This window comes from Aythya marila, assembly GCF_965140915.1.
Source record: "Aythya marila genome assembly, chromosome: 1".
NCBI lineage: Eukaryota > Metazoa > Chordata > Aves > Anseriformes > Anatidae > Aythya > Aythya marila.
In genome coordinates this window covers 75,090,711-75,162,799 of record NC_139042.1, presented here as the reverse complement: position 1 = coordinate 75,162,799, position 72,089 = coordinate 75,090,711, and the positions used below count along the sequence as shown (strand labels likewise).

General features: G+C 36.7%; 2 protein-coding genes across 6 annotated transcripts; one reads left to right on the top strand and one right to left on the bottom strand.

The window, feature by feature from the left end:
* The first annotated feature begins 20,505 nt into the window (after nucleotides 1–20,505).
* PNPLA4 (patatin like domain 4, phospholipase and triacylglycerol lipase) lies at nucleotides 20,506–45,755 on the top strand. 5 transcript variants are annotated; one of them, XM_082758260.1, is made up of 9 exons: nucleotides 20,506–20,640; nucleotides 21,449–21,747; nucleotides 22,580–22,706; nucleotides 27,896–28,047; nucleotides 33,168–33,262; nucleotides 33,442–33,577; nucleotides 35,634–35,699; nucleotides 40,630–40,782; nucleotides 44,722–45,755. In XM_082758260.1, exons 2-9 carry the CDS (start codon nucleotides 21,589–21,591, stop codon nucleotides 44,851–44,853), a joined length of 1,020 nt encoding a protein of 339 aa, XP_082614386.1. In that variant the 5' UTR covers nucleotides 20,506–20,640; nucleotides 21,449–21,588; the 3' UTR covers nucleotides 44,854–45,755. The 5 variants fall into 5 exon arrangements, with proteins under 5 accessions (XP_082614386.1, XP_082614382.1, XP_082614383.1 ...); XM_082758256.1 differs by having other exon boundaries at nucleotides 27,863–28,047; nucleotides 44,722–45,754; XM_082758257.1 differs by having other exon boundaries at nucleotides 20,530–20,624; nucleotides 27,863–28,047; nucleotides 44,722–45,754.
* A 6,410-nt stretch (nucleotides 45,756–52,165) lies between these two features.
* LOC309891603 (uncharacterized protein) lies at nucleotides 52,166–61,434 on the bottom strand. The gene is made up of 4 exons (XM_082784557.1): nucleotides 61,338–61,434; nucleotides 58,430–58,777; nucleotides 56,995–57,095; nucleotides 52,166–53,923 (listed from the first exon to the last, which is right to left on the bottom strand). Exons 1-4 carry the CDS (start codon nucleotides 61,384–61,386, stop codon nucleotides 53,750–53,752), a joined length of 672 nt encoding a protein of 223 aa, XP_082640683.1. The 5' UTR covers nucleotides 61,387–61,434; the 3' UTR covers nucleotides 52,166–53,749.
* Between the last annotated feature and the right edge of the window lie 10,655 nt (nucleotides 61,435–72,089).

Sequence of the window (72,089 nt, the reverse complement as noted above, 5' to 3'; positions counted from 1 at the left end):
GGACTCTTACACAAGAATACAAAACCACATTGAAAATAAAATAATAATAATAAAAAAATATATATAAAAAAAGTAAACAAATTAATAGAATGAAAGGTAAAGGCTGGTCTATTAACCTTTCTGTTCAGTGATGAAGAGAGACATAAGATTAGCAAGCAAAACTTACTTTAATTATTTTTTTCATGATTTGTGTCACTAAATTTGATACTTCTTACTGATCAGTAAGGCCTACCTTTGGTCAGATGTGTATAGTGCTAAGTATATGGAAGGAAAGTGTTTAGTAAAAACTGTTGATCAAGACTTCCTCTGCAGTAAGCGGGACAGGAAAGTAAGATATGACAAGGCAACTGATCCTGTGACAGACATCTAAAAGAGCAATGGCATTGATTATCACCTGCAGATGTCACGTGGAGATGTCCACCTTCCCCTACCTCCCAAAGTAATTCAGAAGGATATATCATAAGTAAAAAGCAAATACTATGTTTTTTCAGTGAAAATTTTGAGAAATAAAAGTGGATTAGTGCACTCTTCTCACACAGTGGTATACAGTAAATATTCAGAGCCTTAACTGCTAAAAAAAATAAATAAATAAATTACTGAATAATCAGAACTAATGGATATACAATTAATCACACTGGGTTTGTGATCCATAACACCATGAGGACAGTGACAATCTGTACACAAAACAGTTAATATTGAAATGACAGTAGACATACATTTTTGCTTATGGAATTGTTCACAGAAAAAATTAAAAGAAGATATTACACTGAAAATTCTTAACCCATAGAAATAAACTGCAATTATAATTTGTTTAAATAGTTTTAAAGGAATTATGTATTGCAAATGCTTATATTATATAACAAAATATATCGGGAATATACAGCAATTTTAATCTGTGTCTCTTGGACAGGAAACAGCCATTAATGAAAATTATTATCATTATTATAAAAATTATGATTATTTATTATTTTTGTTTTTATTATTTTGGCTGACCAGATGTTCCAAAACAAGACAGCTCATGGAAATGAGTGACCAAGGAGTTAGGAAAGAGAAGAGAAAGATTGACTCAGCTTTCAACAGCAGTACAGTTCTCCACAGGTTTTAAGGAAACCTCTAACTATAGCCTTTAGGTTGCAGGGAACTAGATCCAGAGAGCAAGAAGTCTCTCCCAGTTATGTATATTATTGAAAGTACTCAGAAACTGTAGAAACTGAAGACGAATAACTAATCAAAAAAAAAAAAAAAAAAAAAAAAAAAAAGTTGAGAACAAAATCATAATGAATCTACCCTAGATTAATATCCTTCTCTAATCAGTTAATAAAAATGGACCAGCGGCTATGTTTGAGTTCAGCAAGTATACATTCTTAACCACAGCGCTAATATTTTGTCATGATACTGGAAGTCTTTGAAATTAAATCCTTTAAGGTACGTGTGGGTGAAAGTGAATCACCTTCCCTGTGCCTCACTGAAAATATCCAGCTTAATTTTAGCCTGAGATTATAATCACTTTCAGATCATAAACACTTTCTTAAAGTTCATAATGTTATAAATTAAACTCCAATATAATTTGGTTGTATTTAGTCTTCAGAAGATTGTGAGTGTGTTTCTTAAAGAACTGAAGCAAACAAAAGTAGTGACTTTTACTTCCATATATTTGACTCATGGAGATTTGCTTCTCTACTGGTGCATAAAAATTACAACCCATATTTTCCTTTTCAGAGACAGACAAAAGCTGAGACTATATTCATATCTTAGGCTAACCTCTGCTTCTTGTCTGGTAAACACATATGACATCAACAATGACTTTTAATGCTCAGAGATGGGAGGGTAAGGTGAAACAGCAAAGGTATCTAATATATTATCCAAGACAAATTCTGTAAAGTTCTAAGCTTTTTCTGAAAATTGTTATAAAAAGTTTCATTTGAACAAGATGTATGTACTGCTTTCTTGCATACAAAGAGCTCAAAGGTTGTGTTTTTCCATCAGTTGAGAGAAAAAGAGACACTTACCTACAGTTCTGAATCCTAATAAACCTAAGGAAAAAAAAAAGAAAAAAAAAAAAAAGCAGCACTTGATGTTCTCCTTCTCACAGATCCCCAGGACAAAACACCAATATTTTTCTGGATTCAGCCCGAAGGCATCTATCTTTCTGATTATCTATCTATCTTTCTGACTGAAAGTACTGAAAATTAATCAAACATTTAAAACGGTGTTTCATTCTAGCTTCATTAATACTGTACATTGAGATCTGGCAGCTCAAAGATAGTAATTGGAGTAAGCAGGACTCTTGGTCTAGAACACTGGAATTTTGGACTGAGTTATGTTCTTAAGAGCTAGAAATATGGTTCCATAATATACTTTGCTTGATTTAATTTAAAATTTTATCTATTTTTTATTCAAAACACTAAAGGAGAGGAAACTGGAACTTCAATAAAGGTTATATAGAGGTACAGGCTTTCAGAGCACACAGGGAGATAGCTCTAAAGTCCTGTTTTTTTGAATAAAACAGCTACTACAGTATAAGATCTAAGTTAGTACAGTATTAGAAGTGTGCAGATACAGATACAATCAGTATCTGACATCAAAAACTGAAATTACAGAATTACAGAATTACAGAATTTTTCTAGGTTGGAAGAGACCTCAAGGTCATCGAGTCCAACCTCCAACCTAACGCTAACAGCCCTCCACTAAACCATATCCCTAAGCTCTACATCTAAGCGTCTTTTGAAGACTTCCAGGGATGGTGACCCAACCACTTCCCTGGGCAGCCTGTTCCAATGCCTCACAACCCTTTCAGTGAAGAAGTTCTTCCTAACATCTAACCTAAAACTCCCCTGGCTCAACTTAAGCCCATTCCCCCTCATCCTGTCACCAGGCACGTGGGAGAACAGGCCAACCCCCACCTCGCTACAGCCTCCCTTGAGGTACCTAAAAAGAGCGATAAGGTCACCCCTGAGCCTCCTCTTCTCCAGGCTGAACAAGCCCAGCTCCCTCAGCCACTCCTCGTAGGACTTGTTCTCCAGGCCCCTCACCAGCTTTGTCGCCCTTCTCTGCACCCGCTCAAGCACCTCGATGTCCTTCTTGTAGCGAGGGGCCCAAAACTGAACACAGTACTCGAGGTGCGGCCTCACCAGAGCTGAGTACAGGGGGACGATCACCTCCCTAGCCCTGCTGGTCACGCTGTTCCTGATACAAGCCAGGATGCCGTTGGCCTTCTTGGCCACCTGAGCACACTGCTGGCTCATATTCAGCCGACTATCCACCATCACTCCCAGGTCCTTCTCTGCCTGGCAGCTTTCCAACCATTCCTCTCCCAGCCTGTAGCTCTGCTTGGGGTTATTGCGCCCCAGGTGCAGGACCCGGCACTTGGTCTTGTTGAACTTCATGCAGTTGACCTCAGCCCATCGGTGCAGTCTATCCAGATCCTCCTGCAGAGCTTTCCTACCCTCAAGCAGATCGACACACGCACCTAACTTGGTGTCATCTGCGAACTTGCTGAGGGTGCACTCAATGCCCTCGTCCAGATCATCAATGAAGATATTAAAGAGGACTGGCCCCAGCACCGAGCCCTGGGGGACACCACTAGTGACTGGCCTCCAACTGGACTTGGCTCCATTCACCACAACTCTTTGGGCCTGGCTATCCAGCCAGTTTCTAACCCAACGAAGCGTGCGCCAGTCCAAGCCAAGAGCAGCCAGTTTCTTGAGGAGAATGCTGTGTGAGACGGTGTCAAAAGCCTTGCTGAAGTCAAGGTAGACCACATCCACAGCCTTTCCCTCATCCACCCAGCGCGTCACTCTGTCATAGAAGGAGATCAGGTTCGTCAGGCATGACCTGCCTTTCATAAAGCCATGCTGACTGGGCCTGATCGCCTGCTTCCCCTGCAAGTGCTGCATGATGGCTCTCAGGAGGATCTGTTCCATGAGCTTTCCTGGCACTGAGGTCAAACTGACAGGCCTGTAGTTTCCTGGGTCTGCCCTCCGGCCCTTCTTGTAGATGAGCGTCACATTTGCTAGCCGCCAGTCGATTGGGACCTCCCCCGATAGCCAGGACTGTTGATAAATGATGGACAGTGGCTTGGCCAGCTCCTCTGCCAGTTCCCTCAGTACCCTTGGGTGGATCCCATCCGGCCCCATCGACTTGTGCACATCTAAGTGCCGTAGCAGGTCACCAACCAGTTCTTCATGGATAATGAGGGCCACATCCTGCTCCCCATCCCCTTCCACCAGCTCAGGGTACTGTTATTTCTGGTGTTGGTTGGCATTCTTAAGGGGGTAATTTTTTCTTATTAAATGTTCGGAACTGAATCCAAATTCTGTTTTGCTTCATGTATGTGTATATATACATATATGATCTTATTTATTTATTTTTGTCTTGCGAAATGTACAGTGTCATTGCAGTTTTCCAGTTCTAAATCATAGAAATTAGGCAGGAAGAGATCAGTTGTACAAAAAAAGGGAAATAAAATGGGAAGTATGCCAATCTGAAGTTAAATGCATTCATCCTGAGAATATTATGACCCAGACTGAACTATTTCAGCAGAAGGCTAAAGTTACAGAAATTTTCCTGGTTTGAGGATATTTGAACTTCACAATCTGAGCCATGCATATGCAAATTTCTTCATCTTGCACAACTCATAATTACAAGGTAATAATTATTTCCCCTTGGATTCATCTTATTTGAAAGCATAAAAATCCAGAAACTGACAAAATATTATCTGTCAATCTTAATTTAAAATTCAATAAATCAGACTCTAAAGAATGATATGCAAAATTATTTTGTAGTAAAAATGCCTGAAGCAAAAAGTACTAAAATTAGTTTTATTAAAAAAAAAAAAAAAAAAAGTAATATACAAGAAGATTATTTCTGCCCTACATCATTACAAGAATGTTAGATTTTTGCAGAATTAACTTGAAGTTTTTGTAGAACAAGGTCTATATGGCTACATGGTGGATTTACAGCATGTTACTATCTGACAGCTTACCCTCCAAAAACTCCCAATCACATGTGTATTATCTGAACATGGACTGTCATAATTAAAGAGTCCCTCATTTTAAAAGCTAATTGAAACAGAAATATGGACCAAGACAACTATGGAATTGTAAACAAACAGCAACTGAAATTTAATTAGATTTTTATCTCACTCCTAACACAGCATAAGTCAGTGTATTCACTGATTTAAACAGAGTGCCATCATAGCCTTTGTCTATGAAGATCCCACACGGGTTGTAAACAGTACAAGTGTTGCCTTTGTTTTTTCTGCAACATCAGAAGGAATGGGGTTACATCAGGTTGGTGACCAGCCGCTAGTGGGGTTCCACAAGGCTCCATTTTAGGGCCAGTTCCCTTCAAAGTTTTCATAAATTATATGGATGCAATACTTGAATGCGTACCAAGTTTCCAAATGATACTATATTAGGGGGAGCTGTTGACTCCCTCAGACATAGAAAGGAGCCTTGCAGAGAGATCATGACAAATTAAGAGAGCTGGACAATCACCAACCACATGAAATTTAACAAGAGCAAGTGATGGATTTTGCACCTGGGATGGGGCAACCCTAGATATCCAGACTGGGGGACAAGAGGCTGGATAGCAGTCCCAGAGAAAGGGATCTGGGGGGTTCTGGTTGAGCAAACTGAACATGAACCAGCAGCGTGCCGCAGCAGCCAAAAGGGCCAACCATACCCTGGCGTGCATCAGATATGTCATTGGTATCTGGTCAAGGGAAGGGATTGTCCTGCTCTGCTCTGGTGCGGTCTCACCTTGAGTAGTGTGTGCAGTTTTGGGTGCCACGATATAAGGACATGAAACTATTTGAGAGCATCCAAAGGAGGACAACAAAGATAGTGAACCCTAGGAGTACCTTAGAGGGCAAGGCAAGAAAGACATACAAGGAGTGGCTAAGGTCCCTTGGTTTGTTCAGTCCAGAGCAGAGCAGGCTGAGGGGAGGCTTCGTGGAGGCCTGCAGCTCCCTCACGAGGGGAGCGGAGGGGCAGGCGCTGAGCTCTGCTCTCTGAGGACAGCAACAGGACCCAAGGGAACAGCATGGAGCTGGGACAGGAGAGGGTCAGGCTGGGTTTTAGGAAAAGGTTCTTCAGTGAGAGGGCAGTCAAGCACTGCAACAGGCCTCCCAGGGAAGTGGTTGCAGCACTGAGTCTGGCAGAGCTTAAGAAGTGTTTGGACAATGCTTCTCAGACATAGTCTGATTTTTGGGTGGTCCTGTGAGGATCCAGGAGTTAGACTACATGATCCTTGGGGATCCCTTCTAACTGAGGGTAAAGAGGATACAATTCTAACCTTGTGCTTCAGTGAGGATGCAAGGGCAAAGAATTATTTTTGCCCTCCCATTCTTTAAAGTCAACTACCACTCCTGAAAGCATTGAAACCAATTAAATGTAACTGAGATTTTTTTGAAGCTTACATATTCATGAAAAAGTTCAAAGACTGACCAGTGTATATAAATCCAAAGTTATAGTTTTATTATTTAGAAAGAACTTTAGAACTTTAACAGAACTTTAAACTGCTCAAGGAAAAGAATGCTTCAAAATTCTTCTTCAATATGCATTTAAAGGCTGTGTACCTATTAAAACATCATAAAATGTACTGTTCCCTGACAGCTGTGTTGATGGATCAAGAGAAAATAAAAATACAACTCCATTATTCCTCAGATTCTATGAATTCCCATGCAGTCAGACAGAAGCACAAATAGCCTGTCTTCCAAATTCAGGAGTTATGTATTCATCTATTCTCCAAACAAAAGAGGCATGTAGGCCAAAGTCTCTTTTAAAAACATGTAAAAATACATTCTTTTGGTCACATCCTCTAGCCACCATGTATAAGATGTTCATTAGGGGTTCTAACTCTGAGCTGTCTTTACTTTTCCTGTATATTCTGCAAGCATCTTTGCCTACAAATTGTATTTCGCACAACAATCATGATTATGAAGACTTTCAAGTATTTTAAAACTGACAGGAATTATTTTTTTCACTGTACAATAGTGACAGAAGAGATTTTGTGTTTGTTTTGTCACTTACACTTCCAGCGAGGAGAAATGCTGTTCAGTAAAGACAAATAAGTTTGAAATTAAGTATTTCTACTGCATAAGAGTTAGTTTCACATTTCTTTAACTATCTGAACTTTTAAGAGATGCTTTCAATAGTTCATGCTCAAATTATTCATAAAACACTTGTCATCGATCTCTAATGATTATTCCAGACACATATTTGCACATTTGACTTGGTATTATTGCTCCAGCTCAACAAGTTCTCAGAGATATCTATTCACTGTCTTGTAAATTACAAAATGAATTTTAAATGCAATTTTTTACTAATTACTAACTTTACTGAATATTTAGGGATTTTTTGTTATGATCAAAACTAATAGAAAATGCCATAAAGTACAATTTCTGAAATTATATTCAATTCTGGAAGGTTAATACAAAATACTAATAATTTATATTAATATTATCAAATACAAAAACATAAAAGAAATGAATGCCATTAACTCAGAGAAAAATCACAATATTGAGACACATTCAGACACCATGTTCTGCCAACACTGATGCACTACACATTGATGCCAAAAGTCATCATGGATCATTTTACAGCATTTAAGACTTGTCATGAAATAGCAAATTATATTGAAGGCGCTGTGATATTTTTTAAGTGTGTTTTTAAAGAAAGACATATTTTTTGTTCAAATGTCACCTGTAAGGTAAGGTACACGTATGAATGAAGGCACTCTGAAATTATTTATTTATTTTTGTTCCAAAAATCCTTTGGTCTCCCACAGGTTTCCTAGCAGTGACAGCTCCCTGCCAGGGTGGAAGAATGGTTTGGGCTGAGACATGCAGACTCCTTGCTTGGAGGCAGACCTCCTTGCTCATGTTTAGGACTCCTGGGAACCAGGGTCAGGAAATCACTATTTGACATCTGGTTCTGCTGCTTGATGCCGCACATAACTGGGATTGAGAGATATGACACTTCCCCTCCTCTGCAGTGGAAAACCCTGTAAGGTTGCTTATGCAAGAAGTTTGTGCAAAGGCTCTTCCTGAGGCTACACAGCAACAGAATATAATCAGGCACGATTACCATACAAAGACACAGTGATTTTTCAACAATTTGTTTTTACCTATAGCAGTAAAACCATTCAAATGAAAATTTATTTTAAAATTCTCAGGTCTGGGATGGCATTTCTGGCACAAGAGCAAGGCCTCTCCTCAGGATGTCTTCATGGTCTTCCTTCTAAGCCCAGTTCTGCCACATCTGGAACAGATTTCACCTCAGAAGAGCTTTTCACTACTTAGCTACTTCAGGATAGGTATATTTCCACACTTTCTACTGGAGCTAAGCCATTTAAATGCCTACAGAATGTAATCCACAAAACAAGAAAAAAAAAAAAAGTCAGATATGCAAAATAAGATAACCAAATGTTAATGTTTATGTCTAGAACTCACACCTTGGAAATAAAAACAGTAGCACTGAAAACATAACCGTTGTAAGCAGAGAGATTTCTTTAACTTTTTTCTTTTTTTTTTCTCCCCCCCCCCGAAGTCATATTTAGGCTGTTCAGGAGTTAGACTAGTTAGGCTGTTAGATCCTCTTGTTCACTATATGCCACAGCAGTAAGCTTTCTACTTGTTTCAGGATATCTTACATTATGCAGAAAACAGTATTACTGAATAACTTTTAATAAAAAAATATGCTTTGGTAGGACAAAAACTTGATCTCCTGATAGATGATGTTATCAGAATAACCCCAAAATGTTCACATTTACTTCTCCAGAAAGATTCAGTGGATCTGACAGAAAAAGGTTATTACAGCAGTCAGGTATGGCAAAGATACTCCAGAAAGTTTTGATTCAATTTTCCATTTTTTAAAGACACCGGTTAGTTTAAAGTGAACATTAGTGAACCATTGATATTTCACAACCCTCTTCAGTTCCGCACATTGAGGAGCTGGTAACAGTTAGCAGTATTTGTAGTCATGGTGGGAAAATGGAGAGCATACAAAAAACCTTCAGGACATGAATTTCATGCAGGTTGCTCTGAAGGACTGAAATGTTACATCCATTTTTGCCTCCTCATTAAAAAAAAAAAAAAAAAAAAACAAAAAAAAACAACTATTTACTGCAGTAATCATAGAATCATTTAGGTTCTATAAGACACTGAGATTCATCAAGTCCAACCATCAGCCTAACCTACCAAGTTCCATATCCCTTGGTGCCCTGTCCACATATATCTTATATACGCCGAGGAACTATCACTCCACCACTTCCCGCATTTCACTTGGAACAACAGCATACAGCCAATGAATGCACTGATGCTTTTGTATCATACTTATAAACAAATGACTATTACAAGATCTCCAAGTCATTCAAGAGCATACTTACTATAAATACGCAGTCGTATCAGAATGGTTGTAGAATTCTCATAAAGGAAAGCTCCTGCAAACTAGTTGGATTTACAGCTTCGCTTTATCTCCAACGTAGAGTAGAAGTTAAATGTGACCTTGATATACTACAGTAATGTAGAAAGAGCTTCTTAGCAAGTGTTATGCAAATGTTGTTCAACAGCTTTAATGTACTACTGCAAAGTATCATTCCAGTAATGTCTTTTGCTCATTTTACATTGTTGGAGATGATTTTAGCCAGTAAAACATATTGACATAAAATATAAAGTGAAATTTAGAGCTGAAGGAGCTGTGGAGCTAAAACAGAACTCAGAAGAGGGAGACATGATATTTTAAAAATGTGTTCTAATACCAAATGTGCCAAAATAGATCCTATGAATACAAATTAAGATCTCATCTTAAATTTTGCCTTGTCGTTTCCTGTGTAAAGAATCTCTCCTCCTTGAAGAGTCTCACCAAGCCCTTTACTATTGACCTGCTCAACAAATTGTCCCTTACTTTACACTGAACATGCCACAATTCCTTACAAAGAGGTTACTTGTAAATAAAGGTTTCATCATAGCAAATCAACAAATTACTTTCTTCTCACAAATTAGTACTGTCCTGACCAGAAAATGAGACATTTAAGTTAAATATTAGTGCAGGTGCAGTTATATAGTATCAGTAGACAGTAACATAGATGTATGCTCTTGAGGTGTTACCTGCTAAAAGAACGGACAAGTCACTTCAGTCACTAAATGTCATTTGTGAGCACTTTGGGGCTGTGCTGATCTATTGCATACCACCTGCATAGAAAGATAATGCTATAATTTTACAGGAAAGGGAGACAATTGCTCACACGTAGATCAAAAGTGGCCCCAAAAAGCTGAAGTGGTCACTTACATGTATGTCTTTACTCAGGGAATCCATCTTTTTGCTCAATTCTTTTTTGGATTTCTACAATGGTCATACTCCTGCTTAAATACAGGAATCAATCTTATCTGTTCTTTTTACCTCTCTATTAATAAGCAACAACAAAAACAAAACAAACAATCAAAAAAAGATAAAAAATGTATTAATGTGTTTTGAGAACTTTATTTTAACATCCTAACATGGTTTACTTATACAAACTCAGTTATGACAATTTTAATACTGAACCAATAGCTACAAAGAATTAATGTGGCTTAACTAATCCACATTATATTCGCACCATTAGTTTATTTAGATAACTTTTCTTTACTGTTTCTACATGGATAAAAGTTTAATAAGACTAATACACTGACAGAAAACATACTACAAAACATATAGTGGTAATTTGCTTAATTAGTTGCAGAAAGGCAAATGCTTTTAGAACTAATGCTATTTCTAGAAATGTCACATGCAAAATGTAGTGGATTCATGGGAAATATTTATAAAGAGATATGATGTAAACATACTCATAAAGTCCTCCAATTTACATGCCTTCAATTGGTTTAAAGTGAAACATAAAGAAGATAAAATGATAGGAAAGTAAGTTAAAGGGTCAAAAATAGACAGATGGAAAAAAAAAAAAAGATGAAATAGATGACTTTTTGGTAACTGCACATGCAATACATTATGCAATACAGAGAAAATATCAAAAGTACAAACATTTTAAAATATTTTCTAATTACATAAATCTACATATTATTTTTCCAAGGGTAGTATGGAACTCGGAAGTGTGGTGGTTTTACTTGGGCGGCCGAATTCCACCACAATCGCTCTCTCACTTCCCCTCCTCAAAGAGGAACAGGGAGAAAATACGATGAAAAGGGCTCAAGTGTTGAGGTAAGGACAAGGAGATCACACAGTAATTATTGTGATGGGCAAAACAGACTCAGCATAGGGAGATAGTAAGATTTATTGCTTTTTACTAACAAGATAGAGAAGTGAGAAACAAAGGAAAGAAACCAAAAGCACCTTCCCCCCATCCACCCTCTTCCACCTCCTCCCCCAAGCGGCGCAGGAGAACAGGGGAATGGGGGTTATGGTCAGTCCATAGTGCATCTTTGCCGCCGCTCCTTCTCGGTCACTCTCGTCCCCTGTGCTGTACAGTCCCTCCCAAAGGATGCAGTCCTTGGTGAACTGATCCACGTGGGCTTCCCACAGGCAGCAGCTCTTCCAGAACTGCTCCAGATATGGGTCTGTACCACGGGGTCCATCCCTCAGGAGAAAACTGCTCCAACCTGGGTCCCCCATGGGCAGCAGCTCCTGCCAGGTCACCTGCTCCTGCGTGGTCTCCTCTCCACGGGCTACAGGCCCAGCCCGGAATCTGCTCCGGCAGGGGTCTTCCACAGGCGGCAGCCTCTGTCGGTGCAGGGCCACCTGCTCCACCATGGTCTCCTTGACGTGCTGCAGTGTGGAACCCTGGTCCACCATGGCACTCCATGGGCTGCATGGGAACTTCTGCTCCGGCACCTGGAGCACCTCTCCCCCTCCTCCTTCACTGACCTTGGCGCCCGCAAGGCTGTTCCTCACTCTTCTCACTCTCCCAGTTGCTGCGTGGTGCAGCTTTTTTTTTTTTTTTTCATCTTAAATATGCTCTCACAGAGGCACAAAACAACATCACTTATTGGCTCAGCTCTGGTCAGCAGCAGGGCCCTTGCCTAACATGGGGCAGCTTCTAGATTCTTCTCACAGAAGCCACCCTATGGCCCCCTGCTACCGAAACCTTGCCACGTAAACCCACTACAGAAAGAAATAAGATAAATTCAGAAAGAATCAGGCAAAATTTTTGTAACTTAGCAATCTGGTAGACTTTAAATATTGGGGCCTCTGAAAGATGCAAGATACCTAGCTACCTGAGTATTGAATTGGACCTTGGAGAGGAATGGCAGAAGCCTATACATCAATCGCGATGATTACAAGCTGTTACTGTCTACCTCTCTTCTCATTCCTCTAATGATTCTCATATATAATAGAGAAAACAGCAACACAACACTGACAGAAAGGTTTGCAAAGGAAGCAGTATGGAGAAGAACATGGGCATGTCAGCTGTGAAGCTGAACATAGTCATCCATGCAGGCTGTGACAAGAGAAAAAAGATGGAGTGCAAAAGTAGACACTAAATAATGTCTAAGGAAATGAAATGAGACAAATTGTACACAGATGGAGTGATTTAACAGAAATGTGCCATTCCCTTTCTATGGTGTCCAGTTTTCTGACTCTTTTTTCTGTTTAATGGATGACTTCAGGTTTTGCTGTCTGGCTTTTAGACAGTAATTCATCTCACCTCAGAATAACAAATGATGGCAGACTCAGCATTTGGCAGCCGAGTGAGTGTACGCTGTTGCCAGGACAGAGGTTCATTTTGCCAAACTGAAGCCATTTACTTGTGAAGAAGTTTCTTAGACCCTCATCAATATCAATAAAGAAAAAATAAGCAGTTTTAGAGGGTGATTCATCTAGCATACTTTAAAATTCTAATTTGGGATGAAATTAATCTCTTTCCAAAAATGCCTATTTCTCCTCTCTGACCAGCAAGGCACCTCAGAATGACTAGCTCAAATACCCACGTCTAGACTAGCCTACGCCTACTTTCCTTTGATGAATCCCACCCAAGACGTCAAAAACTGAGAGGCAAAATATAAAAAAATGTCTGGTTAAATGAAAATAAACACATCCAAATTTGCTGTGCCTTTTATGAAAGGTATGAACATTTATGAAAGATAATTCAATATCAAACAATATGCATATATTTGGGCTACTTTTATGTGGGAAATAAAAAAATAATCATTATTTCTGGGAGAATAAAGACCAAGAGCAGTTCTGGATTACTGAACAAATATCTTCATTGTCACCTAGGTCTTTTTTTTCAACTATAACAAAAGCTAACAAAAATAATTAGAAAAAAAAAAAAAAAAAAAAAAAAAAAGAATAACCACTATCCCTGTTCTGACTACTCATTTCAGAAAATATTAGTACAGTTTGTTCTACAGGGCATAAGACTGCCAGGAAATTTTTAAAGACAATTTGCAACATATGGTAGAGATCTGTTTTATGCTTGTAGATTTATAACGATTTCTTGTTGGGTTTGTTTTTGTTTTCTGTTCCCTCAAATTAATCACCTGGCAATATTACAGAATTATGGAATGGTTTGGATAGGAAGAGACCTTAAAGGTCACCTAATTCCAACCCCCCTGATATGTGCAGGAATACTTCCCACCAGACCAGGTTGCTCAAAGCCCCGTGGCCTTGAACACCTCCAGGGATGGGGCATTCACAGCTTCTCCAGGCATCCTGTTGCAGTGCCTCACCACTCTTAGTGTAAAGGATTCCTTCCTTATGTCTAATTTAAATTTACTCTTTCTTAGTTTATAACCATTGCCTCGTCCCATCACTACATTTCCTAACAGTCTTTCCTATATGCACCATTTAGGTACCAGAAGGCCTCCACAGATCTTCTCAAGGACAAATAAACCCAGCGCTTTCTACTTATCTTCATAGTAGAGGTGCTCAAGCCCTCTTTCATTATTTTTTTTTTTCCATACATTTTCCTTTTCATGAAAATACATTTTCATACATTTTTTCATTTTTTTTTTTATTTAGGAAAGGTTTGCATTTCTGACTTCTGCTTGACTCCTTGGCCAGATCAAAGGTACTGTGAAAATGAGAACTAGAAAAGGCAAATTACATTTATGTTGACAATATTGATCTATAAAGACAAGACAAAACCAGCAGTGCCATCTACTGTTCAGACTTTACTCCTATTACCTGATGGGGTGGGAGTATTTTTGCAGTTTATAACTAGCTATCTTCCTCTTCTATTACCCAGATAACGAGTAACCTAGAGTGCTCTTGCTTTGCATGCTTATTTTCTTAATCCTCAGGTGTGTTACATGTGGAGACACATGTACCATTAGTGTATTAAAAATTTTTCGTTGAGATCACCACCAATGAAACAAGCATTAGAGTCACTGCCCTAAAAATCATTGCCCTAAAAAACCGTAAGTATTACAGTCTCCTCTTGTAAAATTATGACTGTATTCCAACAATATACAACTCCCTAAATGTAGGATACATGCAACTGTTTAAGCCATCTGACAGCTGGTCTTCTAAATCAACCAGTTCACGTCTGAAAGAACAGCCATTCAGAGGGTGAGACACTTCATCTTAAGATATGGTATGAGCTGATTTAGCTTACTGTGAAGGCAAGTCAATGTTAAAGACATAAATAAATAATTTTAGGGTGGTCAGAATGAATACGACTTAGACAGAAAACAGGAAGTGCCTCTATTCACTACTACTCTTTTTGAACAGCCTTCTTGACACGTTTGCTATGTGACAACAAAAATCAAAGATTAATTTTACAGGCTAACTGCCAGTGAAGGAAAATTTTCTCATCTAAAATGGTCAGTTGTATACCACAAAGGACAAGCAAACTCTTATCTTACTTCCTCTGTCAGTGACATGATAATAATCAATATTGAAAATGACTTTTTAATCTTGCAACTAGATGATAATGTAAACATGTAAAGACCAAAACTAAACTCTCAGAGACTGTTGGGAGATGTAAAGTTGCTAAAAGGCTGACCTAGTAGATTGTCTAGGAAGCAAAATCAGATCTAACGCATGATTTACATAACGCTAATCTAGATACATGAGGTGTTTAGAAACTGAGGAAGAACTATCTTCTCTTTGATATTGAAAAGTAACTCGAACATGTCATCTTAGGACTAGATAGCAGCTGTGAGTCAACCCAGGGGAAATTTTACCCCCAGTCTTTCTGTTAGTTGGTGTTACTCAGCTTTAATTGAAAGAATGTTCTAGATAAACTAAAGACAGGGGAATAAAAATGAAGTGTACCTTGCCTACTCACCTTCAATAAAGTCAATTTAAGTGGCAACCAAGTGATAAACTGGGGGCAGAACTTTGAACAGGCAGAAATAAAGATAATAACAAGCTTTAACAGATACAACCACAATATGCACTAGTATGTATTCCTCTTAAATAAGATCTTACCGTTTTGTTTAAGGACCCTCAAATCATGCAATGTTGGTTACTCTTCACAATATTTCTGTTTTGTTTAATTAGCTACATTGATCACAGCCTCACTTGCAGCTCACATCAACTACAGACTGGTCAGTGCACAAATCATCGTAAAAGGCTACTAGGTTATATTGGGTGTGACTAAACTCAATCAAAATCATTCAGGCTTGAATTGAACTTCTGGCAAGGTTCAGCACAGGTAACCAACTATGACATACTACCTACATACTGTATTACATACTACTTTTTTTTTTTTTTTTTTTTTCCAGAAAGGCTGAGCCTTCAGTATTGAATGATTTTCTTTGCTAAAATGAACTCAGTATTTCTGATTGTGCATGAGGGGGTCAAATTACAGGGCTGTATCTAGTAAGCCTGTCCTATTTCCTGCAATGTATTATGTTCACATTGCAGATTAAGATAGGTTTTGATTTCATAGACTATGGAAAAAAAAAAAAAAAAAAAAAAAAGATTTTTTAAACATGTTTAAGGACAATTTAAGGGAGAAAGGGTAAGGTTTTTCCCCCATTTACTCAGAATTCTATGATAAAGGCTTATTCAGCAGTCAAGGCTTTAGAGTTAAAGGATAACAGAGATTTTAGCTTTCTAGAATTTATTCAAACTAATGATGTAATGTCTGCCCATCTGAGAGTAATGTTTTTCATCTACTTAGATACTGTTGAGAAACTTGGGCTCAAATACTGGGAGACACTGCAATTTATTCAGCTTATAGTCAAAACAATAGCTAGAAACTAGTAGTTAGCAATAGTAGTAATTAATAATACAATACTAGAGTTATTCCTAATCTAACCTAAGATATCAGCTTCTTTGAGCAGCAGTTAAATCCACTTTCTTCCTCCTTGTCTCTTTTTGGTGTTCCAATATTTATATGTCACTTTTTCCTCCTCACACTTTTGGAAGATACTTGGTACAATTTTTAGGAACTTTTAACTTTAAATATCTTTCTTTACTTACTTTCTCTAGAATTAAACTCTTTGTTTGCTATGACAAACCCAACAATTAATGCAAGTTGTACCTATTCTATACAATCCAAGCCCACTCTTAAACATGAACTACTCCTTAACTGTTAACTTTGTTAGAAAATGGTAACATTACTAAAGTTCACTAGCAAAGATGTAGTCCCAATAGCGTTTCCCACAGACTTGAAAAGACAGGACCAGGAAAAAAAAAATAAATAAATAAAAATAACTGCACTCTCTATTCTGAGAAATGATCTTCTCATATAATGCCCCAAACTTGCCTTCTCCAGCAAATATATTTATAGTCACTAGTCTTGTTCATATCGTTTAATTCTTGTAAGTAGTTACCGAAAATGTATTTATTTTTCTTATTTTGGGGGGGGAAGTACACCTGAGAAAGATTTCAGTCAGCACTCAGTGAAGTACTGGATCTATTTTCACCATGCCTTTTAACAAAGTCAACTTAATTTTAATTTTTTACTTTTTATTATTTTTTTAAATGTCTGTATCATTAATATTTTTGCTAGAGATTGCTAATGAAAATTTCATAAAACCAGCTGTTAATATCATAGCTGTTTTCCAAGCCAGGTGCTGAACTTCGCCTTCTGAAAGCCTTCTGCTATTGTTCTTCTCTGTCATGAGCCTCAACACGTATCTTCAGCTTCTTTAACACACTTCTCTCACAGTTCCCTTGCAGCTATACATTTCTATCCTAACTCTTCCTCCTTCCACCATGAAGTGAACAGCCTCCTTCCAAAACAGGTTGTTTTTAATCTGGAATTAAGTCTGTAGTTTTTGAACTCATTTTTTGGGGTACTATTCCTACATTTGCTGTATCTGGAAACTTCTACCTCCTGCAATCTCTTTGGACAGCTTAAATACACACAGTGATTCTGCAAGCACTCAGGTTAGAAGTGTAAAGAAATTTATTGGTTATAATACAGAAATAACAGCTACTAGCTTCTAAGTATTAAAATACTCATCACCTCTTTCAAGAGGCACAACGAGTCATTGCTAGCCAAACAAACAGTCCTGAGAAGGGACATGCCTTGTAGTTCCCCAGAGCACAGCTTCTGTTTTGCCTAACTGCTATCTTCTGACACCGTCTTTTCTTTACGATTTTATACTTGCTCATATCAGCACTTTTCCTCATCTTAAATGTATCAAAATTTAGCTCTTTTATCTCATAATAATCTACAGACTTTCTAGCGATTTCTTTTTCGCCACTTAGCAGTTTCCGTCTGAGATGTGTATGTGGTATCAGCAACAGGCCTTAGAGCACAGACAAGTGAACAGATTTTAAGAGAGGGAGTTCCATTCCTTTTCAGCGTCTACTGATGACTGTTTTAGTGGATATAAGGAAATGGATTGGCTATGGCTGGCTACCATTAAAACCCATAGATTGCCCAAATCTAATGTCCTATGTGCTCATGCTTAGCCTGTAAAAAACACTTACTCTTTTCCTTATGAATTCTTCAGTGATTTATTAATGTGCTGTAATAAATCATTGCATTTTCTTGAAGTTTTCAATCCATATATCATCATTTGGATCTAGGACAATTTGAATTAATGTTGCAAAGCACTGTATTAATTCTGTCAATGGCATTCATCCAAAACAAGAATCTTCCACATTCTCCAGGAAAATTTACCATGCAGAGCTCACAGAAATCAATAGAAGACATAGTTTTTAACTACACATATTTCTGAATAATAAACGTAATATCTTTGTCAATAATAAGACTTCCAAGTTAAGCTTTACTCTCAATTGATTTTCTCTCTATATCTCCTCTTTTCCACATAGGACTCAATCTGTAAAGCAAGTAATTCAGTCTTGCTAGCAGAGACACATTATAGTAATCACACCACTAACCAGCTTCCTCATGCTGACCAAAAATGTAACTAATATAAAATCATATTTTCTAAATCTCCTTTTGCTGCTTTAGTGCAGCCTGGGAACTGATTTTAGACATACTTCTAAGTTGCAACTTAACTGTACTAGTGCTCTAAAATACCTGTTCCAGAAAACACCGCATTTCAAAACCATTGAATTTTTTATGTAACTCATGCCTTTATTCATTCCTCAAACGCTTTTTTCTTTTTTCACATTTTAGTCTTAAGGCCAGAGTATCATAAAGAACAGCAGGCACTAAAGGAACAAAGACAGAAATATACATGTCATGCTATAAAATGCTGAATATGGATAAATTTACCTAAACACACAGCAGATAAACAAGACTGACACTCTCATGGCAAGGATCCGATCTACCTTAGGTACAGGAAATGGAAAGAGAAAGGATAGAGTTTAAATACAGAGCTGAAGAAGTCTTTACACTTTGTTCTAAAAGGGCAAAAGAGACGCAAGTGACAGCTGCTACATTTCAGTCAAACACATCTCCCTAACCAATGTCCCTGACAATTACTTGTTTTTCCTGTACTTGGAACTACCCCTGATTAAAGGTTTAATTCTCACCAACTCAGAAATGTAATAATCTTAATCTATATCACTAATTTTCCAGTAAATAAATAGATCAGACTCAGAACAGAAGGAAGAAGAGGCTAACGAATGTACTTAACATTAATCTATGTACTTCTGGACAGATGAGAATGACAAGGGTCCTCCTGCTATTTTAGTGACTTTTGTACTTGCCTAAACTGTCACCCAAAGTATCAATTCACATGTAAACTTTTTCTCCATACTAATGTCTGCTACAAATTAGAACTCTGTAGTTAATGAAAGATTCTTTTTCCACCAGTAGGTCTTATCCAGCCTTCTCATCCACAAGCTCGTCCTGTCAATATGGGGAAAAAGTACAGGATGACAAAAAGAGAAGGCAGTAATTTCACCATAAGATGGTTTGATTGTGTGGTAGACAAACCCAGGGCCCTCTTTTGCAACTATTTTTCATGTGGATTTGGGCTGCAAGTCAGTTGCTGTTGCCACTTCCTCTTCCTGTCCATACAAAACATTTGCATCAAATTGTAGTTTAAGTAATTTCCCAAACCACCAAAACCATGTGCAACACCTTTTGTTAAGCATTAAAGGACTATTCCTCAATACACAGAAAATTCAAATAAAACAATGTTTTATGCACAATATCAGTATCTTCTATCAGTTACATTTAATTTGTTCATATTTTTGTATATATATATTTTACAAATCACCATTCATGTGAAAATGCCAGATATTCACCTTTCCTCCCTGTGAAAATGGCACTCAGACATTTCCGTATTACTCCAATTAGGAGGATAATTAGGATTGTGCCTTTGATTAATTTCTCTCTCCCCTTCTTTAAAAGCTGTATTTTATAGATTGAGAACGTGACTTATCACAGGAGAAAAATAAATAAATAAATAAATAAATCCAAAGCAAGGGATCAGACTCCCAGTAAGCTATTCCAAAGCTGTATTAACCAAAAAGATGCCAGCAGCACTTGCAGACACGTTTTCCAAACGCTGCCACGCCGCCAGCACCTGCCGCACGGAATGCCTTTATTCTTGGTGCCCAGGAGCAGCGCGCAGACCGGCACCTCTCAACTCTGCGACGTGCATTTGTTCGCATTTCTTGTGGCCTAGATGACCTATATGCGTAATAAAAACTATTTTTTTTCCTTGTTATTTACGTCTTAAGTATTACGTGCCGGTCAAAACTCTGCTAATTTATCTTCATTACAGGCTAGCACGTGCAATGCCGGGTTATGTTACAGCAGGGTCTCGCCTCTGTATACGCACTTCGCGGGATGATTCCACATCCTGCAGACTTTTATTTCCTACTCCAGAAAAGCCACTTGTACCACCTCAAGCCTATGCCTGCGGGTGCGGCGCTGAGCTCAGAGCAATTAGTGGCACAGAGGCAGAATTAAACAACCCCCCCCTCCCCCAAACTGCGACACATCCCCCCACATCATGGCGGCTCCCCCAGCCGCGGGCTTCCCTTCCCCCCTACCCCCCCACCCCGAAGCCGCGCCGAGGTCTCGCGAGGTTTGGTGCGGGGCGAGGCGGCGCGGCCAGCGCTGGGCGCCGCGGGCGAGATGCGGCTGGGGCTGCCTGCGGCACCCGCCGCCATCTTGGCTCCGCCGCAGGGCGCCGGGAGGGGCGGGGAGGGAAGAGGGCGTGTGCGTGCAGTGTGTGTTTAAGGCTGCAGTCGGGAAGGAGGCGGCCCGCTGAAAAATTGGCTTTCTGGCTCGGGTGTAAAAGATTTCGTGGCTTCCCTTAACGTCGCGGATCGCTGATACTGTTGGTTGGCTTGCTGCAGGTGTTACACGTGAAGAGTGCGTCTGGCAGTTTGAGCTCTGTGGGGGGAGGGAGGAATACTCAGATTGCTTTGTAAGCCGCAGTTTACGACCCACCAGATGAAGTGGAAAACCTGAAGCGCACCTGAATGGGTTTAAATTTGGAGTTGAGACCCTGCCCCCCCCCCCCCCCCCCCCCCCCGAACAGCACTGTTCGTCTTGCACTGGTGGTCAGGGCAAGAGCCTATTTAAGCAAGTGCATTTCAGTGTTTGCAGTTTGGGTCTTGCTGGGTATAAACCAAACTTACAGCTTGATCCGTGTGTAACCCCTGTGAGACCCTTGCACCTCAGAAAAGCACAAGGTTTACCTGGTACTGACCAGCAAGCCCGAGTCTCACCAGGCTCCAGCATCACCACTTTGGTTTTGCGGGCAGTTGACTTAAGTGGCTGGAACTGGCCTTGCAAATTTTTCATCGGGGACAGAAGGAACAACCTGGTCATGTTGTTAATTATAAGGGAGACTTTGTTCGTTTGGTCTAAGCGTTATTATCAACGGTAGTTCTTCCTGTTCTTGAAATGAACAACTCAGTTTATGGTTGGTGCTCAATAGCACAGTGCCAGATGGGTGCTGGAGAGAGAGAGAAGTAGCTACTGAAAAGTTCTGCCTGAAACTGTTACATTTTCTACAAATCAACTGTTAACACATCTATGTTTTGGGTTGCAATCCCTTGAAAGCTAAATGTGAGGGGGCTGTGAAGGGAGCCTTGTTACAGGGTCAGGGCCTTGGTGTGCAGCTATCTTTCAGCTACTTCATGTTTTGTTTTTGTTTTTTCATGTTTTTAAACAGGTTATGTTTAGAAGAGAGAAAGTTTCTACTGCGTAATTGTCGTGTCCAAGAGGTCATCTTTTGATATTCCCTGTGTAGCTCCATGGTAAAACAGCTTCTGAGAGTGTCATCATCTGGATCTAGAGGTTACTTTTAAGAAAATGTGGACTGTTAGAAGTCTCTGTACTGCTCAAATACAGTTATGTCAGTTTAAAGAAGGCAGACTGTGTAGTTGTATATTTCCACAAACCCAGCAGTTCTGGATTGGATTTCTAAATTACTGCACCATAACAGCACCACATGAGAGACTTAAATGCCAGGTAAGTATTTATTATTTATTTTTGTGGTGTTCTAGTGATATGCAACAATACAGTGATGGTGCATCACTTCTTTTAGAACCTACAGGCCTAAATTTTTATCATAGGTATCTTTTGATGCCTATGAAAAAAATCTTTATGAATTGAAGATGCCTTTTATAAATAAAGATTAAGGGCCAGGCAGCAAGAAGTTGCAGGAGAACCAGTGTTGTAGAATGAACTTTTTTGTATCTTGTAATTCTGAGCTGGGGAGAAACACTGATTTGTTTCAAGTTATGCTCCATACAATACTGAACCATAGATGACAGCCTTACTAGTTAGTGAAAAACCCTTTATTGAAGAATAGGACCAGAATTCTCCAGAAACTATCTTTACTAATACAGAATTGCACAAGGGGAAAAAACCAAGTCTGTGTTTACTGGATTGATAAAATAAAAATAAGAATTTGATTATTAAATATATGGATTTTAACCAACTCTGTGGGAAAGGACACAAAATTAAGGTTAATCTCAGAGACTTGACTGTTCTAAGTTGTAATGCTTCTCTTTATCTAGATGTCTGATTAAGTTTATCTTTAAAATATAAATTGCTGCACATAGTTTATTTATAATAGATTATGGTTTCAACTAGTTAAAAGAGGGCTAAGCAGTTATGAGAAATTCTTCTGAATAGCTTTATGGGCTTTATGACTATTTTGATAGACTTTTAAAATCTATTTGAGCATAATTCTTTTATAAATATATATATATATACACACACACACACACACATATATATATACACACACACCTGTTATTTCTGTTTTAAATAGTAATATTTTATTATAACATTGTAGGTTTCCGAGATAAATGATAAAACATCAGGAATAGATACAACAGTTGCTGTTAGTGCAGAAGGAACTAAAGCAGATGCAGGAAAGAGTCCCAGTGGAGAATGTGATGGAAAACAACGTGCGTTAGAAGGTATTAAAACTTTTCCCACCATCTTAAGAAGCTAGCTTTTCCTGTCTTTTCTGTATATCTTGTATTAATGATCAAGATGGTCTAAATTATTAATTTGAAAGTTTGACATCATGTGTTTTACTTATTTTTCTAGTTTTAAGGAGAACATATGTTTTTTTATGTCTTGCAAAGACTCATGTAATTTTCCTAAGAGTATTAATGTCTGATTGGATCATACACTGATTTTTTAAATTATTGCAATTTTTTCCTTCAACTTCATCAAATCGTAAAATGCTTATTCATTGTGACTGGATATATGCAAAATTTAGTTTTATCTATTCTAGCAGCTGTGGTGACCCTTAATTAGTGTACAGTCTGTTGGATGGGTTATCATGTTGTGTGAGCCTGTTTTTGATGGGAATATCAATTCCTTGAATATTTACTGAAGGCTATGAATAGTGTGTGGTGATAGTGAACTTTTTTCCCTTCTCTAAACATGAAAAACGGTTAAACATTCCTTTGTGAGTGATGATTTCTGGTTTGGGTAAATTTAATAGTTAATATTTATTTTTTATTAATATTTAATAAATTTAATGTCTTTATAGTAACAAACATGGCCTTTATTTTAGCCACGCTGCTCACCTAACTAGTTCTTCCATACCTTTGTTTTCTCATTCCTAGCTAATAAATAATTTTTAAATGTCCTGCTATGTGTCATCCATTATATCTCAAACTACTTCAAGGTAGTTTTTAGCTCCTGTGCTTCAGGGTGCTTGGTCATTCTCATTCTGTGTATATTTAATTTTTATTTGTAAAAGGTTCCAGTCAGTTGCTGTAGGCATTTCCAGCTCTTGTTTAGAAATGGGATGTCAGGGAGGTAGTTACGACTGGTTAAGGCATTGAGATCATATAGTGTTTATATAATTACATTGCTCAGGGAACATCAGTATGAGAAATTGTTGTGCCATTTCTTGGTCCTGACAACTACAAAAAGAGTACCCTGAAAAAGCAATATTGTAATACAAGGTAATTCTGCAGTACAAGCTTGTCCCTTTATACATACACTTTCTTGTCAGATTGCATTAGAAATGGTTGAGATATGACTGAGTATAAAGTATTCCCCATCAAAAACATTTTTAATTGCCAATGAATTTGTTTTGCAGATATGAGAACCTTTTAAATAGAAGTCCTAAGGTTATGTTTATTCCTGAATGTTTTTGTATTATCTATAAAGTAGGGAGATTGAACAGCTCCAGTGTCCGTCTAGTTTCTTGTACTTATCTTCTCTTAAATTTTTATTTTTCTTGTAGGCAACAGAACCATACCTATCCCTTTGTCTCATTGAAATATTTTGAAATTGCCAGTCATGTAAGATGACTGTGTTTTTCAAAAGCAGCGGCAGGCAAACGCATTTGGTATGTCCTGTTTAAGTCAGATCTCTACAGTGTATATACTGTCCAGAGTTCTGCTGAAATGTGTTTGTGCATCTTGTAAGGGGCATTTAATTTTTTTTTCTGAAGACATGCCAGTATGATAATTTTTGAGTTAATAAATAATATCTTTAAGAACTTCTGTTAAACCCTCAAATAATATTTATTCTGAAGTCTTGTGGAACAGGTGTTTTGTACCGTTTCTAAGATAGCAAGGCTTCTGCTGTTTGCTCACTCAGCTGAAAAAAAAAAAAAAGGCCTATGCCCAGATGTGACTGTGCTTCTCTTTCTGGGTGTTCTCTTAGAAACTGGCAGGGAATAATTATACTCTACACTTGATTACATTTCTCTGTATGTCCTCTTGAAAATTGTTATAATCCTACTATTCTTTCTGATCAAAAGAACAGTGATCTACCCGATCATCAAAGCAAAAGATTTTTTTGAACCAAACTGTCTCTGAAATACACCATTCTAACTTGCTAAAGTGCTGCTATGAGAAATTTGCAAGAATCAAAAGAAATGAGACAGTTTATATTCTTATAAAAGTGAGTATATTGGTTTCCTTTTTCTGATTTTACAGGGCACTCACCTAATGCTGTCTCATCTTTTCCTCTTATTCAGGGTATACTTTGCAAGGTGAAACAACGTTGCTTAACTCCATCTGTCAGGCAGATAGCCTGTGATAGAACCATGGTTTTTATTCATCTGTATCATATTTGCAGGTTAACTGCTTTGTTACAGGTTTCTTCTTACAGTTTGGTTTGTTTGTTCGTATGTATGTGTTCTTTTTTTTTTTGTGGCAGGAGTTTTTAAGAGGCCCTCAATTCAGTGTTCAAACCTTTCTGCAAGTAGATGCCTACTGCTGAATAAGATTTTTCTCTTCTGCTATTTCTCCTCTGTAATTTAGATTATTTGTAATATTATTTGTAATGATTTTTTTTCCTTGTTAAAAGGTTGAAGGGTTTTCTCAGTCATGCAGCTAGCTTTTAACAACTGGATCTGCCTCTTGAACCTGAGTGTAATCTGCCAACTAATGTTTGTCCTGAAGTACTTTCAAATTTCATGTATATGAAACAATACATAATGTGGACCTGGGAACTGACCCAAATTAATAAAAACACAGCGCTGTGATAACGCAGCAATGCTGTTGCTAGCTTTGATTTGAAATCTTCTTGGGGAATTTGTAAAGCATTGTTGTAATGTTAGACATACAAACCCAGTGTATCAGGTACTTCTGTTTTGTTCTTTTTCTTTTTGAATTGTTTTTGACTACTTTTGGGGTTGCTTTAGAATAATGCCTTCATTTTATCTTTTTGGACTGGTAATTAACTTATTCTTAACAGAGTATCAGGCTCTGCAGTTGTCTTCAACTGTAGTTCTTTATGTGAAATCTTTTTTTTTTATTTCTTGCTTGTTCATATCATGCTGAATTCTTTTGTCAGTCAAGAAACTGATGTAAATACTCATCCAGTAATTTTCTTTTCTGCCCCTTGGGAGGGGAATGAAGAAAGAGAAGTGTATAGGATCTAACTGTTAAAAAATTAACTAGAGTAGTGCTATGTCATTCAAGAACAGTGGTTACTCACAATAACTGATAATTCAATAGAACTAAAGTTCATATAGGAAGATGAAGCTTTGTTAAGAAGTCTCATAAGAGAAGGCAAGGACATTTTGCTTCAGTCAGTAATTTTTCAGCAGTTTTTGCTCAAGTCTTGACTCAAGTCACCTGTTAGATTCATGTAACTTCCCCAAGAAGTAATCCCTGGGATTTGTGAACTATTACTTTCCTTGTTAATGTTACGACTATTCAACTACATAAGTGTGGTCCTTATTTAATGTAATATTTCACATTAGTTTTTTTATTGAGCCTGAAATCTTTTTTTGGACAAAAATGGGAGTTAACTTTTTGATACTTGGATTTCTTCCTACCTAATAATGCAATTGTTTTAACTCATGTCAAATTTTGTCAGAATGGCTTTTGATGTTAGCATCTTTGCCCCATATTTGTAGAGGGCATGGAAACAGCTGCAGGACTTAATTAAACTTCCAAGACTTTAACTAGCCTAAAAGTAAGCACATCATGGTGTCATATTTCTATTTTAGTTTTCACTCTGAAGATTGCTTTTAGGTTGCTCTTAGGATTGCTTTTTTTTTTTTTTTTTTTACTTCTATGCTGTGATTTTTTTTCTTGCAATTTAAAGAGCATTTTTAAAAAGAAGTAATGTGGTCTATTGTTTGCTCCATTGCAAATGCCTTTTTCTCACATTCCCGAAGCAAAAATCACCCTGAACTCTGTTCTATCAGTACTGAATGTGTTAGATGCAAGCTACAGGTGTTCATACTCACTAATGCATATGCAAGTGTTTCCTTTGTAAAGGGGGATAAAATGCAGTTGATAAATTACCTTATGAGAGTGAGGTGTTTTAGCAGAATGACTATTCTTGTAAAACAGCGAGTGGAATGCCCTGATACTCTGCTTTCTTCTTTTTTAAGGAAAATAGTAATACTTCTGCTTAAACAGAGAGGCCCATTTGCAGTCTGAATTTAAACATAAGTGTAGGTAAAGTTAAGTTTAGCATGTCTCCATATCTGCTGGTTTTAGAAAGCTCTGCTTACCCTCATCTTTCCTACTCCTCCCATCACTGAGCTGAAGAGCAACTTAGCCAAAAATCTGTTGCCGTATGTCTCCTTCTCTTCATCAGAACTGACACCATAGTGTGTAGGTGGTTTCCAAAATAAAAATGTCATCAGCTATCTCATTATTATAACTGGAACAATCAGGTACATTCCTGAGTGTACTGATGTATTTAGTCCCATTCATATTGACATGTACCCAAATGTATGAGATTTTATTTTTAAATTTGGTACTAAGATAACCTGTACAACGTCCTGTGAATCTGTGCAAATGTAGCATATCTTGCTCTTACAATTATAACTATTTTCAGAAACAAAAGAGCTAATATAATATATAGCCTTAATTTTTTTTTCTTTTTTAATAAACCACCCCTAACAATCAGAACTTACACTTTCTCTTTTTTCTGTGCTTGATGCTTTGAGTGTGTTCACACATTCATGAGCAAACTTTTGCTTTGTATTTATATTTTACCTCATTGTTTTTTCTGTCTTCTTTTTAGTAGTACCAGTGATATGTTCTGTGTTTTTCATCTCTAAATATGAAATGACTTCATGAGGATTTGTCTATTATTATTATTTGTCTATTTGTCTAATACTAGTAGTAGCAAATAAATGGACTCCAAAAATGAAGGACAGAAATCGCTTCTCTGAAGAATTATATTGGGTTCAAGGCGGTACATATAAAAGGATTATGATAAAACTTGAGAAGCCAGCAGTTTTGTAATTAATTTTACTCTGACCTAGGGGGGGAGGTTGTGTTCCCTCTCCAACATAACTTTTAATACTTTTAAGTTGCTACTTCTGTATTTCTTTGACAAATTGTATGAAAATGTGCAGTTACGTTACATATAGATGGATTTTTAATGTCCTGATTGAAAAGGGGATTTGTGCTAAGGATTTTAGAATGGTGGTTCTCAATTTTGGAGTTGATAAACTTGAACAGCTACTTGTTTGAGGTATTTGGTAATCAAAAGTGCTTAGTATCTTAAAATACATGTAAACTGCTTGTTATATAGGTATTATATATTACGTATTCTTTGCCAAAAAATAGGTTTGTGTTATAAGATAAAAGTAACTGGTCCTTTTCCTGACTGCAAAACTTTATTTCCACAGCAAAAATGAAACATATCAATCTGTCATTTGCAGCTTGTGGGTTTCTGGGTATTTACCACTTGGGGGCAGCAGCTGCTCTTTACAGACATGGTAAGAAGTTACTGAAAGTTGTAAAAGATTATGCTGGAGCTTCTGCGGGATCCCTGGCTGCCACTGTCCTATTAGCAGTACCAGACAATATAGAGGTAAATTAATAAACTCATAAGTATAGGACATGATCATTTTCAAAGAATATTTTAAAAATATACTCATCTACCATTAAATTGCTTAAATGTAAATATTTTGTTTCTTGCTTCTCGTAAAGAAACAGGACTCATTTATGTGTTTTCATTAACAAAATCTATGAAGCATGGACAAAAATGTTTATGAAGTAAGAATTTATGACAAAAGTTGGTGCTCAGTTTATAGCAGAAAATTGTGTGGACTATGTATTTTAAGCTACGTAAATATAACATGTGTCTGAATGCTGGGTTGTATGCAACCAGATATATTTCAGTTCTAGTATGACAAAATGTATCTGTATTTTATTTAATCATTGTGCATTCTTGGCTAGAGGCAGGCTTTGTTAAGCAAATGTATGGCACCGTCCTTTGTGAGAGGAGATTAAAATGAGAGATGATTGTATTCTTAAAGTCAAAGCATCACACATGGGCTCTCATTTTCATAGGCTCCTTGCAGTTTGTGCTCCATTAGAGAGCTTTAGACAGCACCAGCTTTAGACTCAGGGCTAAATAGCAATAGCAGCACTGTATGCCAAAGGAGGATTAACCCTAGCAAGCTATTGTTCTAGCATGTCACATACATGTTAGGCCTTCTGTTAGGCCTTTGATACAGTCCCACATGTCCTTGCTACTAACTTGGAGAGATTTGTTAGATGGATGGACTGTTAGATGGATAAGGAATTGGATGTGACTGTTAAGCCAAAGAGCTACAGTCCACAGTTCAGTGTCCATGTGGAAAACAGATACAAGTGGTGTCCTTAAAGGGTCTGTGCTAGGACCAATACTATTTAATGCCTTCATCAGTGACATAGATAGCGAGATTAATTGCACCCTCAGCAAGTTTGCACTTGACATCAAACTGAGTGGTGCAGCTGATACATGAAATGTAACGGACAGCACCTAGAGAGTCCTTGACAGGCTTAATGAAGCCTATGCAAATCTCGTGAAGTTCAGAAAGGCCAGGTGCAACCTGTGTGGGGCAGAGGTGTATAGACCAGGGGATGGATTGATAGTGAGCAGCCCCACAGAGAAGGACCTGGGGATACTAGTGGATGAAAAAGTTGTCATGAGATGGCTTTGTGCATGTGTAGCCCAGAAAGCTGATTGTATTCTGGGCCCACAATAAAAAAAAAAAAAAAAAAAAAAAAAAAAAAAAAAAAAAAAAAAAAAAAAAAGGCATGTCTGGCAAGTCAAGGGAGATGATTTTCCCCATCTGCACTCATGAGACTCTGTCTGGAGTACTGCATCCACTTCTGGGGTCCCCAGTATATGAGAGAGAAAGACCTGTTACAGTAGGTTCAGTGGAGGGCCACAAAAATAATCAGAGGGCTTAAACATCCCTCCTATGAAGAAAGGCTTAGAGAGCTGTTTTTTTTGTCAGGCTGGAGAAGTTCCGGGGAGACTTTATAGCAACCTTTCAATACATAAAGAAGGAAGGTGGAGAAAACTTTTACCAAGGCCTGTAGTGACAGGACGAGGGGCAGTAGTTTTTAGTCACTCTTTTCTCACCATGGATGTGGTATAATGTAAAGACAGCGAAATGATATTCGATGACTGCTTTGTAACGGGCTTTCTGTGAAAACATTACTTCTTATCCAGTTCTGTTACTTTTGATTGTTTTTCCCATAGCTTAAGGCTGCTTCACCCTCCTGATGTACCTGTAGAAACTTTGCTTTGTAGAGGACTCTGCCTTGCTGAAATGTTAATATTTCTTTAATATTTTTCAATTCTCAGAAACCGCATTATTGGAAGGGGTTGGACTGCTAGATAATTTATTTGTTTTGAGTACCCTTAGGTTTCAGTCTAGTGAAAATCGGGTAACTTTCCGTGCCTCTCTGTAAAGACTTGAATGGCTTTTGATTCAGACAGTGGTGTCAGCTAAGACCACGTTTTGCCACTGAACTCTTATTTTATTTCTGCTATGACACAAATTTAGCTTGCAGAGTTAGCTATACTTCTGTTGCTCCCAACAGTAAGTTCCTCCTTGGCCTCTTCACCCTTGCCCCCTCAAGTGCATTCTTTATATGGTTTGATATTAGCCAAGTTCCACTCTGTTGTGAAGATAACATTATATATATGTTCCATTCATATGTTTTTTTTTCCTTTTCTGTAACCTTTGTTTAGTAGTTCAGTTTCAACTTCACATAGTATAATATTTACCTCTAACCCAGTTTTCCTATATGATAAGCACTGATTTCCTATTGTCCTGGTTTCAGTTAGCACAGAATTAATTTTCTTCCTAGTAGCTGGTGGAATGCTGTGTTTTGGCTTAGAATGAGAAGAGTGCTGATAACACCCCGATGCTTTAATTGTTGCAGAGCAGTGCTTATACTAAGCCAAGGACATCTCAGCCTTTGCTCTGTCCTGCCAACGGGCAGGCTGGGGGGTGCAGTAAGAGCTGGGAGGGGACAGACCCAGGACAGGTGACCCAAACTAGCCAAAGGGGTATTCCATACCATCTGACGTCATGCTAAACAATATATAGGGGTGGCTAGCCGGGGGGAGGGGGCCGGACTGCTCGGGGTTAGGCTGGGCATCGGTCAGCGGGTGGTGAGCAATTGCATTGTGCATCACTTGTTTGTACATACTATTATTACTTTCGTATTATCACCATTGTATCATCATTATTATTATTGTTATTATTATTTTTGTTATTTTTTTTTTCCTGTCTTATTAAACTGTCTTTATCTCAACTCACGGGCTTCACTTTCCATTTCTCTCCCCCGTCCCAGAGAGGGAGGGGGGAGGGTGAGCGAACGGCTGCGTGGTGTTTAGCTGCCGGTCGGGTTAAACCACGACACCTATATAATAAGCAGCTAGCCTTTTAATACCCCAAGGAAATATTTCTACTTTATTCTAGGTTCTGGGCATGAAAATTTGTTCCCAGCCTGATACAAGTTACAAAGATATTTCTAAGTAAATATATGAGAAGAATTTTTTGGTTTTTATGTTTGTTGAAATTGTCTATGTTACATTGAGCCTGATGGGTTTTACCTTGAAAATATAATTTTAACATAAACTTAAAAGTATGTGTAAACTTTTTAGCCCTTTAATTTTCTTACTGACATTATAGTTATTCTATTATATTGTTTGAATGGAAAGTTAAGAAATATTTGAAGGTGGGTCAGAAATATTTCCTAATTCTTATGGCATTTAAGTAAGGGCAGTGTCGTGTGCTGAATAGAAAATACTTCATTTTAATATTATTTATTTTTATTGAAATTTCTACTAACTTTTCGTATCAGTATAATATATTATTACATTTATTATATATTTCTAACTGTCAAAATATCTGATATTCGCTACTGTAATTCTGACATCTATTAGGTTTTATTTATTTTCGGAGTGATGGCAGTGTTATACACGTTGTAATTAGGACTTTTCTCCATTTCATGTTCTCAAAGCTCTAATGCAAAGTTTTATGAACTAGGAGACAATGTAACACTGAGGATTTCTTGTTTTGACTACTGCTGTTCTAACATGACAGCTTGTAAATGCATTTCTGATGTGTCTTAGATTTTTGTCACTATTGAAAAGGCAAGGGACTTGAGAATTCTAGGGACAGATTTTCAAATGTATGAAGGCTTACAGCATTACAGAGAATTGCCTATTCCTTTCAGAAGTACTTGATCATGTTAGATGTCAAGTTTGCTTAAATCAGTACAGGTAGTTACCATTTCTAAACATGTCCTCAGTCACTATTTAAAATTTAGATGCACCGTTTAAAGTTTCTGGCACTAAAAATTGTAAATAATTCATAGCTGCAAGAAGTTGTCCCTTTTGACAGCAAGAATTGAGAGTATGATCATTTCTTAGCATTTGTAATATGGAAAGAAGTTCTGTCATTCATTTGGAGTTGTCCAGTTCCCTATTACTCTTACTTCCCTGTCACTTTAGTCACTTTATTAAGACATTTTAGATCTAAAGATAGTATTTCTGAAATGCTTCTATAATCTGTAGAGGTTTGTGGGTTTCTTCTGTCCTTGGTGGGTGAAGTTCTACCTAGAGTAAAAGTTCAAATTTAACCTATGTGTAATGAATTAGCATGAGTCTTTACAGGGATCATTGCTTTCAGAGGTATAGAAGTCTTAATCCTGACTAGCATTTTTGATACATTTGTTAGAAGGCCATACAGAAAAAGCAGATGCAAGAACCACATCTCTACCTTTCACTTAGGAAAGTGCTCTATCACATTTGTGCTGAAAGTCCAAATGATGTGAGGGAGTTAAAGTGCCACAGCCAGCTCGCTCCTCATCCTGTGCTGGCCCTCACCCCAACTCTTTTCCTGTTGCTTCTTCTATATACTCCTTCCTCATTCACCTATCATCTTTTTGAATTTCACCAGTCATGTCAATCATTTATTTTGTTGCTATCAATATATTTGTTCTTCATGCAAGAAGCTAATAAGCCAAGAACCCCAAACTATTTTTAGACAGTGTTTACAGTCTTGTAAACATATATGCACAGTATGTTTATTGAGTACCAGTTTCAAAAAGTTGGGTAAGATTGTATTTCAGGTTTTTCCTAAGTTCAGGGCTTAAGAGTCTTTTTTTTGCTAAAAAAAAAAATAAAATAAAATAAAAATAAACATTTTGTATTCTTTTACTTCTTTTAAAGTTTGTATAGATCACATTTCAAGCTATTTTTTCACAGTCATTAACACTACGCATTTCAGCTCATGTAGAAAAATGTTCTCTGTCCCGTGGAACCTGTTTTTCTTCAGTTGGTCTTTTGATCTTTTGTCTTCCATCAGCTGTAGTAAACGTAGTATTTCACTCGTAGGGAGGTGTTTGGTTTTTTTTTTGTGTGTGTGTGTGTGTGTCATGTTTGTTGCTTGTTTTCTTTTTATTTATGTTTACTGCTTCATTAAGAATTCTTATATATGCGTTCTTAGAAATTAATTCTTATGACAAGATCAACAATTTGTTATAGCTATCTTATTACAAACTGAGCACATACAGGAAAATATCTCAATATGGTGTTATATTGATTAAAGTCTTAGCTGTTAGTATTTTATAGATACCACAGTTAAATTTACTTTCTATAATGAAAACGTCCTTAATGGTGAATATTTTAATTTTCAGAAATGTGAACAGTTTACCTATGGATTTGCAGAGGAAATTAGAAAATTGGACTTCGGCGCAGTAACGCCTGGTTATGATTTTATGAAAAGACTTAGGTACTTAGTCTTAATGTATCTATTAAATCTATTTTTGTGAAGCTCTTGAAATAAAAATGGACGGTAAGCGTATTTTTTTCATGCTGTTGGATCTCAGCTTTCTTTCTTTATCCCATAATACATTTGCAAGATCTTTAAATAATGATGGTGAATAATGTTTACCACTTTCTTTGTTCTAGGGAAGGCATAGAGTCTATCCTTCCTTCTAATGCTCATGAGATCGTCGAAAAACGTCTCTATGTATCAGTCACTAACGTGAGAAATGGGAAAAATTACTTGTTTTCAAGTTTTGCCTCCAGAGAGGACCTCATTAAGGTAATGAAGTTGCATGTAGTTGCTTTAAATAAAAATGCATGAGATTCTTCAATGCACAGGAGTATGGTATTAGATGTACAATAAATAACTGTTTTATTCAAGTGCTTACTTAGGCTACAGTGGTGTGACAACAAGCAGAATTTGATCCCAAAGTTTCAGAGATTTTGCTAAAATTTATTTATAATGTGTTTCCTTTTTTTGTTTTAGAAGTACTACGTTGTGCTAGTACCACTTGCACTACTTTAAAGCCTACTTTAAAACAAACAAACAAAAAAAAAGCAGGGTAACTAATGATTAATTACTTAGAAGATTAGAATAGAATAGAGAATCTTCAAGTTTTCTAACAATTCTGTTCATCATTTTGCATCTCTTATTTCACTCATATCACTTACTATGCTCAATCACAAAAGAAAGTGAACAAAAAGAATTCCTGTGTTATAAAAAAAAAAAAAAAAAAAAAAAAAACTAAAAATAGCAGCAGTTTGTGGAGAATAGTCATATTAACTTAAGCACCTTATAAACTCTATTGTAACTGTTGATGGAAAGCATATCTTTGCCCATCTAATGCCCATCTCTCTACTTTTGAATACCACTTGAAAAATCTGGATCATTATTGTAAACATAAGCTGATATAAAATAGTAGGAGGAATTCAGGTACTTTTAAAGAAAATGTTCTAATAATTGGTTGCATTTCAGTAGAAGACACTAAGATATTGCAGAGTAAAGGAGAAAATAGAATAAACAGGAAGCTTTGAAGAGGAATTCCTTCTTTCCCTGTCCTTCTGGATGCTTAGAGAAGTGGGTTTGAGGTACACCTTTTCTGATGGTTTTGTCATGGGAAGGTTGTCTGGTAGAAAAATACCTAATGTTTCACTTTTGAAAAATAGAAGACAAAACCTTTCTGTGTAAGTTCAGACAAATGTCTGGTGCTTTAGATCACTGAGAAGAGAAACAAGCAAGAAAAAGAGCTGTCAAAGTGAGAGTTAAAGCCTTCATATAGAGCCTTAATCCATATTTGTGGAGGAGAGGTTTTTAATACTGAAAGGTTGGGCATTTTTTCTGTAATCTCCATGGGTTGTGTTTTTGTTGTTGTTTGCACCTGATGGCCTTTCACATTGTATATACCGCTGTCTGTAATGTTCTTCTGTTCCTAAGGTCTGCTTCTCATACCCACACACAAGCATGTGGCATGCATATGGACCACATTTAGCTATATGAAAATTTCTGACACACAAACCTCAGCATCTTTGAGGTGTAGTATAGTAATTTTGTAGATTATAGATGGATGGTTGGGTACATGTACATATAAGTAGGTGCATGCCACACACACACATATTCATAGATCCTAAGTGGATCTATGATGGTGGTCAGAAAGTTATATGTGTATGCACATCTATACTTAAAAGAAAAGGTGTCCTGGTCTTAAATAAATAAATAAATAAATAAATAGAGAACTGCAGTAGACAACAATGTGGGCTTGAAGTAAGAATTTGTTAATACTGAAACATTAAATGTAAAGTATTAAACTCATGAAGGATGTACATATGTGAATTTTCAGGCTGTTTATAATATTCTGGAAATTTTGAATTACTTCCAAAATCTGATTTATTAGATTATTAAACACTGCATTTACATGCCAGAAGAATGATTGGATTGGCTTCTTTTTTTGTCAATACTCTGTACTGTTTTTTTTTGTTGTTTTTTTTTAAATATACATATTTCCACAAAATCAAAGATTTACTTGACGTTGTGTGAGATTAAATTCATAATCTTGTATCATATTAATCAATAAGTCAATCAATTTCTGATAACTTTGCTTTGAAAGTTGTCCTTGTCATCATTAAACCTACTGAATTATTTTAATCACGTTTTAAGAAACCCTAGCAGCAAGACTTTTTAAGATGATAATGATTATATGTAAAACTAATGTATTTACTTGCTGCTGCTGTATTTTTTAATAGAGATAAATAAGTATGAAAATATTTACTGGTTCAGAATTATTTTGTTGCCTTATCTTCACTCTTCTCCTTCATTCCTTCTTCTTTCTTTTCTCTAGGTCCTGCTAGCAAGTAGTTTTATACCAGTGTATGCAGGAATGAAGCCAGTGGAATATAAAGGAGAGGTAATGTTTCATAATGTTTTTATTCTTTTTCCTTTTTTTTTTTTTTTTTTTTCTTCAAGAGTATCCTTCATTTATGGTATAATTGTTTGATTGTAAGGGAAGTTAGGTGGGGATTGCAGTACTGTATTTTGTAGAAGTTATTGTTTCTATGGACACTGGAGGTTAACACTGGAAGATGACAAGAATTTGTTCCCATATTGTTTCAAAAATGAGGAGTGCTGAGACTGAAGTGATGTCTTCAGTGTGGAGCTGTTCCCTAGATATAACGTTTAACACTTACCATGAGAAGCAGCCTCCTTAGTAAAGATACTTTTTATGACAAGCTGTGTTGCCAACTCTAAAAGACTGCAACTGAAAGAATAATCACTCTGCTTTCCTGTATAACGGAAGGAATGATAAGAGAGGTCTTGGCAGCTTGTACACTCCTGAAGCACCTGTGTCTACGTATATGTTATAATTCTGTTGAGAACATGATAATGTGCCTCACCAAGCCCTTTCAAAACTCTTAACTCTGAACAAACATTAAAGAATAATACTTATATTTTCCCTATCGTGCAAGGCTATGAAATTTTGAAAGGCATACACTATTGTAGGAAAACCTTTTTACCTTTTTCCTATAGCTTACTTAGCTCCAAGAACTTTTTTACATAAATATATAAACATTTTAAAATAATTTGATTTAGTCTGTAATCACTAGAAGCAGAAAAAAAATGTTTTCTTTCTAAAATACACTATACTTTTGCATTTATTTTCCTCATTGTGGTGGTTTTACTCAGGTGGGCAGCTGAGTTCCACCATGGCCGCTCTCTCACTCCCCCTCCTCAAAGAGGAAGTGGGAGAAAATACGACACAAAGATCTTAAGGTTTGAGATAAGGATGATTTAATTAAAGGGAAAAGAGGTGGTGGGGGTGGCGAAAACAAAGGCCATGTGGAAGCACAGAAAGAGAGGGAAAAAAAAGTAAAAAAGTTACTCTCTACTTCCCATCAAAAAGTGATGTTCAACCACGTACTGGTAAGCAATAACGTGTAATGGTTGTTCAGGTTGACAGAAGCTTCCACCACTCCTTCCCTTTTTCCACCTTTTATTGCCGAGTGTGACACCAGAAGGTATGGAATATCCCTTTGGTTGGTTTAGGTCAGCTGCCCTGGTGATGTCCCCTTCCCATCAGTTGCCCACCCCTGGCCTGCTGGCACTTGCAGGGCTTGGAGGTAATCCTGATGTGGTGCCAGTATTGTGCAGCAATAGACACAACACTGGAGTGATACCAGTGCTGTTCTTGCTACAGCACAGCACTGTATGGGCAGCTGCAGGGAAAGTTAACTCCATCCCAGACAGGCCCAGTACACTCATATGCATCAAAATGGTGTCTTCAGAGTATCTATCATCCCATGGGACCACCATGCAAAAAAATTAAAAAAAAAAAAAAAAAAATCACTGCTAAACTGTACCCATTTGTCCCTAGAAATTATTTCTATCTAGGGACTTTGAGTTCATTTTGAATGTCAGAAAGCTTTTCAGCTTTAGAATTACTTATACAGCAATGTATGCCTGACTGCTTGAGTTAAATGGAGACTGTTTGCATCTTGCCAGAGTCTCAAGATTTTGTTGATTGGAGTATTTGTATGTTGCTGAGACATGCATGGATGTTTGAGGTTCATTCTGCTACTACTTAAAGAGAAGGAGTGTCTTTGTTAAACCTCTTACGTTGTTGTCAATTAACAAATTGAAAAGTTGGATCAGAGTTTTGTCCAAATTGATTTAAAACCCGTTTTACTGGATGAGCACTGCTATTATGATTTGCCTGGGTTTTGTTGGATTTACTGAAACACCTTCAGCCTTTTCTTAGTGGACAGTTCTCATTCCTGCCTAGCTTTATTTTTTGCATTCAGAAGTTAAATCAATGAATATTTTAGGACAATTAGTTTTCTGTTATTTAAAAGCTGCTTGTCATTCTCAAAGCTTCTTACTACTCTCATTAAGTCAGATTCATCAAATGTAGTTTCTGGGAAATAGGTTGGTTTAATTTATTTTTATTTGTTGTAATGGATTAGTTATGCATATCTGCACTGACTTCTCATACAGTGCATTTGTGTTTTGGGAATCTTATTTATCTGAGAAAACTGTTGCCTGTAAATGGAAGTGACTTCTAGTCCAAAACACTTTGAGCAGTGTGAGAGCAAAAAACCTTAGAATCTTTATTCTACTTAGTGGATGATGATGCTGTGTGGGTAAGGGTCCTAGAGTGTGCAGTGTAGAGCCAGGTATGTGGAATGGAACCTTGTGATCCTGACATGGTAAGCACTGACCTCTGTACGATGGATTGGATATTGACTAGCCCACCTATCATGTTAGCATCATACTCCATGTTTTCTGGAAGTTCTGCTGTAATGGATCAAAATTCTGACTGTCTGCATTTACACTAGTTTCATGGAGCAAATTCCCTAGACCATATAGTCCATGGCAGCATGGAATCAGGCTTGTGCCCTGACAGTTGCTTATGTCTGCTAACTGTATGTGTGCTTCAGAACAGTTGGTCTGGATCATTGCTGGGCTACCTGTGTCACCTGAATACATATGAACAAGTTGTCTGAGAGTAATTTTTTTAAACATAGTATGTTTTCTGAGGTATGTATTGTGTGATGCGTAAGGGAGTATACTGATGCACTTTTGCTGGAATACTATCAAAAAAAAGTCAAACCTATTATCCTCTATGTACTGCCTGTAGAGATTGAACCCTGGTGAGAATTGTTCCCAGCATTGCACTTCAGTGTTTTTTTGTCTGTTTGTTTTTTTCAGGAAGTGTTTGGCTTATGCTAGAATAAGATGGCATATCTGCACAAAGCATGCTAGGAGACTAGACTTCTGGGGTGAAATGGGTAAATTGCATGGTAGTGTAGCCATTGCAACAATCTGTTCATAGTGTGTTTTGGTTTGGTTTGATAGGCCTAAAAATAACAGGAAGGAAAAGGGTGTGTAATACAAAGAGAGCATCTGAGAACTTAAGTCTGTTAATGATCTTAACCACAGTGGGCTAGGTTTTTACCTGGATTGGGTATTTAAGATGCCCGTGGACTACATTTCCAATAACCATAGAGAGGTCCTCTGCTATGCATACTGTCTTTTGTTGAAACAAGCGTTTCCTCGAAGCAGTGGGAGTAATTTCTTGTACGATTCTACATGGACCAAGCTTACTCCAAGTGTCGTAACCTTTATTTGAGTTGGGTTGGTGTCTTCTGAACCTCTGGCAATGTTAATCTTTGAGCTAAATAAACATCTTCAGATGACTGAGTTGACTATTTTTCGTGATGAAGCTATAGTGTTGTATAGCTTCATCACTGTAGTTAGTTCTTACAGAATGGTTTTGTAAAACCAATGTACTGGTATAGAGGTAGATTACACTAGTGTTACAGAATTGATTTTACGCAACTTCAATGTAGTAGTACATGTAATTAAGGATTTATTAAATAATTTTATGGTAAAGAACAAAATTATACTGTATGATTTTTAACAGCACTTAGCATTTAAGTATCAGACAATTTAAAACAACAATTTTAGCAGAATTTGCTATAATAGAGACTTAGTTAAAGCTTTGAGAATGGCAAGGTTCACACGAGAGACTACTACAGTGTATTAGGAGTTTCTAAATTCAGCCTCACACTTTTAGAATTCTCTCCTAAGGTGAATTACTCACTGTTCTTACTCATCAGTGTTTGTCCATAGACAAGCTTCATCCTCGAGGAGTCAGCCCTGAGATGCACTTTATCTCAGGTGTCCCAGCTCAGGGGGAGATTGAGCATGCAGCCTGCTGCTCGTGGAGCAAGAACTCCAGTAGTTCTTGCTTGAGATCGCTGTCTATAGTATCATGAGATAATTGACTTTTAGTCAGTGATTTTCCAGGATTCAGGTCTTTTTAACTTTGTTTATGATTCAAGTAGGGTCAGTGCAAAATCTGAACACTAACAGAATAGTGTTTCATGTGCCTTACTACAAACCTATTAGCTAAAAGTTACACAACCAACAAAATCAACATGGTATTTATGCAAATGAAAACTTAAGGGTAAAATTTCAGCTGTCCTTGGTTATGCTGGGATGGAATTTGACTGTAGCCTCCATAAAAATCAGTCTTGTACCTCTGGACTGTCTTCAGAATCAAGAAATCTGGAAGATTTGGAAGGATCTGAAGAAAAGAAAAATTCAGAAATCTGGAAGGATCTGGAAGAAATTCATTGGTTGCTTTTTTTTTTTTTCTTCCTTGTTTTCTCCTATACTCAACTCTTATAGCAGTCTTGATGTCTACTCCCTCTCATTTGGCATGGATGTCTAGCTCCTTCCTACTTTTTTATTCTTTGCTTTCCAAAGGCTGCTGTCTTTGTGGTGTGGTGCATGATAGTTTTTTTGGATGTAAGGAAACAAGAAACTCTAGGAGACAGTAAGAGAAGTTACATGTGTTTCAGCTCATGCAATCACTTTACCAGCATATATGTACACTGTCCAGCTCCTGCTTCGCAAGATGGGAATATACCTTACCTGGAATGGTTCGTGTGTCATAGTAGTGATCTTTTTCTTACCTGTTGACATCAAATTTGTATTTTTAAACTCTGTGGGGCATTTTGTTAATAGATGAACTAAACAAGCCGTCTTAGCTTGATTAAAACTTTTAAGTGTCTGGAGAATTTATAAATAGTTACATGTTGTTAAACACTGTGTTATGTACATTTTCAGTTCCTTGATTTTTATGCTTCTTATCCTCCAAGTTGCTTACTCATGGTATTCTGAGAAGAAAACTCTTTCATTTTCTTGGTTGTAGAAAGAAAGTGGTTCTTTAGAGAAAGTGATTGTAGAGGAGACTGGAACAGAAAGGATGAAGTATTTGATCGTTACCATACTGTACTAAAGCTACCTTGAAAATACTTTTTCTTTTTCAGTAGAAGTGGGTTGATGGTGGCCTTACCAATGGCCTTCCTGTCTTGCCTGCTGGACGAACCGTGACAATTTCTCCTTTCAGCGGTCGATTAGATATCTGTCCACAAGATAAAGGACGTGTGGATCTTTATGTTAAACTTGCAAAACAAGATATAATGGTGAGTTGATGGTTTATTTAATAACTTCAGAAGAATAAAAGGTAGTTGAGTAGTTAAGTTCATGCTTATTTTTGATTGTTTGTTTTCTGTATATATGTTACCTTTATATAACATTTTTGGCATTTTCTGCTTTGACATGGAGTGTAAATATTTCCTTAAACACAAGGGAAAGGAAAACATAAAATAAATTTTGTCAGAAAGGTTGAAAGTGTATATATCTAGTACAAAATAGAGTAAGTATGTCAGAGGTTATTCAATTTAAATAATCTAGGCTTGCTTTACATATCATTTGTCTTCAGTTAGGCAGTGTTTACAGAGCAAAAAAAAAAAAAAAAAAACTTAAGACTTCCCTAAAATACCTCGGGAGAGGGAAACTAGCACATCCATTCAAACATACTGAAATGAGCTGCTCTAACTGAATTTAAAATATGAGTTTTAAGATGTACATTTGAAATGATATATACTTGACACTTCATTGCTCAGTAGAGCTTATGTTAAGATTTTGAACCTTGTAACCACTACACTTTTCCAGAATTTTTGTTTGATATTACAAAAATGTTCGTGTTTAATGACTAAGGCTTAGACGGATTTTTATGACCTCCTTTTCATTGTTGACATTCCTGTCTCTGCAAGCTTTTTCTCACAGACTTCTATCACAGTCTTGCATCCTTCATCAAGATGAAAGAAAATACTGAAGGCAGTAGGCTTATCATTGCTATCAAAAAAAACTTCATTAGAAAGAAAAAAGAATGGTTAGTAATAGTTGCTACACATGTTAAGTTTCACTTTGGCAGTTCTTAATATATTTTACTCAAATTCAGATAACATAATGTTCTTTGGTGTCCTAAACTGTGACAATTTCTGAATCTTTATAGTGTTTCACAGAGATTTCAAGCATCATAGTACTTGGTAAATGATCATAAAGCATGAGAATACTTATTTTACTTATAATATATGCATAGTTTGTTTCTTGGTTGCGGCTTTTGTCTAGTATGTAATGCATCTAGAGGTAGAAAATGAGTTGATGAGTGGATTAATTTTGAGAATTAATTGCAGAGTTGCATTGCTGCTTGGATTCTCCAAGTGCAGACTTGTGTAAAATATTGAGCAACATTTAAAACTATTATTTTTGAAGCACATTTATGTTTTAGAGCTGTAAAAAGTGAACTAAGAAAAATTTTCTTTCAACAATACCATAATCTATATAAAACAGAGTTGTCTATCTTTGTAACTGGATTGGAATGTGAACAGTGTTCTCTCTTCAAACATCTGCCCTCTGTTAGTGTCAAAATGTGAATATTTTTTTCAAATGATGATTATTTTGGTACTGTGTTGCAATATTTATATGGATAAAGTATATGGATAAAGTAGATATTAAATTATTCGTATAAATGAAGTATTTAAACCTTTATTAAATCTGTTTGTAATTTTCTTGTAAACAACTTAATAATGTCTTTATTTGAAAACAAAGTTCTAAAATCTTAGTAGTGTATCAGGAAGGTCAACAAAGTGACCCTTTAAGATGTTAAGTAATTTTTACTTTGTTGGAAGTAGAAGCTGCATTTGTATTCATACGTAAAACGTTGACTGGGAATGTTTTTGCCAGGCTGGATGGGGCTTTGAGTAACGTGGTCTAGTGGGATTTGTCCATTCCCATGGCAGGGGAGTTGGAACTGGATGGTCTTTAAGGACCCCTTCAACCCAAGCCATTCTGTGATTCTATTATCACAGCAACAAGACCAGTTGCTCTCTGGATACCCAGTACCCTGAGCTGGTAGAAGGGGATGGGGAGCAGAATGTGGCCCTCATAATCCACAAGGAAATGGTTGGCAACCTGCTACAGCACTTAAGATGTACGCAAGTCGATGGGGCCAAATGGGATCTACCCAAGGGTACTGAGTGAACTGGCAGAGGAGCTGGCCAAGCCGCTTTGCATCATTTATCAGCAGTCATGGCTATCATGGGAGGTCCCAGTAGGCTGGCGGCTAGCAAATGTGACGCCCATTTACAAGAAGGGCCAGAGGGTAGACCTGGGAAACTATAGGCCTGTCAGTTTGACCTCAGTGCCAGAGAAGCTCATGGAGCAGATTATCTTGAGTGTCATCACGTGGCACTTGCAGGGCAAGCAGGCCCAGTCAGCAAGGGTTTATGAAAGGCAGGTCCTGCTTGACGAACCTGATCTCCTTCTATGACAAAGTGACGCACTTGGTGGATGAGGGAAAGGAAGTGGATGTGGTCTACTTTGACTTCAGCAAGGCTTTTGACACTGTTTCCCACAGCATTCTCCTGAATAAATTGGCTGCTCTTGTCTTGGACTGATGTATGCTTCGTTGGGTTAAAAACTGGCTGGGTAGCTGGGCCCGAAGAGTTGTGGTGAATGGAGTCAAATCCAGTCAGAGGCTGGTTACTAGTGGCGTCCCCCAGGGCTCGTACTGGGGCCAGTCCTCTGTAATATCTTCATCGATGATCTAGATGAGGGGATCGAGTGCGCCCTCAGTAAGTTCGCAGATGATACCAAGTTAGGTACGTGTGTCGATCTGCTTGAGGGTAGGAAGGCTCTGCAGGAGGATCTGGATAGGCTGGACTGATGGGCTGAGGCCATATGTATGAAGTTCAACAAGGCCAAGTGCTGGGTCCTGCACCTGGAGTGGAACAACCCCAAGCAGAGCTACAGGCTGGGAGATGAGTGGTTGGAAAGCTGCCAGGCAGAGAAGGACCTGGGAGTATTAGAGAAGGACCTGGGAGTGATGGTGGATAGTCAGCTGAATATGAGCCAGCAGTGTGCTCAGGTGGCCAAGAAGGCCAACAGCACCCTGGCTTATATAAGAAGCAGTGTGCCCAGCAGGTCTAGGGAAGTGATCGTCCCCCTGTACTCGGCTCTGGTGAGGCCACAGCTCGAGTACTGTGTTCAGTTTTGGGCCCCTTGCTACAAGAAGGACATGGAGGTGCTTGAGAGAGTCCAGAGAAGGGCAACCAAGCTGGTGAGGGGTCTGGAGAAGAAGTCTTATGAGGAGCGGCTGAGGGAGCTGGGATTGTTCGGCCTGGAGAAAAGGAGGCTCAGGGGGGACCTTATTGCTCTCAGTAGGTACATTAAAGGAGGCTGTAGCAAGGTGGGGATTGTTCTATTCTCCCACGTGCCTGGTGACAGTACGAGGGGGAATGGGCTAAAGTTGCACCAGGGGAGGTTTAGGTTGAATATTAGGAAGAACTTCTTTACCGAAAGGGTTGTTGGGCATTGGGATGGACTGCCCAGGGAAGTGGTTGAGTCACCATTCCTGGAGGTTTTTAAAAGACGTTTAGAAGTAGAGCTTAGTAACATGGTTTAGTGGAGGACTTCTTAGTGTTAGTTCAGAGGTTTGACTAGGTGATCTTGGAGGTCTCTTCTAACCTAGATGATTCTGTGGGTTGTAAAGGACCTTGAAGATCATCATTTTCAACCCCCCTGCTCTGGGCAGGGTTGCCAACCACTAGGGCAGGCTGCAAGAGCCTCATCCAGCCTGGCCTTGAACGCCTCCAGGGATGGGGAATCCACAACCTCTCTGGGTAACCTGTTCCAGTGCCTCACGACCCTCTATTATGCTATATTCTGAAGAATGTGATTGTTCACACTAGGAAGTGGTCAAAATACTTACTTAAGTGAGTTTAGCTTGTGTCACCTACTACTCCCCCAGACAGTTCCTGGAACGCTTCCGTACGTAAAACATTTCAGAAACTCTGGGCAGTTTTACAGTAGCTTGTCTTAGAGGCTGTGAATTTGTGCCAGTTTATGTTGGTTTTCAGCAATGTACCTGAACATGTGTGATTTACTAGTATGGACACAGACGTGCTGGTGTTTTGTTTTTACATATGCTACATGAAACAGATAACAGATAACAACACAGTCAAGCCTAACATAAGTTGCTTTAATATATTAATTTCTAGCACTTCTCTCTGTTGCAGCTGTCTCTGGCCAACCTAGTAAGACTTAATCAAGCTATGTTCCCACCAAACCAAGAGAAAATGGAATCACTGTACCAAAATGGATTTGATGATGCTGTTCATTTTTTACTAAAAGAAAACTGGTTTGAATAGATAGTACATAAAAAATAAACAAAACCTGATGGCTGTTGAAGCACAGCTATAGGTATCCTTACCTATCCTAGATTGCTGTCACAATTTCTGTTAATCCAAATAAAAATCTCATCTGGAATTGCTTCAGCTTCTGCCAAGAAAGTATCAATTCCATCCTGAAGAACTGTATAAACATGTCAGAATGGGAACTGTACTTGCCTGGTAATTGTTTTGTTTTGAGGTAGCTCAAATTTAGATCCATTTTGCTGCAGCACTGGACTTTAACTTGGTGAGCTTGTGTTACCATAATTAAAGAAATTTGGAAGTCGTATCTGATGTTATTTGAGAGACTCATCATGGTTGTATCATGAAAAATTACAGTCTGTATTCTTCAGTTAGTATAATTGTTGTGCATGCTCATCAAGTGTTTACAATGTTGCTAGTTTAATGTATATTCTACAGTGTTCTAAGGATTTGAACTCAGCACTAGCCACAAGAAATAAAACATTTTCACTTTTACTTCTATACGAGTATTTTTTAAATAATAAAAGCTCTTGCTCTTTTCAGTGAATGCAGTCTCTAAATTTAAAAACATTATTTACAATTTTTAACAGAAGTGTGATGTTTGTGATATTTTAATACCTTGTGCATAGGAATACTTATTTTATTATGTTTTCTTCCTTTGCTAAAATATGAAAAATGGGGAACAAAATATGAATAAATATATTTTCTTGAAACCTATGTTGAGCTCATTTATTAATTTCTCAGAATGCTATAACAATCTGATTGTCTACAGAAAATAATCAGTTGGAAATAAGTTCAAGTCAGCCAGCAGGTAATGAACCCACTAATACCTTGTTGTTACTATTCCCCTTGTATTGATTTTTTTAAGTGCAGGTTCAAAATTTTCAGTCTTAATGCCTAAAATCCACAGCTGTTTAAAGTCAGTGTTAGGTTTTTAAATGTGCTTTTTGAGTTCTTAATACTTACAAAAATTTGAGATATTTGTAGAACTCTGAAATGATGGAAAATCTAGGGAGGTAAGAATAATTAAAAGCCTCTTCAGCACATAACCACATATTTCTGTTCATAGATTGTACCTAGGATTCACGTGGTAGGGATTGAATTATTCTATTAATTGTTTTTGTTAGAAAAAGGAGTAATTAAAACAGAATGTTTTGTACCAGCATTTTTAGATGCATTAGGTTCAGTATGCAATTAAAATAGGATAGCTGTATGACTTCCAAATCTGTAGGACAGCATTTTTACAGGTAGAACTGAGGTACATTACTTTTGTGCTGTCAAAACACTTGTGGCTGGCTTACTTGTTTATACAAAGGATAACTTTTAGCATAAGTAGAAATGTGAATAATGCTATTAAAAATTTCTTCTTTAATGCTGATCTGGTGTAGCCTGAGTTTCTAAATCAACGATATTTTGTCAGTATGGCAGAAACTTACAGACTTAGAATTCTGAGGGTTTGGAGCTACTCACAAGCTTTTGGAAACAGCATACGTGCTCCACTCAGTTACCCTCCTAAGCAGAAATAGAGCCATGCAGATTTAGAAAACCTGTAAAAAGTTTGTTTATCTGGATGCAGTTCTGTAAGAGTTGCTTTTAAAGAAGAAGGTTATTATCAGTAAATGATCTTTACGTTTAACGTATGTTGGTTTTGAGCATGGAGTGTCACAGTTAGCTATGCTCTTTAGTCTAGTAAAATCTGACTTCTTTCTGCATGTATTAATGTCACAGACAGAAACATATGCCATATCCTGTTCACTGAACTCTGAGAGCCACAGGTAATGTTCAGTGCTTTAGAAACTGACCTTCAGAGGTTTATGATAATTTGACAGAACACTTTTCAGAAAGAATAAAAATCATGCTTACGCAGATAAAAGCTGCAGAAGTGTTTATAATGATAAGATGAAGTTTTCTTGTTTGGGGTGGGGGGATTTTTTTTTTATATATATATTTATCTTGGAGCATAAAACTTGAATGAGAACAGAAGTGTGTTCAGATATAACACCAATGTTTGGAATGGTTACTGAACAGCAAGACTCAGAGATTTTTATTACCACCATTTTATAAATATTTTCTGATTGTGTATGATCTACCAAAAGCAGAAGAACACGAGCCTATTGTCTTATTGTCTTTAAGCTGTTCATCTGGTCCTAAAGAAGCATAGTAAAGCACATTCAGACATTCAGAAATGCATTATCCTCAGCCAACAATGTTTGAACCCATTTTGTGTGGAAAAAATTAAATCTTCTTTTTTAAAAAAAAAAGTGTTTCTTGATCAAACAGGCTCGCAGGGCAGGATTTGCAGAAGGCAGTTTTAATTCATGAGGACAGTTGCAATGTCTTTGTTTTAGGGAATGTCTGCTTCTGTATGTTCCGATACTGTGAATACTACCCAATTTATTTCCTCCTTCAAACACATACAGCTGTATAATCTTGAAAATTTAAGATGTAGAGTTTTAAGTAAATGTATTTTTTCCAAGCTAAGTAGTGCTTTTGCAATAGATATGTACCTTATTAAAGATTAATTTGTTTTCCTACTGGTTTGGTCTCAAAAATTGTGTGAATTGCTCACAATTACCTTTATTTATCTTCATAAACTTCAAAACATTAATTTAAAAATATCTATAATACAAAAGTAATGCTTTTGTTTATGAAAATAATTCAACAGAGGGGAGCCCATGTAGATGTGGGGAATAGTTTCTGTTTTATGTAGAATGTACATGCCATTTGTCACTACGCAAATGAGGGGTAACCTTTAAATGTTTGTAAAAGCTGCCTTTAGGATAGGAGGACTAGTAAGAGTAACTTAGGGTCAGTCTGCTTCATGGCAAAAGACGTGATTCCTTTCAGCTAACTTCCTGCTTATCTTCATCTGTAATATTCTGTCCATACCCTGTACCAGGTCTAGTTGGAGGTATGTATGGCTGTGTATGTTCCTAAGCTAAACCTTAGTTCTGTTTTAAATCTCTTCTGTGTATTGTCTTACTGGGCAATTACATGCATACACTTTTAAATATTTTCTATTTAAACACAAATCTAATAAAGTCAGACTTATCTTAAGCTTTCTTGTATTGTCAGTAGTGATATTCTTCAAGTGAATATTAGCATTAAGGAAATTTAGTTTAGTTTTTTGTTTTACAACACTGCAGGTTCTTCAGTTTCATATGGATCTTTCCTGGCTAATTTTGCTGACTAATAGCTGGAATTTTCTGTTAGAGCATCATAACTCTATTATACTGAGAAAGGTTCTGACTCATTTCTCCAAAGCCTAAGGCAGTAGGGAGTCCTCTTTCAAAAAGTAGTGGATAAATGAATTTGAAAAGCAGTTACCAATCTCCTTTATCAAAACAAACCAAAATCAAATATATGAATTTCTAAGTTTAAGAATACTTCTTAAATAGATTCATTTCCTGTTAGGGTTTGTTTTAGGTGAAGTCCTTATAGGGCTGAAAGCATAATCTGCACTTGCTAGAATTTCATCTTCTGATGGACTTGCTACATAAATAGGCTGCATAACCTTTTTTAGAAAATGTTATTACTATCTTAAAAGGTTAAAGGAAATTAAACTTGCTAAATCTCCTAACTATTTTCTACCTTGATGCTGCTGATAAGTGGTTCTGATGAAGATAATAGCATTCAATACTAATTAAATACATACATATGCCATTTCTGCTGAAACCTTGTTACTGTCTCTGCTGGTCACATTGTCTAGGAAACTTTTTTTTTTTCTTTTTAAACTAACATTTCACAAATTCTTTTGAAAATCATTAGTATCCATACGGTCAAATCTAGAAAAACAGATAAAGATAATAATTTATTCTGAAGATTAACACAGTTTTGTGATAAAGCACAATGTTAGTATATGTTCTGATGTTATTCAGGTTATGCTAAGGATATGCTAAGGTGTTTTTGGTTTTGTTCATGTTTGTTCTTTTGTTATTTAAATGCAGAGGTTTGTTTAAGCAGGCAAGAAATACAAATCTTAAGAGGTTATTAAGGAATAATTTGTGTCTGTACTGCATCTGTCTCTCTTGCCGTATAGATAGTAAAGTGTGTTTTAGGCAATACGGATCCTTTTATACTGAAATATTTTTTTACTGTTTTTAGGAAACTAGTCTGAGATACTGTTGTATTCTGGAGATATGCTTTAAGTGTGGTTGTTTTTTGTTTTTTTTATACGATCTAGGTATTGTTTTGTCTGTTTTTGTTTGTTTGTTTGTTTGTTTGTTTTTCTCAAATCCTTTTTGTATTTCCTAAGTGAATAGGCTTGTGTTTGAGAATGTAAGCTGTATGGAGGTATCATTCCTCCTTGAGGCAAACGCCTCGTTGTGGCATTTTTTGCACATGCCACAAAGCAATGTAAAATTTGAAATGTGAGTTTTCTAATCACTCAGGTAATTTGTGAATTGGACAGCTGTGTAGGACTTCATGGCTTCCATTTTAATTTTGCTAGGGTTATAAAACATGACACCTACTGAGAAAACTGGAATTTCAGTGTGAAAACAAAAAATGTAGTAACTTTCCATCTTTCCTCGTTAAACTAAAAATAAAATCTAGAAAAGCTGCCAACTGTCCTTCCTCTCTTTTCAGCACTGGTAAGACCACATCCGAAGTAGTGGCTCCAGCGCTAGGTGGGAAAGATAGTGACTTACTGGAGAGAGTGCACTGCAGGGTTACAAAGACTGGGGCCTGGGGCGTCTGACATATGAGGAGAGACTGTGGGACCTGTATCTGTTTAGCCTTGTGAGGAGAAGGCTAAGGGGGATCTTATACATGTGTTTAAATAGCTGATGGGATGGAATGTAAAAGATGGAGCCAGGCTCTGGTCGGTGGCGGCCAGTGACAGCACAAGAGGCCATGGGCACAAACTAAAACATGGGAGCTTCCCTTTGAACATAAGGAAAAAGTTTTTCACTGTGTGGGTAGCAGAGCACTGGGACTGGTTGCCCACAAAGGTTGTGGAGTCTCCCTCCTTGGAGATCTTCAAAAACTGCCTGGACGTGGGCCTGGGTACCCTGCTTTAGGTGGTGGGTGGCCCTGCTTGAGCAGGGTGATTGGGCTTACTTGAGCTCCGTAAGTACCCTCTAACCAATGGTTCTGTGATTCTGTGATTTACTGTAGAATTTGTTTGATATTGTGATGGTTTTACCCTGCTCCCCCTCCTCAAAGGGAAAGGGGGAGAAAATATGATGGAAAGGTCTTGGGTTGAAATAAGTGAGATCACTCACCAGTTATCATCACTGGCAAAACAGATTCATCAGAGGGGAGATTAATATCATTTATTGCCTATCACTAGTAGACTGGAGCAGTGAAAAACTAAAAGCAAACTAAAAAGGTTCCCCTCCCCATGGGGAATAGGAGCTGCAGTCAGTCCCTGACACTTCATCTCCTCTGCTCCTTCACGGTCACTCCCTGCCCATGCTCCACGTGGGGTCCCTCCCACAGGATGCTGTCCTTCCCCAGCTAAGCCTGCAGGGGCTGCCTACAGGCAGCAGCTCTTCAAGCACTGCTCCCACACGGCTCCGTCCCACAGGGTCCATCCCCCAGGAGCAAACTGCTCCAGCACAGGTCCCCCACGGGTGGGCGGTAGCTCCCCCCAGACCCCTGCTCCTGCGTGGGCTCCTCTCCACGGGCTGCAGCTCCAGCCTGGGGCCTGCTCCTGCGGGGGCTCTCCATGGGCCGCAGCCTTCTCCAGGCCACATCCACCTGCTCCAACCGGGGGCTCCTCCACCCATGGGGGGGCTGCAGCGTGGAGATCTGCTCCATGTGGGACCCATGGGCTGCAGGGGGACAGCCTGCTCCACCAGGGGCCTCTCCACAGGCTGCAGGGGAACTGCTGCTCTGTGCTTGGAGCAACTCCTGCTCTCCAGCTGCACTGACCTTGGGGACTGCAAGGCTGCTTCTCTTAATCTTCTCTCTCCTCTCTCCCAGCTGCTGTTGCACAGCAGTTTTTCCCATCTTAAATCTGCTCTCCCAGAGGCCCACCCAGCATTGCTCCCTGGCTCAGCTCTGGCCAGCATCAGGTCCCTTTTGGAGCTGGCTCTAATCTGACCTGGGGCAGCTGCTGGGCTCTGCTCACAGAGGCCATGCCTGCAGTCCCCCCACCGAAACCTGGCCCCATAAACCCAATACACATATAAATATTAACATTCTTTACACCACAACATTGACTTTTTAAAGCATAAATTGGAAGAAGTAATATTTCATGTGTCTAATATTGATAAGTGCTTGCACTATAAGCTCATTTCGAATTCTGTCCTGATGTGTTATTCTGTTCTATGCTGCCATAAAAGTTCCATGACCTTGCTGACTGCAACATTTTTTTATTATTTTTTTTTTTTTTTTTACTATTGCTATTAGTGTTAGTGGCACATACTACCTATTATTTGTTTTTATTCCCCCTGAACTTTCAAAGTACTTAACCTTTCTGACTTGACGTTTATGTACAACTTCTTTGGAAACATTATGTATAAAATACCTTGGCTGTTTCTGAGAAGCATGTGAAAAAGTGCCAAAATTGTATTGACCTTCATTTGAAGGGCCATTGATCCAGAGTGGAGCCAGTGATATGAAATGTAAAGAAAACAGCTCCATTCAAGTATATGAGTTTTCTGAATGGGATGCCATTTAAACCTGCCCTCTAGTTATATCTGCTAGATTAGGTACGAATTCTTGTTATTTTTGCCAAAATGCCAGAGATGGAAAATTTCACTGAATGCATTGACCTCTTTGTGCTTGTTGTACTTGAAGGTGACTTTGGTTCACTGACTTCTGCCTTCAGTTCTCTTCACAGAACTGAATCTTCCTCTCCGGTGGACTTAACACCTTGCACTGTAAAGGATGAAATGACATTTTCTCTCTCTAAAGCTACATGTTGAATGTATAAACATGCCATGTATTTAAACCATTAATATTTAACTCAAGTTAAAAATTTAATCATAGAATCATAGAATATCCTGAGTTGGAAGGGACCCTTAAGGATCATCAAGTCCAACTCTTGACACCGCACAGGTCTACCCAAAAGTTCAGACCATGTGCCTAAGTTCACAGTCCAATCTCTTCTTAAATTCAGACAGGCTCGGTGCAGTGACCACTTCCCTGGGGAGCCTGTTCCAGTGTGCAACCACCCTCTCTGTGAAGAACCCCCTCCTGACGTCCAGCCTAAATTTCCCCTGCCTCAGCTTAACCCCGTTCCCGCGGGTCCTGTCACTAGTGTTAATGGAGAAAAGGTCTCCTGCTTCAAAATGAAATGGTAGACATGTATTATGTACAGCAAGGATTTTATTTTTAAAGATTCTTAAAATCTGAAATTTGAGTTGCTTCTGAAGAGCTAATTTCTCTGAAAAATATACACACATATTTACATCCACAATTAGAATTTGGGTTCCTGAATCTGGAAATTATCTATGCCTGTTTGGGTAGAGGAGTGGGGAAGACATATTTAGTTCCTGCTGTCTAGCATGATTTAGTGGTAGACTTTAGTACTAGTTTAAAGGTTGGACTATGCTCAAGCATAGTCTGCCTGTCCCTCTGTAAGTGTAACTTTATCTAAGTGTATCAAACAGCTTCACCAAAAGAAGTCAAATAGTAAAATGAATTTCTTAAATGAAAATGATTGTAATTGGTATCTTTGGTGATTGAATAGGGAAATATTTTAGAAAAAAACACCAGTGATGAAGTTTAAGCTGAACTTTGTTAGCAATGTGTATCCACTTCTTAAAATACAGTTTTGAATATCACCTGCGACTTATTGGTCTCCCCCCGACCTTGAGTAAAAAGAGTTTACTCACTTTTTATAATTACTGCATAATTAATGTGTAAGGCCGTAATCTCTGACATTTTATTCTATAAACCTTTTCCTTTCACACAATGTAGTTTCAGTGGTAAGCAAATATGAATCACAATATTCAGCTTGCAATATTTGATTGAGGGGAAAAAATAAAATCTATTTTCAACAATTTATGTAATTTGTCAAAATATTAATTTCAAGTCAACACATACATAAGTATTCCATGGCACTCCTTCCTCAAGTACCTAATTACTACACAAATTATAATAAGCTCTATGTAGCTTAATTCCATTATTGTTATTTACATGAATTCCAAAGTATTCTAATTCAAACAAGTTTAAAAGACACTAATTTATGCAAATAGTTTATCTTATAATCTTAGGTATTGCACATGGTCAGCAAAGACAAGCCCTACAACAGAAGCGATTATATTTTTCTTCAGAAATTAAAACTTTTAAAAATACATTCAGTATTTTCATTCTGTTGGGAGATGCATGTGCCCAAAGTGCACTATGTGAGTGGCATAGGTGGCTACAAAACTAAGTGTGGAAGAATTTGCAGGTATTTATAAACATGGGGTTGTGTAAGGAGTTAGAAATAAGATCAAAAAAACACGTGAGAACACGTGAGAAATTCCTCTATGATAAACTCTAAATTCATCACAATCTATCACTACAGTGGACCTATACTATATTACAGAATTTGCCATTGCTGTTGTAAAGCAAAGAAACTGTATTAACCCAAGGAAAAAGCAAAATTCCAACTTTTGTGTCTTTTTGTTTGAAATGGAAAAAAAAAAAATATTGGTATGTGTGGTCAGACTTGTTGGCATTAAAAAGAAGTTTGAATATCTTTAACTTTTACAGTATTTTGATGCTAGCTGTGTACAGTAAAGCTCACTGTATCTGTAGATGTATAGACCATCATTAGTTTTGAATTATTTCATTAGTTTGAAATAAATACATGAACAAATGAAAAAAATCTTGAACAAGGAAGATTCCAAGCTAATGAAGTGACTTATGTATATATTTCTTCTGTATTTCAAAGTAGTACATATCACAGATGCTTACATCTTTACAGTTACAACTGTATGGTTTATTTTTCATATCATTTTCCTTTCAATGTGACTGAAGTTCTTACTAGTGACATATCTTCATATTCTTGGTTACACCCATTATTAACTGGTCTGGATGGCTTGTCATAAATCCATTCACTTTTCAGGGTAGCGCTGCTATCTGTATTTCTTGACTCAGTCTTGCACTTTTTACAGCACTGGTAAATCTGTTTCAATATTCCACAAAATATATTGTTAGGCAATAAAAATGTGTTTCCATCAGATATTCATCTTTTTAGAGATCATATTCCTCACTTTACTGGGATAGCAACCCAGTATTTATTGCAAATTGTTTGTAAAGTTATGATACTTTTCACAGCACAAGTAAACATGGAAATACTAATGTTAAATACAACTTCATGAATTGACATACTATTTATTATTATTCTTAATAATTTTTAGTGGTACATTAGACCCTAATATTATTAGCTAATTAGGTATTATTTTAGGTATAGATATATATATTTATATATATGTATAGGAAATTAATATTAGGTGTAATATACCTAATGTTAATTAGGTATATTAGCTAATACCTGAGTAATTAACATGTTGGTATTTCATAGACTATATGGTTTTAGCTAAGTGGTATATGGTCAACTGTAGACAATTATGATACAGTAAAACAATTATGGTATGTTTTAGTTTAAAATAAGAGTAAGAACTAATATTAAACATTATTAAATTGATTGATTAGCTTTTTATATGCTGAATTCTAAGACTTTACAGTTAGCAGAATAAGGGTAATTCATAAAAGTAGGTAGAAAGTGTGTCAGTGATTTCATGTAATACTTCTCCAATTCCTAATACTATCTCTTAAGGTGCATATATGCTGCCACTTTATAAAAATAGAGCATAAGGTAGGGGGAGAGAGATAACTATTATTTTTAATAATTTATTTATTCTTTATTCTTATGTAATTTAAATTAGTTGTTTGTTTGTTTTTGAGGGTGGATGAGATGGGTATCTTTTGGGGAAAATAAACAACTGACAGCTGTAACGGCTTCTCCATAAAGTATACACAATTGTCATGCAAGTCTCATTGGAAAAGTGCATTGTGGTGCCCTGTTCTGGACTTTGAAGCACAGAAAAAGTTTGACAGAGGTAAGGGAAAAGCTAAGAGAATTTTAGGCTAAAAAGAGGTAAGTTCCTCTTCCTGAGATAGCAGTTCCTTCCAGAAGCTACGTGAAGGGCTCAGCCAACCATGACATACCAGATTTAAGCAGTGGCCTAGAAGGGCTGAAGGGCCTTTGAGTGATTCAGTCCCTCTTTCATTATTGCATGCTCTGATTTTGACATGATACACATTTTCATGATACAAAACATTTGTCATTTAGTGGAAAAAAAAAAAAAAAAAAAAAGACCCATAAGAAGTTATAAACTCCCTGACTTTGTAAATCTCAGTGTCTTTCTCTTTAGCTGGTGCAGTGGGTTGATCCTGGCTAGCAGCCAAGCAACCACAGAGCTGCTTGCTCACAACCCAGTCCCCAGCAGAAGAGGGGAGAGGACAGGAAGAACAAACATGAAAAATCTCCAGGGTCAAGATAAAGACAGTTTAATAGGTGAAAAAAAAAAAAAAAACTGTGAAGCAAACAAAATCAGGAAATCGCTCATCAGCTCCCTCCAGCAGACCAATGCCAAGCCATTGTCTGAGCAACAGTCACCTCAGTAGTGCAAAGTGCTATTGTATCTCAGCAATTTTTTTGGTGTTTGTGTTTTCTTTTTCTCTTTTTCTCTCTTTTTTTTTTTTTTCTTTTTTCTTTTTTTGTTGTTGTTCTTGTTTACCTCTTCTCTCTCTGGCTTGAGTTCACTCTGTCTAACCACACATCCTTTGTCTCCAACTGCCCGAACTGTGTGAACATTTCTAGTTTTGATGTGGCTGTGAGGTAACAGAACTTAACAACTGGGTTTCTAAAGAAAATAAAACCCAAACCTTATTTGACCCAGAAGTGCAACCAGATACCATAAGTATCTTTGTAGGTCTTGTAACTTACGTCACTGGTGTCAAGTCTTTTCATAACGAGATTCTCCACTGTGCAGTAGTGAGAGCTGTTGCTGTAATTAATGCTAGGTTCACTAATACTTAAATAGCCCTTTCACAAGCTGAGAAAGTCTGCTAAGTTTGTTGTCTGTTCCCTCTTAATCCAATTTAAACTGCATTTGTTGACTACTAAGGGACTGTACACTATAGTTTTTTGAGAGGGGAGATTGTTGCACAATGAAGCACAAGGAACTTTTTATGTCTCATAAATGATAATCTTTGAACTACATTTACAAGTAAGGACCTTGTAAATAGAGCACATTGTAGCACTGTCCCTGCCTTCAAAGATTGTGTAATGCTCATTTGCATCACGTTATGACATAGCTCAGATTTCTTCAGTTCAGATTTATTTCCTTATGCAAAGTTTCCTTCACATAAAAGATATTTCCAAATATGATCAAAATAAAACTATTAGTTGAAATCTACCTTTTAGTTTTTTGATGCACAAAAAGTGATTGATTAAAATGATTATAAGGAGGGGAACAGAGCCAAGATTAGGAAAGACGGAAGGATTTGTAAAATATGTAGGAAGCATAAGAAATCACTCTAATCTTAGACAGTTTTGTATCAAAAATATATATATTTTCTCCTTCCCTTTAAAGTGTTTTCAAGTTTTCAAAATGTCAGTGTGCTTCACTGCTGACCAGGAAAATGTCAGGCAGGGACCCATATTATCTGGGGGGTCAGAGTGGACATAAAATCCTGGTATGACTGACTGGCTGATTGAAACATGAGTGAAACAAAAGATGAGCAGACGTTCATGTATGCCCAGTGGAGCTCATTAGGAGCTGGAGCCCAGACATATGGAGGAAGCAGGATGTGTTTTAAAATGCTGATTAAGTGTTGTGGTTTTTTATTATTATTATTATCATTTTGTTTTGTTTTATAATTCTGTTTACTTTCCAGGTAAAAGTAATAATTCTAGATCAACCACCAGCATAGACAACACCTTCCCAGTTGTCAGCAAGTTCAGAAAACAGATCTAATTTCTCTATACATCTCCGCTGCCACAGCTTTCTGTTTCTTGCTCTCAAAACATTCAAAGGCAGGGGGTTCTACCTCTAACTTTTTACTTAACAGAAAACAGACTGACTTTTTAGTTTGCTATAGCTGCACAATCTATTTATCATTTCTTTCCATCAAAAGATACCACCTTTCTTTAGGTCTGTAGTATTTATTTTTGAAGTTATTACTTACACCAAAAGCCATGATAACTGTGGTGATAAAGATGGTGTATCCAAGAAGGAACCACCACCACCATGTCGTTTCTGATCTTGTACAATCTTTACATTTGAAATCTGAAATGAAGATAACAAAAAATAAGTACCTGAAAAAGAAAAAATAGTTGCTTTTCTGATATGATTTCATTTGAAGGATTAGTGAGGATTAGTCAGCACAGTTGTCTTAATTTTTATCACATTTTCTTTCGCTCTTTTTTTTTCCAGGCTAAAAGGTTAAGCCTCTCATGTGAGAACTATTGTCTTTGTTCTTCAGATGAAATTTTTGAAACTGTTGTTAGCAATTTATAAAATTAAAAGTAAACAAAATTCTCAGTGTGCTCCAAGTGGGATATGCATAAACATTTCTTTTATACAGCACACACTTACGCAATGATGAAAAAGCCTATGGTGGTTTTCATTGTTTCTTGTTGTTGTTGTTTTTGTGCGTGTTTTTTTTTGTTTGTTTGTTTTGTTTTGTTTTTTTTTTTGCTTGTTTGTTTTTGCTTGTTTGCTTTTTAAACTAAACCAAGCATGATGGTGTGTAAATCAAAAGAATTTCATCAACAACTGTTTTTCTTTAGGGACTAAAAAGTAATGCATTGGACAATTGTTATGCATAAAGTGAAATGTAGAAACAGAGAAATTCTTTGCAGTACATAGCATATGCTAGTTAGATTTGCCTGGAAAGTGTTCATGCACAAAACTTGGCTCTGCTACAATAGTGTACCTTAGTCATTGAGTTCACAGTCCCCATCAGGATTACAGAAATTAGAAAATTTGAGGACAGGGGAAGAGTTATAAGGTGATGAAAATGCTTTTATAATTACACAGAAAGAAACTCCCACTCCTACGTATCCCTACTTTCACAAACCTTTCTAAAAATACCCTTAGTGCTTAATTTACTATTCATTTTTCAGTGACTGGAAGGGGAAGCATGAACTACATATTTCAAAAAAGACAGCATACAAGGACTGAGGGAAATGATGAAAAATGGTACAAAATATTGTCACAGATTTCTGTTGTTTGTATGAAGCAAAGTAAAGATCCAGCAAATCTGTGTGCAGAATAGTAAGAAAAAAAATATTTAAAATGTGTAATGTATATATTAATGTAGAATATGAATTTAAATAATACAATAATATGCAAAATATCGAAAATGTATAAAATATATTAAATGTTGAGTCAATGTTCTGCTGCCCAATGTCAGATGCAAAGAAAAGTCCCTGTCCCTGAGAAGTCTGGCTATATAAACTGTTCATACCTTCTCTCTCCTACTCATGACTGTAGACTGTTTTTTCCCCAACCTTCTTCTGGTAGCAGTGAGTGGTGGGAGAGAAGACAGTAAAATTTGTGGAAGACTTAATTCTCCTTGGATATATCAAGTCAGTTTCTGTGTATTAGACACTTCTTACCTTGTACTGTCAGCTTGGTGCCATTTCCACATTTGCTCAGAGTTTTCTGGGTTAGCGTCACATCACAGAAATAAAAGTTGCTGGCATTTTGGTCAACATTGCTGAGTTTTAAGATGGAGTATCCCCTGAACACATCCTTTGTAATGTGTATTTGTGGTCTGCCGGTGCCTGAGCTTGACCGAAGACTCTGCTGGTTGTTGCAACTGGGGCCTTTTCTCCAGTACACAACTGGCTCCTCGTTCTTGTCATTGGGGTATTCAAAGACACACAGCATCCAGGTTGTGGAGTTAGTGAGCACACTGGCATCTTCAGGATATTGCACAACTGAGATCTCTGGCCTACTGCTAGCTGTAATTATCAATTAATTAATTATCACCTTTATTAAAAGCAATGTTAATGTTCTGTTAATGTTATCCTATTAGTCCAATACATCATTATTTAAATATTGACATGCAATTTGTGGAGGAATCCTGGAAAGCAAGGAAATACAATATATCTAAAAGGAGGGGAAAAAAAAAAAGTAACAAAAACTTTAGCAAAAATGAAATTCTATTCTTGTTTTAAATATAAGGATTATTTAAGTTTACTCACTTTCTGATATTTTCTATGCAAGGTCAACATCTTTTTTCTATGTTAATACAAGTCTTCAATTTCTATATTTTTTCATATTTTTATGAAAAAAAATAAATGTTGATAATTCCTAACATTTTTCTTTTTAATTCTTTAAGTCTATATGCAGTAAAGATTTATACAGATACTGTGTGCACGTAAACTATCTACAGAGTTAATGCAGAAGGATGGTGAAACCATAGATGGATAACATGAGATGTTTTTTTTTTGCATATATGCAGGCAACAATGAGATGAAGACTGGGAATATGCCTGAAATAAATCTGTTGCTGTGCCTTGAACTAAAATAATAATAATAATAAAACTGTTAATTAAAATAAGATTGCAATAAACAAGAAGATACACCACAAGAGACCAATCTTTCATTAAATGTAAAGAATTCCAGAATGTTAATACTTAGTCAATAAGCAAATAAGCAAATAAGTCTTTACTAGTTTGGAAATAAGTGAAGAGGCTTTTCCAAGACACATAGTTGTAGAATCATACAGGTACCTCTAAATCATAAGGTACCTCTATAATCCATCTTGTTCCAGCCGCTCTGCCATGGGCAGGGATGCCACCCACTAGACTAGGTTGCCCAAAGCCCCACCCAACTGGCCTTAAACTACTCCAGGGATGGGGGCATCCAAAGCTTCTCTCAGCAATCTGTTCTCGTGTTCTACCACTCTTATCGTGAAAAATTTCTTCTTTATGCTCACTTTAAATGTAACTTCTTTAAAGCTACCTTCTTTAAATCTACCTTTACCAGGTTAAAAGCCTTTCTCCACCTTTCTTATAAACCCCCTTTATGTCTTGAAACTCTGCAGTAAATTCTTCCCAGAGCCTTCCCTTCTCCAGGCTGAACAACCCCAATGTTCTCAGCCTTTCTTCATAGGAGAGGTGCTCCAGATCTCTGATAACCTTCATGATCCTCCTCTGGACCCATAATGATGAACTCTGAGATATTTTTTTTCTGAATAACAAAAAAATCCCTATTTGACACCCATCTCAGATCAGCTAGCAGTGACATCTCACTATTTCTAGTGAATATGACTAAACTTTATCTACATTTGTGTCTCATCTTAAGTGTTTTGAGATTCTAACTAATAATTCACACAAGATTAATCTGCTTTCAAGTCAGTTATTTAAACTTTAAATAACCACATTGAAACTCCAACACTTAACCTTACTCTCCCTTTTTAGTCGATAAACTGAAATAATAATTTAAAGGCAAGATTGATTTAATGCCACAATAAAGGTTTAAACAGATTGAATGATTTATTTATTTACTTACTTTACTGTAAGAACATCTATTTCTCATGTAGAGTAATAAATTCATGAAAGAGACATTCAGAATTCTGTGAAATGAATCTTTTCCATCTGAGCAACTGCAACTAGACTTCCACCATTAACTGTATTTACTGAATTGCTTTGAAATTAAACATTTGTCTTACGTGTTACTTATGCATTTTTATACCAAGTATAAAAAAAAAGGAAAATTATTACTAAGCACAGACAACACATGCTTTTAAAAATATTAGAACAAACTAATATGATGCTTCAAAATAGTTGGTTACCTCTAATTTTTTATATTATTCTTTTTAGACTTCTTGTCATCTGAGCACACATACTAAGAAATGTATGCTCAGAAATGACTGTTCTGTACTTGAAAGAGGTTTGGTTTGCTGAAATATAACATGGAATAGATTTTAAAAGGGACATAAACCCAGAGGAGTGAAGGAAGTTTCTGGGCTATATCCTTCTTTTACTTGAAAAACAACTTTCTTTAAAAAAAAAATCAATATATCACATTGATAGCAATATTTCAAAACCCATGTAAAACCAATTTCAGTATACTCAATGAAGGAAAGCAACTTTGTGTAAAGAAAAGGATGTGTCATATCTGAAATATCTTTTGCATTTTCATCATACTATACAATTAAAAAAAAAAAAAGAAAAGAAAAAAAAAGCTCCAAATACGATTTATATTTCTTTCCTTTTAAATTTGTTAGTATAAATGAATAGTTTTAAAAGTACTTCAAGACTCACTTATACTAAAGTCCTGAAATAAAGTTATTGACCTGAATATTAAAATATCAGTACAGATTTCTAATATGCAAAAGTGAACCCGCTCTTCTTTCTTTTTATTATTATGTGTCAGTCAGATTTAATTTTTTTTGACACTTTCATCCTTGATTAAAAATTGACACTGATTTTCTCAAAAGTTAGTTTTTTAAGAATTTTGAGGTTAAAAAACAAACAAACAACAACAACAACAAAAACTGCAAAAAAATACTTACCTGAAAAGTGAACAAAGTAAGATATTGTAATTAATATACCAATCGGCATCGTTTTCTTGGAATTGCCAATGAAAAGTTTTAAAAGGTCAACTGAGACTGCTAAAACCACAGCTATCAGCAACTAGCTGAAAAATAAATTAAAGTTCTCCTAAAAACATGTTTTTAACCCTGTTTCTAAGGGGAGGTTCCTGTGGTTTTACTCACTGTAACTATTTCCCTTTCTGCCATCACACATCCTGGACATTGCAACAGATTAGCTTATAATATTGTAGTTTCAAGTTGAACTCTGCTATGACTGTTTTTACATTCTGAGTATTTTCTTCAGACAACTAGGAGAAGGATTGGTTTTCTGTGGTGAATTTACTCAAAGCTGACAAAAACAGAAATAAATCATTGGTAGCAACAGTGACAATATAATACAGCAAAGTTGTCAACAGATACCTCTCTTTGATATTCTTGCTGAAAGACCTGTTTATGCCTTCAGCACCAGAAGGATGAAGCTCTATCTAGCTTTGGTTCAATTAGACAAATAAAACATACCACAAGAGTGTTTCAGAAATAAATAAAAAATAAAAACAAACATAATTTCTTCTTTTTTTTTTTTCTTTCTTTTTTTTTTTTTTTCAGAAAAGAAATCATGCAATCCAACATATATGAACATTAGCTGCCAAGAACCATAATGTGGCAAAGAAAGCAATGTAGTTATCACCCTAACACTTACCTTTGGAATTCACAGAAACCCATTAGGTCAGCTAACCTCCTCATAGCTCCTTGTATAAACTATTAAATTTCATCATGCACAGTTACCCCTGTGTTTTACTAAAGCTTGATTTTATCGCACTGCACTGCCCACGGATTTGAATGTCTGCATTTGACTGCAGAGATAACTTCCATGGAAATATCTAGTTTTGATTTGAAGACACTGAGAGGCATCTACAAACTCAATAGCTTGTTGCTGAAATGACTAACGATTCTCACTGTGAAAGGCTGTGTCTTCACCTTACATGTCCTTTATTATATCAATTCTTTTGCCACCCGCTCCCCCCTCCCGCCCTTTTTACATGTAAGTTGTTATATGGGATAACATCCTGATAATTGTTTTCAAATAAAATAAAAAAAGGCGTTCAAGGCTTCTGATAGAAGGCATTTTCTCCAGTCCTGGGATAAGATATATATGATTCTATATAGACACCTTAAAACCATTTTACTACATTTTTCTACAGAGTTAAAATCAAATTTCTACTCTTCTGCTTCTCTGTCTTGTTTACAAATACAAGGATACACAGCGTCCTGCTGGGAGGCCACTATGTTTGTCTACTTGAAATGTTGCATGTCTTTGCAGAATCACTGCCTTCTAAGGTGGTACAAATATATTCCATTTTCATTAAATAGCACTAAGACCAGAACCAAAACCTCTAAATTTCCAGTAGGCATAATATATTTTGTCTCCTTGACAACTTTTAGAAATGTTTGCTAAGCTGATCTTAAAATGCTAATTGTATACTCCAATCATTTTATTATTTTCACCTATTTCTTAAAGAATTCTATCCCCCTAATCCACATTCACTCAGATGTATGTCTCAGGAAAATAAATAAATAAAAGCAAAAAAATGTAGACTATTTAAACTTAAATTTGTGGACACATTATTTACTGTTGTTATCAATGGATTACCTAAAATTAAAATAGAGCGAAAATTGTGTTCTAGAGACACCAAATAGCTAACTAATCACACAAAGGAAATAATATCAACAAGAAGATAAAAAATAACTCTTATTCCCTAAAAAATAGGCATAGATAAATAATTTTAAAAAATTTGTAAAGAGAATGTATCATTAAACTTATGCCATTCTTTACCTCATTTTTTATCAACAGATTAACATATGAATATAATCACCAATAAAAAATTTAATATAATTTAATAATTATATAATTATATAGTATATATATTATATAATATATAATATGTAATTATATATACAATTATATAATTATAATTATAATTAATTTAACATAAATATATTAACATGTTATATGACATTATACAATATATATTTATATATTTCATATATAAGTATATGAATAATATAATTAATAATATTACTATAGTGATAATTGTGATGATAATGATAAATATCTATATAATGTTAATTATATTAATATAAATTAATATTAATTGATTAAATAGTAAGTGTAAAAACAACAGCTAAATTGGATATTATTCTTATAAATCATATCTGATATTAATCGGGTTGAAGAGAGAAATAAAAGAAATGTAAAATTCTTTGAATTTCCTGCTTCTAGGAAGTAACTCCCCATATAATATTTTTACCTTTAACATTTTGAACAACAGTGATAAAAGCCCTTAAGATACTGATTTGAATAAGCAATAGGTGATTCAGAGAAAACTGATCAAAGGCAAGCATAAGGAAATTAATGCAGCTGGTCCAGGATTCACACATACATTTGAGCAGTTATCCAGTATCAGAGGATTCTGTTTCATTTTATGTTGTTTTCCAGAAAATTAATGTATTTAATTTGATAGGGATAGAGTTACTCTATGTTTTAACACAGTGTTTATCTCAGTATCTTGTTCTAATGACTTGGACTCAGCTAAAGTTTAACCTGGTTTTAATCACAGAATCACAGAATGGACGAGGTTGGAAGAGACCCCTGAAGACCCTCTAGTCCAGCTCAGCAGGATCACCTAGAGCACATTGCGCAGGATAGCATCCAGGTGGGTTTTGAATATCTATAGAGAAGGAGACTCCACAATCATATGTAATTACAATAATGTTGAATTATACTACAAAGTAGAACTTTGTGAGGTAAATAAGCATTAGTTTATTGGCTTAGTGAGAGTTCAGCAAACAAAAAGGCTTGCCTACTGTTGTAACTAACTAATCCATTAATTATGAATTGCCTTTAGTTTATGTATTAGTGTTATACAATGCAAAAAAGTACTCATCTCTTTCAAATGATAGACAAAATTCCTCATGAAATGAAGTCCTGCCAGAGCTTTGAGTTTCAGCTAACCAAAATATTTATGCTAGTATATAACAATAAGCTTGAATCTATTGCTATTCAGTAATAATTTTTTGAAAAGAAACTGTATCTCATAGGAATGATGTGTATGTGACATAAACACTTTCATGAAGAAAAATCAGATGATTTTTGTGCTTATTGGTCAGTTGCTATGTGAATTAAACTTGTGACCAAGAAAACAAGTCAAAGGTTTTGAAATAATTAAGATCTTTAAAAAGATGAAATCTAGAAATGTTATGTCATGGCATACAATAGGAAATATTGAAATGTCACTGCATAAAAGTGTTTTTTACTCTCTAAAACTGGAGAGAGATTAATTTTAAATGTATTATTTTCTTCCTATACATGACATAGATAAAGCTTGAAACTTAAGATAAGGTAATAACTGTACAATGACCTTGTAACCTTTTCTCTAAAAAGAAGCACACAACCTAAGGATATGGTGACTGACATGTAGGTCTTCTTCAGGACCTACCCACAGTGATGAAAATAAGAATCATGTCAATTAAAATATCAGAACAATACCAACACATAAGCATGCTTACTTTTAGACTTCTTTCACTCCTCTGTGGTTTCTTATTACCAGCTTCAACTATAATTTCAAGGAATTTGGAAACTTGAGTTTATCTAAAATTATATTTTAATTAACCGCTAAAATGAGGATTCGTTTTAGGACTATAATAGAGACGATACATATTTACAAGGCCTAGATTCCAGCTGATTATTGTCTATCTACAGGACTGGGAGAAAAAGATGGATAGATTTACCTAGTAGGCTGTAGCTTCTCTGTCAGCAGAGTTGTTTTCACTATGATAAGCGGAAAAATTGAGAGAGTAACTGTGCAGATGTCTAACTGCTCTGTGGCTGCAGCCTGGAGGAACAGCACAGTTAAGTAATTTCTAAATGAAGTACAAATACACGATCTGTTTTGAAATTTATAATGGTATCACCAAGAGATGAGAAAATAAATTCTGTGCAAATTTCTACTGAAGCCATGAAAATAGATAACAAGACATGAAGGAAGATACAAACAATCTCAGAGTAATACCTCTTCACTGGTCCTTATTTGGAGGTATTTAACCCTGAAAAGCAATCAGGCATTTTATGAGTGTCTATAAAAATGCAGGTGAATATGGCAGTGTGAAATAAAACAGTGCCTTGTAGTTAATGACTACCCAAAAATAGCTACTTTACAACATAAAACTGCTTGAAGCAGACATCTCCTTAGCACATATTAAACAAGTAAGATAATTTGCATCCAGTTTATTCTTTAGATTTATTCAGCATAAATCTAGAGTCCAAGAAAGCAGGTAAACATTGTAGAAATCTTGCTAATGGTAAGAGTAGCAGAGCTCTGGAATAGATTCTCTGGGGAGGCTGGACACCTTAGAGAAAGATGAGTGTCAAGAACGACATGGGAGGATCCTATATGGGGACTAGTGCATATGACCTCGAGGTTTCTCTCTGTTTTCTAATCAGATGCACAATATGGAAGAGGGCTGCCACTAGCACAGACTGAGAGAATATCAAAAGCTGCTTTATATCTAGTGACTGTTCCTAAAAACTTAAGATGTTCTTCATTTTCAGGTTGCCCAGGTAATGCAGACTCTGTAAACTCCTGCTGGGTGTCTCCATAGTAGTGCATTGCTTAGCCTAGTAGGAAGTTAAAGGCATTGCAGAATCTTTTCTACTTGTAGGCAGAACAAAACAGGAGCAAAAATGAAATTCACAATGAAAAGCAAATACTTCAATTGTACCCTCATTCACAAATAGAGAAACTGGATGGATATGACAGGTGAAATGTGGAAAGAGTACATTATCTCTTTTGACCAAAACTCCTACCTTAGTTTAATTATTTAACTATTACTAATTCTTACAGCCAAGAGAGGAAATTTCAATACTAGCAGAATATTTACCATGTGTATAAATCTCTTTAGTAACCAATATGAATTAAAAGTGCTGTTAATCATTTGAAATCTGGAGAACAAATTTTTTCACTGTTCCTATCCATAAGTTGGTATGGATGAAACTGCCAGCAGTGTATATCAGTAGTGGATCTGCAGCTTGCAGGTTGAATTTAGAGCAAGTTGTTTATGAAGTCAGCTAATTTCAGACCCCAGTATTTTGTGTTACTAATAAATACAAAATTTAATTGCAGTTTAAATACAATCATTGGGGGAAAATAGCTTTATTGGACTTAAAAGCATGTGTGATTAAGAAAACACTTTAATAAACATTAATGCGTGGCATCTTTTCTTCTTGCTTGATCAGGAATTTGAGATTTTCCATGCAGAGAAATATGGAACCTGCTAACAGTTTCTTGATCTTCTGGGTATGTCCACATGCAGAGCTGCTTTTAATTGCACAATGAAGTGTGCTTCTGAATTCTGGAATATTTTCCATATTCTCTCAGTAGGAGTGGAATGATCTTAAGTCTCTTTTTGCTGACAGCTGACACCACCATCAAAGGAAATGCAGTGTGGTTATCCAGTGGATTCTGTGGGATCTTTCTGTTGACCAGCAGCAGGGAGTCTACCGTATAGTAAAATGACTTACCCTTTCTGGGAGTTCTTTCCTTGAACCTCGTTCAGAGAAATACAAATAGTAATTAAATGCTCAACAAACAACCCAAGCAGGATAGTGACACTAAATTCTATCAGTCTGCATCATTACCTGATGCATCAAAATATTTCTACCAGAACAAACACAGTAGTTCAGTGTTATGATCGTGGACACACCTAAAAGTGATAACTGCTACTCTGTATGCTACTCTGAGATTTCATCTATAGCTTTAGATCAATCCTTCACACATGCTCAGAGTATTCTTAATACATGTGGTCAGCTCTCAGCCTATTTCAACAATGCTGTAACGAACACAATTTTTTCTGACATTATCTGGCGCTTGCATAAGAAATGGAAAGCTGCAGTTCTTCCTCAGCTTATTGATGTGAAATTCTACGTTTCAGAAAACTCCACAGAGTGCAATATGAATAATGCTATTATAGAGTCAAAACACTCTTCTTTGCCTCTCTCTACATCTTTAACTCTCTTTCTCTCCATCCCCATTCCCTTTACTCTCTTCTATGTTGAAAATGGAGAACCACACTAAAGTTGCCCCTCTGGCCTGGAAATATTATTTTCTGTGTTAAATTGAGGAAATTTTTACTACTGTGTATTTCACTGTCTGCTGCTGTACCATAGAAGGCAGAAACAAAATTATTTTGGTCTTTATAGATCAATATCAAAAAAAATCCATTTAAAATCCACACAGAAATTTAAATGCAGCTAGTACAAAGAACAAAATATCATGTTTTCTATTCTCACTGAGAAATCAATTCAATAACAAAGACACATTTTTATACATGTTCTGGTTTATAAACTGGCTTGAGGTGAAACTACATTCGGGGTGTTCGGCAGTCTCAAACTGCAAACACAAGACTTCCAGTAAACCAGTAAGAATATTTCTTTAGGCAGGAGTTATCATATTCAGTAGGCAGGACATCGTTATCACACAGAAAACAAAACAAAGCAACCCCCTTCTTGTAAATCTTGTTTTTGCAAATCCTGTTAGGACGATGATATAGCTGCAATACAAACTGACATTACAGGGGGCTAGAAATCTCATTGTTTGACCAAAAATGTGGCAACTGTACACCCCAGAGAAATCCTTACCTTGCCTATTACCTTTTCACTGGTTAAGAATAACCAGTGAAAAGGTAATAGGCAAGGTAAGGATTTCTCTGGGGTGAAATTGATATTGGGGTGACAATGTTTGTTAGAGTTTCTCAGTCTCCTGAGTGCTATCACTATAGTGAAAGCATCAGAGTCAATTCTCCTACACCTCACAGTCCTGCTGGCCATAGACTAAGCTAGGTATAAGACAATCTGTACATAAAATAATTTGTTATCAAGATTACCCTTTCAAACATCCAACGGAAAAGATGAAACCATTTCAAGAGTAGCTCTGTTCACTGATAAATCAACACATCTTTATGCTTTCTCATATCAAAACTAAGCAACACACTTTAATGTAAGTTTAATGTAAGTATTCTTCACCTGTTGGCAGGAAGAGTTTTTAAAAAGTTTTTAAAAAAAGATGTAGTCTTTCTACACTGTACATCCATTTCAACTTCTTGAGACATATCCACTTGAACTGGAGCAATTTATTTGACTGAATGCATTAATTTTCCCTTTAAAGAAATTATTAACTTTAATGTTAATGTTACCTAGCAGCAAATAGAAAGCCTTCTTTTTATTTATTCATATATTTATTTATTTATTGTGCTGTTAATTTCACAAACAAACCTGAGGTGGAGGATATAAGCCTGAAATATGATTTCTCCCTGAAGTATAGCTAGTTGCTCTGGCACTTATGTCAGTGTTGGTGTAATTGGGTTGAGCAAGACAATTGCTTGAACTTTGAAAGCATGGCATTAGCTCCTTTCAAATCCTACTTACTTGCATTATCGCAACATTCTACGTTTGTATCAAGCGATGAACTTTTATCTCTACAGAAACTATATTTCATGCATGGAAATAGAAAACTAAAAGTGTAGAGATAGAAGAATAAAATGTTAAAGGGCGGATGAAAAAGAGGAAGAGGATATCCTAAAGATAAATGTAAAAACACTATTTTATTTATGTATCTTTAGATTAGTGTGGTGTAACTACAGCTCCCAGACAGGATGCTTCCTATAAAGCTCTTTGATGTTTTTGACAGCTGCACAAATGAAATTATGTGACAAGGATTGTTTATCGTATAAGATCAAAAGTTCCAATTACTTATAATAATTTTGCAGTCAATAATGAAAAATTATGAAGCTAATAACATTTTCCTCTTGTATTGTGATTTATCTGTAAACCAGTAATCTGTATTGTCAAAAATTACATTGGTTCGTGGACATGTAAACATGGAATTCTAACAATCGAATAAATATGAATAATATTGAATAAATATCCACATTTTTTTTATTTTTTTTTTTTCTGAAGACTCCTTGTAATTCATAGAGGTTTTTGTTTGTTTTCTCAAGTGCTTTTGAGCTGATGAAGAAAAAAAAAAAAAAAAGAAGGAAATGAAGAAAAAGAAAACTAGCTTGCTTTTGAGAAGCTGGAGCTTCATGTTCTACTATTAAAAAAAAAAAAAAAGCAAAATGATACCTGAAAATTTGAGAAAAAAAATAAGTCAGAATTGAATTTTATTGGGAGGGTGAGGGGGTGATACATGGAAGCTTATACTATCACAGTCATCCTTTGTCATTTCCTTTAATAAATACTATCAAGAGTTTCCAGTGGTGGCAGTCCTCTACCTTTGTCTAGCATTAAATGCCCTTCTAAAAATAAGGACCTGAAAGCTAATAAGGCCTTCTCATAAACCCAACATATTTGTTTTCAGATGGCGAAAATCACAGGTGTTATTAATGAAGCAACTAACTTACAGTTTTATATCCCTGCGGAGAAGACAGTAACAGTCAGGGAAAGAGATGGGTTACGAAAAGGTAAGTCTTATACACATGAGATAAACTGTGAAATAGTTGGGTTTTACTTTAATCAGCAAACATTTTATACGTTACACTGTCAAACTGAAACAGTGAAAATGCTGTGTGTTTTAAACCACCAATAGGGACTGGAGAGATAAAACTTTTCTTTTTAATTTCCTTTCATATCCTTTTAAGGTTAGAAAAAAAATCACATAAAATGTAATGCTTTCCACTACTTGTCTAAAGAGTTGTTTTTTTCTTTTAACTTTAAAACAGAAATGAAAAGAAGATTTATATATGGAATACACTCTAAAGATATATACATAGAGCAGTTTGATTAGAAGGGCTATTATTAGATCCATGAGGAAACATTGTTACTGGCCAGCATAATTTCTCATTTAATATAACTTTTAATCCACTCCTGCAAACACGAACTATCCAAGGAACTGGCAGAGTCCTTGCATTTTTGTAAAGTGTTGCCTTTTATAATTTTTTTTTATCTGTTTTGCTTGTGGTGCAAGTTTGCCCTCCTTCCACTGAATTCCTTTTCAGTCTCTGAAAATTTCCTCTATAGACAGTTTTCAGGCTGAGTTAATCCTCCTCTCCTCTCCTCTCCTCTCCTCTCCTCTCCTCTCCTCTCCTCTCCTCTCCTCTCCTCTCCTCTCCTCTCCTCTCCTCTCCTCTCCTCTCCTCTCCTCTCCTCTCCTCTCCTCTCCTCTCTTTTCCACATCATTTTTCCAAACTAAATCTCTTTCTGTATAAGTGAGTCCCGTGAAGAGCCCTGTGCAATTTCAGAGCAGAATCAGCCAAGGTGACTGAGTTCAGCAGCAGCACCCACCACAACTTTCATTCACTAACAGAGCCAGAGAAAGGGAAGCTGCTGCAACTCATTTGTCATAACAGCCAGTTTCTAGAGTGTCTTCAGATGAAAAGAGGGACTGGGATTCCAGCTTTCAGTCTGAAAGTTCTTGATTGTAACTCAAGTTCTGGCCATACACAACTCCTTGTCCTGGTTAGGTTAAAATAAATTTGGAACCTTATGAACTAATAAATATATATATATATATTAAAGTCAAAACAAAATATTTAAAGCAAACAACACAGTCATTTTCTATCTCTAAAAATTTCACAGCATTGTTAACTATTCTCAACAGTATTTGTTGTTTGAAGTAAGAACATCTTTAAAATGTCTGCAGGTGTCTACTGTGCTTTCAACAATGAAACTAAACAAAAAGGAAACCATCCAATTTTTCTCCATTGTCCAGTGCTTCTGAGCACCAGAAATTTGAAGACCCAATTCACTATTATGTGATCTTGGTAAACAGTTTCAGAGTCTTATTTGATACAACTTTTGAGTGTTTAAGGCCAACCACACTGAAGTCTTACAGGAAGGATCCTAAAAGGAAAATGTGATGCTTTGCTTGTATTTGTCTCTTTCGCAGGATCTCTCTGTTCTATCCATGATGAGCACATGTCCTTTTTCCATTAGTATAAAATTGTTGATAGCATCAGCATCTCTCCTTGTGCTTCAGAAGCTAAGGCACAGATTCTTCTGATGTTTGCAAATCCTGCTTTTGAAAAGGAAACTTGGGATTTTTTCAGGTTCTCTTTAACAACATTGAGTAATGGAAGGTGGTTGACCTTCCTTTGACAATGCCAAGTAAGGTAATCATGAGGGGGATGACTGAGGAGATTGGGAAAGATAAAAGTAGACAACTTCTTCACTTTTTCCCCTCTTTTGAATTCATTTTGTACTCTGTATAGAAGGTCATGCCTGACAAACCTGATCTCCTTCTATGACAAAGTGACGCGCTGGGTGGACGAGGGAAAGGCTGTGGATGTGGTCTACCTTGACTTCAGCAAGGCTTTTGACACCGTCTCCCACAGCATTCTCCTCAAGAAACTGGCTGCTCTTGGCTTGGACTGGCGCACGCTTCGTTGGGTTAGAAACTGGCTGGATAGCCGGGCCCAAAGAGTCGTGGTGAATGGAGCCAAGTCCAGTTGGAGGCCAGTCACTAGTGGCGTCCCCCAGGGCTCGGTGCTGGGGCCGGTCCTCTTTAATATCTTCATCAATGATCTGGACGAGGGCATCGAGTGCACCCTCAGTAAGTTCGCAGATGACACCAAGTTAGGTGCGTGTGTCGATCTGCTTGAGGGTAGGAAAGCTCTGCAGGAGGATCTGGATAGGCTGCACCGATGGGCTGAGGTCAACTGCATGAAGTTCAACAAGAC

What these genes read in the sequence shown, in the direction of transcription:
- LOC309891603 (XM_082784557.1), bottom strand. Translation starts at nt 61,386, where the DNA reads ATGCCGATTGGTATATTAATTACAATATCTTACTTTGTTCACTTTTCA. An exon ending in CACCAAGCTGACAGTACAAG is followed by an intron (nt 57,096 to 58,429) that starts GTAAGAAGTGTC and finishes TCTTCATTTCAG; the next exon opens with ATTTCAAATGTAAAGATTGT. An exon ending in CAGTTATCATGGCTTTTGGT is followed by an intron (nt 53,924 to 56,994) that starts GTAAGTAATAAC and finishes ATATTGAAACAG; the next exon opens with ATTTACCAGTGCTGTAAAAA.
- PNPLA4 (XM_082758256.1), top strand. Translation starts at nt 21,589, where the DNA reads ATGTGGACTGTTAGAAGTCTCTGTACTGCTCAAATACAGTTATGTCAG. An exon ending in CAGTACCAGACAATATAGAG is followed by an intron (nt 28,048 to 33,167) that starts GTAAATTAATAA and finishes TTTAATTTTCAG; the next exon opens with AAATGTGAACAGTTTACCTA. An exon ending in CAGTGGAATATAAAGGAGAG is followed by an intron (nt 35,700 to 40,629) that starts GTAATGTTTCAT and finishes CTTTTTCAGTAG; the next exon opens with AAGTGGGTTGATGGTGGCCT.